At 38.9% G+C, this 72,089-nt stretch overlaps 1 long non-coding RNA gene across 1 annotated transcript; it reads left to right on the top strand.

The window, feature by feature from the left end:
- The first annotated feature begins 15,865 nt into the window (after positions 1 to 15,865).
- Positions 15,866 to 65,024, top strand: LOC116272576. The gene is made up of 3 exons (XR_004181217.1): positions 15,866 to 18,456; positions 21,894 to 22,028; positions 64,410 to 65,024. It is a non-coding gene; the product is annotated as an uncharacterized LOC116272576 (long non-coding RNA).
- Positions 65,025 to 72,089: the final 7,065 nt, after the last annotated feature.

Genomic DNA, 72,089 nt, shown 5'->3' with positions numbered 1-72,089 from the left:
TAAGTTATAGAATAGTTCAGAGGAGACCGCAGTGAGTAGTTCCTTTCCACGGCCAGGGTGTCCTGACGAATGTTTAGCTCTTAGCACAGAGGAGGCCCTGGGGTGGGCTGCGCCTTTCTGCAGCTGGTAGTCCCGACGCCTCTGCAAGCTTCTGAAGCTCTCAGCAGAGAGAAGGCTTTAGAGTGGGTAGCTCCTCTCTGCTGTTGGTCATCTTGACATCTGCTCAGTTCTGGCTGAACCCAGGGCTTACATGGGCCTCAGAGGGGAGGAAGTGTGCACTGATTGGTCCAGGGGCAGCCACCGGTGTCCAGAAAAGGCACCACAAGCTCCCACTCCGTTGGTAGGACACGCAGCCCAGCCCCCAGCCTTCAGGCCCTCCCTGGCCTGAAGGTGGGGGACTCATGGGGACCTGCCCCCTTCTATCCAGGAATCTGTCTGCCTCTCGCTGCTGTTCATGGCACCTGGGCTGAGCCAGACTTTGCTCCGATGGAGCAGGTACTGACAGCAGGGAGAAGCCAGGCAGTGGGAGCAGGCACCTCTGAGCCTGCAAGGGTACGGGGGCCTTCTGGGCCCCCAAAAGTGCAAGGATGTCCAGGTCTGCAGCCATAGTTTGGGGAGCTGCATCTGCACCTGGAGAGGCAGGGCTCCTTCCTGCTCCTGGTCCCCCAATAGCACAGCGAGACTTGGACCTGCAGCCATGACTTGGACGACTGCAGCCCCGCTCAGAGGGCAGGGCTCTTGCCTGCTCCCTGGAGTGGGAGGTCCGGCTCTGCAGCCATGGTTTGGGTGACTGCAGCGGCCCCAGGGGACATCCCACCCCAACTTGGAAGGGGCGGGGCTCCCACTTGTGCCCAGCTCCCATCAGCTCCATGAGGTATGCAGCCCTGGCCACGCCCCCTTGCTGCTGCAGGCGTGATGGCAGCAGCTGCTGCAGATGGCCCCCTACTGCCATCATTACCATTCAAGAGTTAAAGTGAGACTCCTTTTTCTGGTAATACATTTGACTTTTTCTGGTATCTGTACTAACCTTTCTAATGCTGAGAACTAAAAATGAATGATCAAATATAGAAAACATCTTTCGAAAATATTTGAAGGAGGAAAGGAAAAATAATTATCAGGACCAAATCTAAGGGAAGCTCGGAGCCCAGAACTGAGAGAGATGCAAGAGAAATGAGGAAGTTGCTTCTGCCTTGAGGGCATTTATCAAATCTGATAAACTTCAAGTCTAATGTTTCCTTATTTTCTGTCTAGATAATCTGTCAATTGTTGAGGGTGGGGTACTGAGATACCCTACTATTATTGCATTGTGGCCTATCTCTACCTTCAGATAATTTAATAATTTCTCTATATATTTAGGTATTCCAATGTTGGGTACATATATATTTACAGTTTTTATGTCTTCTTGATGAAATTTTCCCTTTACCATTACATAATGGCATTCTTTGTCCCTTTTTACTGTTTTTTTCTTAGAATCTATTTGGTCCGATATAAGCATCAGTCTTATATAAGTATAGCTACCCTTGCCCTGTTTTGGTTTCCATTTGTATTGGAATATCTTTTTTCATCCCTTCACTTCCAGATTATGTGTGTTCTTACTAGTAAAGTGAGTCTCTTGTATGCAATATATATGTAGTTGTTTCTTTCTTTTTATTCATTCAGCCACTCTGGAAAATTTGGAAATTTTAATTTATTGGAAAATTTAATCTATTTACATTCAAGGTAGTTATTGATAGGTAAGACCTTGTTACTGCCATTTTGTAATTTGTTTTCTGGTTGTTTGGTGGATCGTTTGTTTCTCTTTTCCCTCTTGCTGTCTTCCCTTGTCGTTTGATTATTTTCTGTGGTGCTACGCTTTGAACACTTTCCTTTTATATTTAGTGCAACTACTACAGGTTTTTGCTTTGTGTTTACAATTAGGCATCCAGAAAATATATTATACTTATTATAACAGGCTATGTAAGGCTGATAACAGCTTAACTTTAATCATACAAAAATGCTACACTTTTACTCCCTCCCCCGCTTTTATGATGTGTCAATATGTATATATTTTTATAATTTGTATATTTTAACCATTTATTGTAGCTACTGTTGTTTTTGATAGTTTTGTTTTTCAACACTGGTAATAGGGATAAAAATTATTCATATGTCACCCTTACAGTACTAGTGTTCTGAAAATCACTTTGGACTTTTGTTTCAGGCTAAAGGAATCCCTCTAACTATTCCCATAAGACAGGTCTGGTGGTGATGAACTGACATTGTTTCTGTTTATATGGGAAAGTTTTTATTTCTTCCTCATTTTTGAAGGACAGCTTTTCCAGGCAAAGTAATCTTAGTTGGCATGTTTTTCCTTCTGCCCTTTGTATATGTCATCCCACTCTCTCCTGACTTGCAAGATTTCTGCTGAGAAATCTGCTGATAGGTGTATTGGGATTCCCTTGAATCTGATATTTTTCTTATCTCGTATTGCTTTCAGAATTTTTTTGTTTTTGATTTTTGATCATTTAATTATGATGTGTCTTGGTGAACTTCCCTTTGGGTTGAATTTGATTAGAGACCTCTGAGCTTCCTATACCTGAATGTTGTCATCTTTCCCCAGATTTGGGAAAATTTCAGCCACTTTTTACTTAAATATGCTTTCTGGGCCCTGTTTTCTCTTTTCTCCTTCTGAAAATCTTAAGCAAATATTCATTCTTTTCATGGTGACCCATAATTCATGAAGGCTTTCTTTTTTTCATTCTTTCTGCTTTTCTGATTATATAATTTCAAATGACCTGTCTTCAAACTCACAATAATGTCTTCTGCTGGATCATGTCTGCTGTTGAAGCTTCTTTCAATTTTTTTTAGTTCAGTTATTGTACTTTTTATCTCTAGCATTCTATTTGATTTTTAAAAATGATTTTTATTTCTTTTTCAAACTTCTCACTTTTCTTCATAAATTGTTTTTCAAATTAGATTTAATTTTCTATCAATATTTTCTTTTAGTTCACCAAACTTCTTTAAGATAATCATTCTAAATTCCTTGTCAGTCATTTTATAGATCTCCATTCATTCAGGGTCCATTGTTAGAGATTTATTAGTTTCTTTTTTTGGTGTCATATTTCTCTGAATCTTTGTAAACCTTACACTAGTGTCTACACATTTGAAGAAATGGCTGCCTCTTCCAGCCTTTGCTAATTTTCTTTGGTAGTAATAGACCTTCACTATTTAGTCTAGGCTGGGATTCTGGATGGCCCAGCTGGTGGCAAGTCCTGACAGGCACCTTGCTGTCAGATTCTCTAGTTGGGCTGGACTACTGACTGCTTTGAGGTCAAATGGAAACCCTGGCTGTGCTCTAGAGTCTGATGAGATCACTGGCTGGACTCTGTATTTAGGGAGAGCTATTAGCTAAGTTTTGTGATTGCCTCTGAGCAGAGTTACAGATTGTCTTCTCTCACTGGATAATACTGCTGTTTGGAATCTATGGATGGACAAAGCCCTGTGCTAAGCTCTGAGACTAGGCAAGATCTCAAGATCACTGCTCAGCTGCGGACAGTGGTTCATGCCTATAATTCCAGCAGTTTGGGAGGCTGAGGCAGGCAGATCACCTGAGGTCAGGGGTTTAAGACCAGCCTGGCCAACATGGTGAAACCCCGTTTCTACAAAAATACAAAAATTAACCAGGTATGATGGCAGGTGTCTGTAATCCCAGCAACTTGGGAGACTGAGTTGGGAGAATCGCTTGGACCTGGGAGGTAGAGGTTGCAGTGAGCTGAGATTGCACCACTGCACTCCAGTGTGGGCAACTGAGTGAGACTCCATCAAAAAAAAAATGCTCTCTGGATTCCTCCTCTCTGGGCAGGGCATCTCTGAAAGAAAGGCAGTAGCCCCAGTCAGGGGCTTACAGATAAAACTCCCATCTCCCTGGGACAGAGCACCTGGGGGAAAGGGTGGCTGTGGGTGCAGCTTCAACAGACTTAAACATTCCTGCCTGCCAGCTCTGAAGACAGCAGCGGATCTCCCAGCACAGTGCTCGAACTCTGCTAAGGGACAGACTGCCTCCTCAAGTGGGTCTCTGACACCCATGCCTCCTGACGGGGAGACACCTCCCAGCAGGAGTCAACAGACACCTCATACAGGAGAGCTCCAGCTGGCATCTGATGGGTGACCTCTGGGACGAACCTTCCAGAGGAAGGAACAGGCAGTAATCTTTGCTGTTCTGCAGCCTCTTCTGGTGATACCCAGGCAAACAGGGTCTGGAGTGTACTCCCAGAAAACTCCAGCAGACCTGCAAAAGAGGGGCCTGACTGCTAGAAGAAAAACTAACAAATAGAAAGTAATAGCATCAACATCAACAAATAGGATGACCACGCAAAAACTCCATCCAAAGATCACTAAGAGAAAAGACCAAAGGTAGATAAATCCACAAAAATGAGGAAAAGCCAGTGCAAAAATCCTGAAAATGCCAAAAAACAGAATACCTCTTCTTCTCCAAAGGATCATAACTCCTTGCCAGCAAGGAAACAAAATTAGACAGAGAATGAGTTTGATGAATTGACAGAAATAGGCTTGAGGAGGTGGGTAATAACAAACTCCTCCGAGCTAAAGGAGCATGTTGTAACCTAATGCAAGTAAACTAACAATCTTGATAAAAGGTTAGAGGAATTGCTAACTAGAATAACCAGTTTAGAAAAGGACATAAATGACCTGATGGAGCTGAAAAACACAGCACAAAAACTTCAGGAAGCATACGCAAGTATCAATAGCCAAATCAATCAAACAGAAGAAATGATACCAGAGACTGAAGATCAATTTAAAATATGAAGACCAGATTAGAGAAAAAAGAATGAAATGAACAAAGCTTCCAAGAAATATGGGACTATGTGAAAAGAACAAAAACCTACAATCGACTGGTGTATCTGAAAGTGATGGGGAGAATGGAAGCAAGTTGGAAAACACTCTTCAGGATGTTATCCAGGAGAACTTCCCCAACCTAGCAAGACAGGCCAATATTCAAATTCAGGAAATACAGAGAATGCCACAAAGATACTCCTCGTGAAAAGCAACCTTAAGACATAATCATCAGATTCACAAAGGTTGAAATGAAGGAAAAAATGTTATCGGTAGCCAGGGAGAAAGGTTGGGTTACCCACACAGGGAAGCCCATCAGACTAACAGTGGATCTCTCTGCAGAAACCCTCAGGCCAGAATAGAGTGGGGGCCAATATTCAACATTCTTAAAGAAAACAATTTTCAACCCAGAATTTCATATCCAGCCAAAGTAAGCTTCATAAGTGAAGGGAAATAAAAGCCTTTATAGACAAGCAAATGCTGAGAGATTTTGTCACCACTAGGCCTGCCTTACAAGAGCTTCTGAAGGAAGTACTAAATATAGAAAGGAAAAACCGGTACCCCCCCAGCCACTGCAAAAACAAACCAAAATGTAAAGACCATTGACACTATGAAGAAACTACATCAGTTAATGGCCAAAATAACCAGCTAGCACCATAATGGCAGGATCAAATTCACACACAACAATATTAATCTTAAATGTAAATGCACTAAATGCCCCCATTAAAAGGCACAGACTGGCAAATTGGATAAAGAGTTAAGACCCTTTGGTTTGCTATATTCAGGAGACCCATCTCACATGTAAAAACACACATAAGCTCAAAATAAAGGGATAGAGGAAGATTTAGCAAGCAAATGGAAAGAAAAAAAAGCAGGGGTTGCAATCCTAGTCTCTGATAAAACAGACTTTAAATCAACAAAGATCAAAAAAGACAAAGAAGGGCATTATATAATGGTAAAGGGATCAATGTAACAAGAAGAGCTAACTATCCTAAATATATATGCACCCAGTACAGGAGCATCCAGATTCATAAAGCAAGTTCTTAGAGACCTGCAAAGAGACTTAGACTCCCACACAATCATAGTGGGAAACTTTAACACCCCACTGTCAATATTGGACAGATCAATGACACAGAAAATTAACAAGGATATTCATGACTTAAACTCAGCTCTGGACCAAGCAGACCTAATAGACATCTATAGAACTCTCCAACCCAAATCAACAGAATATACATTCTTCTCAGCACCACATCACACTTATTCTAAAACTAACCACATAATTGGAAGTAAAACACTCCTCAGCAAATGCAAAAGAATGAAAATCATAACAAAGAGTCTCTCAGACCACAGTGCAATCAAATTAGAACTCAGGATTAAGAAACTCACTCAAAACGACACAACTACATAAAACTGGAACAACCTGCTCCTGAATGACTACTGGGTACATAACGAATTTAAGGCAGAAATAAATAAGTTATTTGAAACCAATGAGAACAAAGACAAAATGTACCAGCATCTCTGGAACACAGCTAAAGCAGTGTTTAGAGGGAAATTTATAGCACTAAATGCCCAAAAGAGAAAGCAGAAAAGATCTATTTTTTTGACACCCTAACCTCACAATTAAAAGAACTAGAGAAGGCCGGGTACGGTGGCTCCTGCCTGTAATCCCAGCACTTTGGGAGGCTGAGGCAGGCAGATCATGAGGTCAGGAGATAGAGACCATCCTGGCTAACACGGTGAAACCCTGTCTATACTAAAAGATAAAAAAAAAAAAAAAAATTTAGCCAGACATGATGACAGGTGCCTGTTGTCCCACCTACTCAGGAGGCTGAGGTAGGAGAATGATGTGAACCCGGGAGGCAGAGCTTGCAGTGAGCCAAATTCACACCACTGCACTCCAGCCTGGTTGACAGAGCGAGACTCCATCTCAAAAAAAAAAAAAAAAAAAAAAAAACTAGAGAAGCAAGAGCAAACAAATTCAAAAGCTAGCAGAAGACAAGAAATAACTAAGATCAGAGCAGAATTGAAGGAGATAGAGACATGAAAATCCCTTAAAATATCCATGAATCCAGAAACTGGTTTTTTGAAAACATTAACAAAGTATATAGACCACTAGCCAGAATAATAAAGAAGAAAAGAAAGAAGAATCAAATAGACACAATAAAAAATTGATAAAGGGGATATCACCACTGATCCCGCAGAAATACAAACTACCATCAGAGAATACTATAAATACCTCTATGCAAATAAACTAGAAAATCTAGAAGAAATGGGTAAATTCTTGGACACATACATCCTCCCAAGACTAAGCCAGGAAGAAGTTGAATCCCCGAAAAGACCAATAACAAGTTCTGAAATTGAGACAGTAATTAATATCCTACCAACCAAAAAAAGCCCAGGACTAGATGGATTCACAGCCAAATTCTACCAGAGGTACAAAGAGGAGCTGGTACCATTTCTTCTATTCCAAACAATAGAAAAAGAGGGAATCCTCTCTATCTCATTTTATGAGGCCAGCATCATCCTGATACCAAAACTTGGCAGAGACACAACAACAACAGCAACTAAATTTCAGGCCAATATCCCTGACAAACATCAATGCAAAAATCCTCAGTAAAATACTGGCAAACCGAATCCGGCAGCACATTAACAAACTTATCTACCATGATCAAGTCGGCTTCGTGCATGGGATGCAAGGCTGGTTCAACATATGCAAATCAATAAATGTAATCCATCACGTAAACAGAGCCACTGGCAAAAACCACGTGATTATCTCAATAGATGCAGTAAAGCTTTTTGATAAAATTTAACACTCCTTCATGCTATAAACACTCAATAAACTAGGTGTTGATGGAATATATCTCAAAATAATAAGAGCTATTTATGACAAACCCACAGCCAATATCATATTGAATGGGCAAAAGCTGGAAACATTCCCTTTGAAAACTGGCATGAGATGAGGTTGAGTACCACTCCTACTCAACATAGTATTGGAAGTTCTGGCCAGGGCAATCAGGCAAGAGAAAGAAAGAAAGGTATTCAAATAGAAAGAGAGGAAGCCAAATTGTCTCTGTTTGCAGATGACATGATTGTATTTTTAGAAAATCTCACCATCTCAGCCCAAAATCTCCTTAAGCTGATAAGCAACTTCAGCAAATCTCAGGATACAAAATCAATGTGCAAAAATCACAAGCATTCCTACACACCAATAATAGACAAACAAAGAGCCAAATCATGAGCAAACTCCCATTCACAATTGCTACAAAGAGAATAAAATACTTAGGAATGCAACTTGCAAGGGATGTGACAGATGTGAAGGAGAACTACAGACCCCTGCTCAAGGAATTAAGAGAGGACAAAAACAAATGGAAAAATATTCCATGCTGATGGATAGGAAGAATCAATACTGTGAAAATGTACGTACTGACCAAAGTAATTTATAGATTGAATGCTATTCCTGTCAAGCTACCATTGACTTTCTTCGCAGAATTAGAAAAATCTACTTTAAATTTCATATGGAACCAAAAAAGAGTCCATATAGCCAAGACAACCATAAGCAGAAAGAACAAAACTGGAGGCATCATGCTACCTGACTTCAAACTATACTACAAGGCTACAGTAACCAAAATAGCATGGTACCAAAACATATATATAGACCAATGGAACAGAAAAGCGGCCTCAGAAATAACACCACACATCTACGACCATTTGATCTTTGACAAACCTGACAAAAGCAAGCCATGGGGAAAAGATTCCCTATTTAATAAATGGTATGGGGAAAACTGGTTAGCCATATGCAGAAAACTGAAACTGGACCCCTTACTTATACCTTATACAAATATTAATTCAAAATGGATTAAATATTTAAACATAATACCTAAAACCATAAAAACCCTAGAAGAAAACCTAGGCAATTCTATTCAGGACATAGGCATGGGCAAAGACTTCATAACTAAAACAGCAAAAGCAATGGCAACAAAAGTCAAAATTGACAGATGGGATCTAATTAAACTAGAGAATTTCTGCACAGCAAAAAAGACTATCATCCAAGTCAACCTATAGAATGGGAGAAAAATTTTGCAATCTATCCATCTGACAAAGAGCTAATATCAAGAATCTACAGAGAACTTAAATTTACAAAAAACAAAACAAAAACAAAAACAACCCCATCACAGGGTGGGCGAAGGATATGAACTGACACTCTTCAAAAGAAGACATTTATGCAGCCAACAAACACATGAAAAAAAGCTCATCATCACTGGTCATTAGAGAAATGCAAATCACAACCAGAATGAGATACCATCTCATGCCAGTTAGAATGGCGATAATTAAAAAGTCAGGAAACAGATGCTGGAGAGGATGTGGAGAAATAGGAATGCTTTTACGCTGTTGGGAGTGTAAATTAGTTCAACCATTGTGGAAGACAGTGTGGCAATTCCTCTAAGATCTAGAACCAGAAATACCATTTGACCCAGCATCCCATTACTGGGTGTATACCCAAAGGATTATGAATCATTCTACTATAAAGACACATGCACATGCATGTTTATTGCAGTACTATCCACAATAGCAAAGACTTGGAACCAACCCAAATGCCCATCAATGTTAGATAGGTAAAGAAAATGTGGCACATATACACCATGGAATACTATGCAGCCATAAAAAAAGGATGAGTTGATATTCTTTGCAGGGACATGGATGAAGCTAGAAACCATCATTCTCAGCAAACTAACATAGGAACAGAAAACCAAACACTACATGTTCTCGCTCATAAGTGGGAGTGGAACAATGAGAACACACATACATAGGGAGGGGAAAATCACACACTGGGGCCTGTTAGAGGGTGAGAGGCTAAGGGAGGATAACATTAGGATAAATACCTAATGTAGATGACAGGTTGATGGGTGCAGCAAACCACCATGGCACATGTATACCTATGTAACAAACCTGCACATTCTGCATACGAATCCCAGAACTTAAAGTGTAATTTAAAAAAAAAGGATAAAAAAGAAAATAGTAGCTAAAAGGTTGAAAACGTAAGTACATATAAGTAGCTGAGAGGCTGAGAAGCTGTGTAGAGTTTTTAGCAGTTTCGTGTGGTCACAAGAGACAAAAGTTATAGTTCACCAAAGATGAGAGATTGCAGTAATCACTCCAGATTTTCTGTTGGAACCCAAAGTGTTACTCCTTAAGAGTAAGAATGAAACAAAAATATATGAGCCTTTATAGGAATTGAACACAAAGGAAAAAATGCCACAAATATTTGAAAAATAAATTTTAATAACCTATAAATTATTTGTCCTCTCAAACTATGAATCAAATATGAGGTTAGGTTCAAAATATTTTTAGACATTCAAGGTCTCAAAATACGTACCTAATTGCCCTTTTTCTCAGAAAATTAATGGAAGATGTACTCCACCAAAATGAGGAACACAAGATTAGGAAACAGAAGATTCATACAGGATTGAGGGAAAATAGAATTTACTGGGTAATGGTAAAGAGAGCTCCTGAAAGGACAATTGAGCAGTAAGGACAATCTGTCCAGATTGAAAGAGTTGGAAGTCTCTAGGGAATGTTTACTCAAGAAAATGAAATTAGTATCTTATGTGTCTGAATGTATCAAGAGTAGATTTAGACTACTGCTTAAGAGTAGAGATTAGTGATGAGTACATAGACAACTAAACAAAAAGAAAAAAAAAAATTACTGCTCAGCCACTTGGGAGGTACTGGGCCAGAGGCTTTGCTCCACAGATGTGCATATATATGCGTACTTGTCTCCTGGCCTGGAGAAGCTTTAAGCAGAACACTGTGGCTTTGTGTGGTTACTGCTTGCAGCTGGAGTTGGACAAGATCAGATACTTTTATTTGCGGATAATTGCTGACCTGTACTTGCCTTCTGGCCTGGGGAAGTCTAAAGCAGGGTGCCAATACTTGCTGGGGCACTATGTAGCTGCTGAAACTATGTGGGGTCAGATGATTTCCTCTGCAGATATTCCAGGTCCTGCACATGGTTCCCTGTCTGGGGAAGGCTTAAAGAGAGCAATGAAGCTTGATGGTGTTGCCCCTTGGCCACTTGGGATGTGCTGGGCCAGAGGTTGGGTAAAGCAAGAAGCTTCCCTCCACAGATAGTCACTAATCTGCCCTTGCCTCCTAGCCTAGGGATGATTTAATGAGAGCACTGGGGCTGAGTGAGGTTGCTACTCAGCTACTAGGGTTGTTCAGGGCCAGATGCACCCCTCTACAGATATTCCAGGATCTGCACTTGCCTCCTTGCCTGAGGAAGGCTTAAGAAAAGCACCAGAGGTATGTAGGATTGCTGCTCAGCCACTGGAGTTGGGCATGGCCAGATGTTCCCTTCCACAGATACTCATGAATATGTACTTGCCCCCAATCTAGAGAAGGTTTACGCAGAGCACCAGGGCTGGGTGGAAAAGCTAAGTAGGGACTGGAGTCTGGCAGACTTGTCAACTGTGCTTCTTGTAGAGTGATGCTATTGACTAGTTTTTCTAGTGGAATGCCTTCTTGTGCCATAATGCAGAGCCACTGCCAAGATTTGCACATTGGTTGCTGTGGGCCTTACCCTTATTCTTTGTTTTTTAACTGAGCCCACCTGGTCTACCCTTAACAAAATTTTCAACGTTTCTCATGGGGGCAGAATCATGAGGAAACTGAATTTCTACTTCCAACTCCTTTTTTTCCCACTGTAGAAACCATGGGCCCAAGACTGATGTGCTGGGTGATGCTGTGCTGGCTTGAGGGAAAGACGATGTGGTCAAAGTGAAAACTCTTACTTTTTGGATGTACTTTCTCAGTTCTGTGGTCCAAGTGGGTGTCTCAGCCTCCCTCTCACATTCAGGGATATTCATGAAGGTACTCTTGTCTGGTTAGTTGCTAGTTCAATTTCTCTGGACTGGAGCCAGAGAAAATATTCTGCCATTTTGCTGATGTCACTTTCCACATATGATAAACTTGAGTCTAAGCATTTTGAGATAACATACAATAGGGATAGAAGATAATGGCCAGACCTTCTCAAGTTAAGAAGTCTAATGTGTAATCTCCTATAATGCCAGAACACCCCCAATGACTATACTTTCAAATAAGAACAGGTAAGAAGTAAACTACTTTATGCAGATTTGAAGCCCAAATGAAAATCCCCAGGTTGTCCAAAGAAATCACAACCATTATCTTCCTCTTAAAAAAAGGATCTCAAATTGGTAGGATTTATGGATTCATAGCAAAAGAAAAGCAAATTCTCTGAGAAAAGTGTGCCTTTATCACAACATCACAACTTTAGAAGAATTCCTGTAAATGAGTTTTTCAAGGAAAGTATGCAACAAACACACAAAAATTTAAGCACATAAGGAAATAATGCTTCATGAGAAAGAAGAACAGCAATAATAGCAAAAGATGTTTAAATATTTCAGATGTTGGCATTAACAGACACAATGTAAATAAATAGGCCTACTCTGATTAAATTATAAGAGATAAAATTAAAACTACCTACAGGGGACAAAAAAAAAAAAAAACCTATAAAGAATAACCAAGAAGATATTCAAAAGAACCAAACTGAATTTTAGAAATGAAAAATATAATACGTGAAATTTTAAAACGTAGTCAGCAGGTTAAACAGTAAATTAGTTATAGCTGAAGAGAGAGTTAATTGACTAGAAGATAAATCTGAAAAAAAAATCCATGATGAAGCATAGAGAGAATATAAAATAGGAAAAGGAAGGTGAGATTAAAAGACTTGAAGAAATACTTAAGAAAGCTTAAAATATATAAAAAATATTTTTAATTCTATTTCATGGAAGAAAGGAAAGAGAATCTGGTAGTAACAATATTTCAAAGTATAATGATGGGATACTTTCCACAATTGATGGAATGCCTAATCTATAGTTTGTTTTTGTTTTTGAGAAGCCCAGTGAGTTCCAAACAGAATGCATAAAAATAAATCTACACTAAGGCACAGCATGGAAAGAAATACTGTAAGATACTAAAGACAAAGATAAGATCTGAAAACATCCAGAGAAAAACTATACATTACCCTCTAGGAGTAACAGACTGACAGCTGACTCTGAACAATAAAAATCAAAGTTAGAATACAGTGGAGTAATGTCCTAAGGTGCAGAAAAATAATAATGTCAATCTTAGAATTCTATGCCATCCAAAAATGTCTTTCAATAGTAAGGGGAAACAAAATTTTTCACTCTCCGATCAGTACTGATCCCTGGCAGATACATTTTTGTGATTTAATACAGCATTCTTCTTTTAATTGATTGTGTCTGGCATCATCATTGAACTGAAGAGTGGCCAGTTAAATTCTCTCTTCAGGTAATTTAGAATTGGGCTTGAGAAATAGTCAGTCTGAGCTGGTCTCTCAAGTCAAAGACAGTTCTAGTTAATGATATATTTCTATGAATTTCATAAAACTTTTAAAATTAATCACATAAAGTTGTGCAGAATAACTTATCTTTTTAATATCTGTAGCATCCATGGTGGTGACCTCTCTCATTCCTAATATTGGTTATTTGTGCCTTATCTCTTTTTTTCCAGATTGCCCTTGCCAGAGATTTGTTAATTATATTAGCTTTAAAATAAAACAACATTTGGTTTTTTCATCTTCTTTATTTGTTTTTGTTTCTATTTAATTAAATTCTGCTCTTATCTTTATGATTTCATTTCTTCTATTTCCTTGGGTTTATTTTACAGTTCTTCTTTCTGAAGTTTTGAGATGGATACTTTGCTGATTAATTTTTAACCTATCTTCTTCTCTAATACAAGCATACAAGACTATAAATTTCTGGGTACTGTTAAAATTGCATCCTGTATGGGTTGAAAAGATTTAGAAACCTTTTCAACTTAATTCTAACAAAAATTGTGAAGAAGAGTTTGTCACTAATATAGATATTCACTAAAGGACGTTTTAAAGGATGCTCATTAGTCTGAAAAAGTGATCTAAAATGGAAAGTATTATGTGCAAGAAGGAAAGAATGAAAAGAAGTAATATGTAAAATATTCAAAAAATATTGACTATATAAAATAACATTTTACTTGGGAGATGGTAGTACTTGAATTAATAAGTTCTAAGATATTGTAAGGGAAATGGTAAAGGTATTGATTAAATTTAATTTTGATAAGGTAAATAGATATGTATGTTGTACATTGTAGCCTACACATTAAATGAGTAGATTAGAGTGTCTAACTTTGAAGCAAGTGCAGGAACAAAAGGAAATAAGAACAAAAATGCTTAATTAATACAAAAGAAGGCAGAAATGAAGACAAAAAGAAACAAAACAGATGAAGATAAATTACACACAATAAGATGGTACACAAATCTGAGTATGTGACTAATTATATTAATTGTAAATGAACCAATTACTCTAGTTAAAAGAGAAAGATTGTCATACTGGATTACTAAAAAATAAAATCCAAGTATGTATTGTTTATGAGATGCATCCAAAATAAAAGGATATAGAAAGATTAAAAAGTTAAAGAATAGAAAATATATGTCATATAAACAACAATCAGAAAAAAGTGTATAAGTATATTCATATTAGACAAAATTATCTTTAAATCAAAAAGCATTATGTTAATTAAAGATCACTTTATAAAAATAAAGGCTCAATTTACCAGAAAGATGTAACATTTTAAAATGTGTGTACATGTAAGAATATAATCTCAAAATAAATAAAGGAAAAATGCTGAGACAAGCTCAGTCAGGGAGAACCTAACCCAGTGGTGCTAGAGGAATGCAGAGATGTGGAGTGGGAAATTAGGGGTCTCACAGCCTTCAGAGCTGAGAGCCTTGAACAGAGATTTACCCATGTACTTACTGACAGCAAGCCAGTGATACGCATTGTCTCTATAGATTATATATTAACTAAAAGTATTCCTTATGGGAAATAAAGGGATGGGCCGAAAGGTTTGGCTAGTTATCTGCAACAGGAGCATGTCCTTAAGGCACAGATCGCTTATGCTATTGTTTGCAGTTTAAGAATGCCTTTAAGCGGTTTTCCGCCCTAGGTGGGCCAGGTCTTCCTTGCCCTCATTCCAGTAAACCCACAACCTTCCAGTGTGGGATCATGGCCATCATGAACATGTCACAGTGCTGTAGAGATTTTGCTTATGGCCAGTTTGGGGGTCAGCTTACAACCAGATTTTGGGGGGCCTGTTCCCAACAGAAAAAAAAAAAATCTAAAGAGAAATAAGCAAATCTGGGATCATATTGGGATGTTTTTAACATTACACCTCATTTGGGAATTCGCAGAACAAAAAGGACAAAAATAAAAAGCAAAAAGCAAAGCCCTAACTACATAGAAGATCAACATGGTTAAGAAATTTGACTTAATGCATGTTTATAGAATATCATACTCAAGAATTGCAGAATACCTTTATTTTTTATAAACAACCATGTAACATTCACAAAAATTGACCATAGTCTGGGCACATCTTCACAAATTTCTGAGTATTTAAAACTGTATTCTCTGACCAGAGTGAAATAAAACTAGAGTCAGTAACAAAAAAAGATATCTAAAATTTTTCTATATATTTATGAAAATTAGGGAAATATTCTTCTCAAAACTAGCCAAAGGTTCAAAGCAGAACTATAAGGAAATTAGAAACCTTTTCAACAATTCTAACAAAACAGTTTCAAACCATACAATAGGCAATTTTAACAGTACCTAAATTTATAGCCTTGGCAATACTTGTGATAGAGAAGAGAGAAGATGGGTTAAAAATTAATCAACCAAAGTATCCATCTCAAAACTTCAGAAAGAGAAGAACTGTAAAATAAACAAAAAGAAATAGAAGAAATGAAATCATAAAGATAAGAGCAGAATTTAATTAAATAGAAACAAAAACAAATAAAGAAGATGAAAAAACCAAATGTTGTTTTATTTTAAAGCTAATATAATTAACAAATCTCTGTACAAGAACAATCTGGGAAAAAAAGAGATAAGGCACAAATATACAAAGGAATAGAGAGGGTCACGCCATGGATGCTACAGATATTAAAAGATAGAGACATTCTCTGCACAACTTTATGTAATTAATTTAAAAGTTTTGATGAAATTCATAGAAATATATCATTAACTAGAACTGTCTTTGACTTGAGAGACCAGCTCAGACTGACTATTTCTCAAGCCCAATTCTAAATTCCCCGAAGAAAGAATTTAACTGGCCACTCTTCAGTTCAATGATGATGCCAGACACAATCAATTAAAAGAAGAATGTTGCATTAAATCACAAAAATATGTCTGCCAGGGGTCAGTACTGAGCAGAGAGTGAAAAGTTCTCAGAGATATGGGGTTACGTGGGAAACAGACACTGCAAAGGAAAAGTGCAAAACATGCTATACCACTTATCAATATATATAATAAATACTTATATATTTGTTTCCCATGATTAGAATTCCTCAAAGCTCTTATCAGAGTGTCTGGAATATGGTGGAGCTCAGTCCATATTTATTGAAAAATAATTTAATTAAAAATTTTAATCTCTTTGGGATTTCATATTTTTAGCTCTAAAATAGGAATGACAGTACTTTATCCCTGAAAGCATGGATTGGATCCAATAATACTAAGTGTTATTGTTCAAATGTGTCCCCTAAAAGTTCATGTATTGGAATCTTAATCTCTTTGCCCTCATGAATGGATTAGTGGATTAATGAGGGCTCTGCCCTCACAAGTGGATTAATGTCATTATCACAGGAATGGCTTTGTTATCACAGGAGTGACATTGTTATAAAAGTGAGCTCTTATTGGCTGTCTTGCTCATGCTCTCTGCCATCTTATGATGCAGCAGGAAGGCCCTTACCAGATGCAGGCACCATGGTCTTAAACTTCGTAGCCTTTAGATGTGAATTAAGTAAACTTTTTTTTCTTATAAATTACCCAGTCTATGATATTCTGTGATAGCAGCAGAAAATAGGTTAGGACACTGTGGTGCTTTTTATAGATCCATTATCACATGTAAGACTTTTAAAAATATGTTTTACTAGACACAGATATCTGCAAGATTGAACTAATGTGGAGAAAGCTGCACTAGTGTCATCATTTCCTTAGCTGTTGAGAGTGGGACCAAACCTGGTCTCCATTTCTGAGCTCTCATTCACTAAGCACAAACTTTAGAATATACTTCTTCCATCTGGGAAGGGCTGACTTTTCTTAAAGACTAATGTTCCGTTTCTTTTATGGATTTTATCTTTGGTCCCTTGTCCACCTTTTTCAGTTTCTGGAAAAATCTTATTCCCAAATTGCAATAAAGTTCATGGATGCCAGGTGAATTTTCTCAAACATTATCCTTTCACAACTCAAGCCCAATCATGTCATTTTCCCTTATAAAAGACTTTGTGGTGAATACATAAATTTTATCCTACAGATTTTAAAGATATCACATTTTTTAAAATCCAATTAAATCTAACTCTAAGACCCAATTTTTATAGCTGGCAGAAAATTCAATCACAGTACTTAATGGGAGTTCTTCCCTCTGCCTAGAGTAGTCCAGAAACCTTACATGGTGCCCATAAAAAATGAACGTAGCTTCTAATGTGCTGTCATAGATGCCACTGATAGCCTCACTTTCCAAACCTACATGGCATCTGACGTGTTGACATCTCTACAGCTACTGTGCCAACTGAGGCATTTGCCTAGCAAGAAGCAGCAGTGCCTGGGGCAGGCTTCTCTGAATCACCTCTCTGAGTTCTCACTATCTAGGTCACCAGGTTTGCATCCCTGACTCTTTGGTGAACTGCCAACCTTAGTCCCTTCTCTACCTGAAGAAACCTCTCTCTCTCCTGTCTCTCGCTCCCAGGCATTCTTCTCTCTCCTCTCCCCAGCCAGGATACTGAACACAATCTCCCCCAAAGACAGAGTCTTTGAACACATGCACAAAGAACGTTGTTCTTTCAACAGCTTCTCCTTTGGCCCTGCCAAAGCTCCAGGGCAAGGAAAGAGAAAAGCTCAGGCTGTCTTCTTGAAAGGAGACTGCAGTGGATTGGGTAGGTATAAATGGAAAACGCAAATTAATAGTCATAAAATTATACTGCCACACTTTCAAATACTCTCATTTTAAAAAATAGAATAGAGTTCAAAATCCATAGCCTGACCTCTAAGGCCTGCATTATCTGGTTTCTGTTTGCTTTTCTAGTTTTTATCATTCTCTGTATTTCTAATGCTCTGCAGAACTGCTAATAGTTCCCCCACATTCTTCTAAGGCATTTTCATGCTTAAGCAACTGTGTTCAAACTTCTCTCTCTGTGTGCCTTCCTGCCAACCCCCTTCCCCATCTCCTTAGTAAATTTCATTCATCTGTAAAAATTCAGCAGAAGGCTTATCACCTCAGGGAGGCTTCTTAAGGTGGAAATGACACTCTTCTGTAGACCTTACTATTCCCTCAAACATTTTAGTACATTTTAAAATATAAATGTCTGTCTTCCTTTATAATTCCATTAAGTCCTTGAGGACAGTAATCATTTCTATTCATTTCTCCATCCCAATATCTAGCCCATTCAGCTTACAGATGATGCCCTATAAAAAAAAACATAGACAATCAAGAATTAACAAAATAGAGAACCAGCATGATTGGATCTACAAGCATGTGGGCCCAGAAGCCTTGGTCTTTGAGATGGTATGTATCTGTGTGTGTGTGTGTTTCACCACCACCTTCAATCTAAGGTCATTTGATAGGCAGGAGGCATATCTTTTCAACCATATTTATGCCAGGGCATCATTTTTCTTTCTTTCAATGCATTCTGCCTTAAAATTCTTTACATTTGTGATGTGAATTCCCAGCCATTGGCTCCTGAGTCCACTGTTCGAGCTTCACTAATAGTTAAAGCCAGAGGTCCCAAATTAGCAGCCAGCCGGTAAAATACAGTCAGTCCTATTTGGCTTGATTTGCAAACATTTTTGTTTTTTTAATCTGAGTTCAATGCTGATATGGTTTGGCTGTGTCCCCACCCAAATCTCATCTTGAATTGTAACTCCCACAGTGGGAGGTGATTGAATGATGGGGATGGGTTTTTCCTGCGCTGTTCTCATGATAGTGAATGAGTCTCACAAGATCTGATGGGTTTAAAAATGGGAGTTTACACGTACAAGTTCTCTCTTTGCCTGCCACCACCCATGTAAGATGTGACTTGCTCCTCCTTGCATTCTGCTATGATCGTGAAGCCTTTGTGGCCACGTGGAACTGTAAGCTCAATTAAACCTCTTTCTTTTGTAAATTGCCCAGTCTCAGGTATGTCTTTATCAGCGGCTTGAAAATGGACTAATACAAATACTCTTCACATAGTTACCTCTCCTCCTTAGCTCTTGAAGGTATTTAAATCTGTGCCCCCTAATCTAAGCCAGCTCTGCATACAAGCTAGTCAGACTTTAAATCCTTCCCACTTTCAAGCCAAGAGTTGGTCTAATGGGCAGTTGACCATTTTACCATGGTGGGTACCTGAGAGTGCATGTGTGCTGAGATGAAAAATGTTGAGGGAGCAGAAGGAGAGATAAAAGGGCAAGACGCAAGAAAAGAAACAGAAAAACATGGCACCTGTCAGTTCCAGTTCTGCCCTGTCCCCAGTCCTTCTTTATTCTAGCTCAGGTGTACATGTTGACAGGTGGCCTATCCAAATGAGAATTTGCCCAGTGTCGGGAAAATCATCTTAGCATCCACTCCACTTGGGTAGTGTTCATCCACGTATATACAATAAGTGTTTTAATAAATGCAGTTATGTTTAACAAGTTATTATTTTGAACTTATGCTCTGTGAGGCTACATCCTAGAGCCACAGTGTCCACATACTTGGAGAACAGACAGTTTGGAGAAAAAGACTGACATGGAACCAGATCACTATTGAATAATATTAATTACTATTATTATAGTATAATTAGTAATATTAATGAATAAGACAGCTATACAGAGGGTAATGGGGGAGTAGAGAGAAGAGGCCCTAGGCCCAATATGAAAATTCAGAGTAGACTTTCTGAAGGAAGTGCACTTTGTGCCAGGAAAAGAAAGGCACCAAGGGCTCATCATGAGGATGGTGGATGACTAGGAAATAAGGCTGAATAACAGATTATGATGGATATAGTATGCCATTTATTTAAACTTTAATCCAAATTCAATGGGAATTCCTATTTTTAAAGTAGGGAAGCGAAGTAATTAAATTCGAATTTTAGAAAGTTAGTCTAATGCTCTAAATAGATACCCTACTTAAACTATACTAAGTTATTTTAATAAATGCAATACAAAACTATTTGTGTTGCTTGTCTGTCATACCTACGTGAATGAATTTACACGCATATATGCCTTCTAGAAAATTCTAGATGTTGCTTTTCTTTCATTATCTGTTTTCTTGCTTTGGACACTGAGATAAGGCCACTTGAAACAAAAGGCTACAAACCAGCCAAAGACCATCAAAAACTTCCAAAAGGAACGTAAAACCTAAGAAACTCCAGTTTTAAGTTGGCAAGTCAATAAATCCTCTGGAAATTTACCAGATACTGCCTGAAATTTGTTCTATCTAGTTTTTTAAAATACTCTTAGTTCTCACATCAATTCAGTTCCAAATGTAAAAACTATATATATTTAGGGTCTGTAATTGTGAATTGTGTGTTTTTGTCACTATAGTAAAAGTATCTTTATAGATTTTTAAATGAATGCCAGTACTTGCTAATTGATTCTGCATGTTTTCCATTAACATTTACATGAATGATTAACAAATAGGATCTCAATGAAGGAGAAATTACAGGGACTATTTACAAGGCCATCACATTTCAGCTTACCTCCAAGCTGTGGCTTCTACCCCATTGATCACATTTCTCAGTTTGCCAACATTCTGGCGGTCATAAAACCAAGACTTCAAGCAGTTAAATATTGCTTAAAAGACAATTTCCCACTAGGTTACTTTCTGTAAATCTGAAAATATATTACAATATGAGGATACCTGTTTGCAGGGCAGGATCTTTGCAGTGGGATTGAAGGGGAAGAAACTTCACTTTGTCTTTGTCTCCCAGATCCCAAATGGATCCAGGCATGTGATTTGTCACTTCCTTAGTTACTGCTGGAAGCTCTTTGAAAACATACCTCATATTTTCTGGTTTCTGTCTTTTTGTAAGAATTTTGAATATAATACAATAGTGAAATTTGTAAAATTGATTCTCTAAGTTCTCTTGTCCCTCATTTTGACCCTCATAGGCACCACCTTTTGATCCCTGGGTTTCCCAAATTACTCCTATATTTGTCCCAAGCACCCCTTCATGATCTGAAGCAGGTGTTCTCTCCTTTTTCTCTCCCATTTCAAATTTGGAAGTCAGTTGGCTGGAAAATGTCTTCTCACTAACCTGTTAATGGCTGAAAGGTTTTTCATATGTTACTCCTTCTAGAGAGATTTGTATTTTTACCAGAACTGATTTGCCCTCATTCAAAGAAATAAATCTATGAAGATTGTGGCAAAACTGATTTATTTTCTTTTGAGACGGAGTCTTGCTCTGTCACCCAGGCTGGACTGCAGTCTCAGCTCACTGCAACCTCCGCCTCCTGGGTTCAAGAGATTCTCCTGCCTCAGCCTCCGGAGTAGCTGGGATTACAGTCACGCGCAACAATACCCGGCTAATTTTTGTATTCTTAGTAGAAACGGATTTCACTATGTTGGCCAGGCTGGTCTCAAACTCTTGACCTTGTGATCCACCCGCCTCGGCCTCCCAAAGTGCAGGGATTACAGGCGTGAGCCATTGTACCGGGCCCAACTGATTTATTTTCTTAAGCAATATGCTTTTCACTCCCTCATTTGGCCAATTGCTGTTGAATTAAGTTACTACTGTGACAGAGGAACTTTGCCAGGAGCTGATGGATGGCCAGATGGGACAGACATAGATCTTGCTTTTAAACAGCTTCCAGTGGAATAAGCAGAACAACCTTTTGGACAGGAGGCACCAGGCTAGTAGGGACCTTATTTGCTGCTGTAGCCCAACGCCAACAGAAAGCCTGTGGTTCATAGAGCGCAATAAAATTTGTTGAGATTAAATAGGTAATTGAGAGATAAAGATAAGTGACTTTCCCTATTTTCTGCAGCCTTGCAGGCGGTGGCAGTGAGGCAGTCCATTTTGGAACTAGAAGTTTAATGGGACCCCGGTAAAGGCAAACACATCTTTGATTGGCTGGTGTTGCTAAAAAGCAGAAGAAAAACAAAACAAACCTCCCAAAACTGTGAGTAAGACAAAAAGCAAAAAATCAAAGTCTGCATCTGAAAGATGGAAAGGACAGTCTATTGAGTCTTTGAAACCCTACTTGGGGGCTCTAGGGTTTTGGCTACAAGTCAAGATGAGGATCATAAGAATAATTGAATCAAGGTAATCAGGATAGGAATAAACTGATGAAAGATGTGTTAATATTTGGTGAGAGATTTTTTAAATGTGGCTGAGTTTTAAATTTTTTATTTAAACAATAGCATTCACAATAGTCGTTGCTATAACATAAAAGTCCACATAGCCATTGAAATCATGTATAGATTTGATTATAATGTGTGTGTGTGTGTGTGTGTGTGTGTGTGTATACACATAAAAACAAGTTTGACCGAAAACACACTAAAATGTTAAGTAACAATGATTATCACAAGGAAGTGGAATTATGGATGACTTTGATTTTCATTCCTATATTTTCTTTATTTTCCCAAAGTGTTTAAGTAACAAATATTGATAGCCAGAAAAATGTTGGTGTAAAGCAGTAGTAATTATTTAATGCCACTAAAACATTTTCCTGACAAGATGTGTGTGGAAAATTCAAGATTGTAATTCTGGGTGTTAAGAGAGGCTTAACAGAGATCTGCCTTTTAAATGTCAGCGAGGACAAGCACCCTGCTCTCAATCAAGAAACTGCACTTCTGACCTGGAAGTGTTTTAAGTACGTTTTGCTTTAATCTGATTTATAAAACAAACAAAATATATCTAAATAACAACTCTGAGGGATGAAAAGGCAGCAGATGTCACATTCTCTGAAAAGCTCTTGGAGGGGGAAAGGGGATGATGGAGCTGGAAGTGAAGAGATGGGAAGAAAATGACAACTTTCCCTAAATGCTGATTCTGTGATAATATTAAGTTGTGAAAACTCCTCTACTCTTTCTCCCCACTTGAGTCAAGACAAAAATAAAGCCACGTGTAGATGTCTTGTATACGTAGCCCAAACTGGATTGAACTTTTAACAAATCTATTGAGATTTGTTGGTGGTATTTATCCTTTTCTGTTTAAATTGAAGGAGTTGAAAAATGTCTTTGTGGCATATACAAAAATGTAAACAATGACTAAAGCTTAGGAAAGGTAGATCTTGAGATGATTTTTATTTTCTTCTTTTGCTTATGTTCTAAATTTTATTTTTCCTATGAGCATATATTACTGGTACAACAAGAAAAAAAGGATAGCACTTGAGAGGATCAAGATTAAGTCAAACAAAACAAATGTGTGTGAACGGAGAAGAGACAATGAGAAAACATACCCACCACTACTGGGTTTTCTTTGGGACATAGTGTAAGGGACGGATAGGTTTTTACTCTTACTTCTGTCTTAGGGTGTTAGCCATACTTTCTAAAATGGGCATGAGAAAATGATACATATATCATGATCTCGCTTTGTAAAACACAAAATTGCATACCTATATAGTATATAGATTTTGCAGGGAAATGTTTAGAAGTATTTAGACTAACCTGGGAAAGTGATCTTTTTCTGGGAAGATGGATTAAAAGTGAGAGAGGAAGAAAAATTGCTTTTTTTTCATTGACATGAGTGTTCTGTTTGATGTTTGGCAACAAAAATGTATGACTTTAGTAATTTTTACAAAGACATTGAAAACAAACACAAGAAAACACAAGAAACAAACACAAGAAAAGCTTGACAAACCCAGTTTAGTCTCAGCTGGCTCCTTTGCACTCTTTCACATGTGCTTCCTTTGGAACCTAGAGAGGAAGATTATTTTCTGTCGTGTAGCTCTGCCATTTCAGTCTGGGCTTTCACTCAGGTTATGGGCCCTTTTAATTATTTCAAATACATTCTAAAAACAAATATTTATTTTTCTATAAAATTCTCCCCATTTTTGCAATGTAGTTGAAAAGCAGGGAGCCAAGAAGAGTTAATTTGGAATCCTGGACTTCTTTTCATTTTACATGTTAATGTAGTTCGGATCTGTGTCCCTGCCCAAATCTCATATTGAAATATAATTTCCAGTGTTAGGCCTGGTGGGAGGTGATTGGATTATGGGGGTGGATTTCTCATGAATAGTTCAGCACCATCCGTCTTGGTACTGTCTTCACAGTAGTGAATGAGTTTTCATGAGACCTGGTCATTTAAAAGTGTGTAGCTCCTCCTCCCTCATTTTCTTGCTCCTGCTTTCACTGTGTGATGTGCCTGCTCTCCCTTGCCTTCCACCGTGACTGGAGGCTTTCTGAGGCCTCGCCAGAAGCAAATGCCACTATGCTTCCTATACAGCCTGCAGAACTGTGAGCCAATTAAGCCTCTTTCATAAAAAAAAAAAATTACCCAGTCTTAGGTTTTATAACAATGTAAGAATGACCTAATGCACATGTCTACCATATAGGAGATGACAGGACCTATGAATATTAAAAATCTGTCATTTGGCCTTATTTTTTTACTTTTGAAAACGAGACTGATGGGTAAATAGTACTGTTCATCTCATTTAATGGTGTCCCCTATGGCTACATACAAAGCAAAACAAAAATCTGCAGAGGTCAATAATTTTAGTAACCCAAAACCTAGCAAAATCTTCGTGGCATTTCCATTTATTGTATCAGCTTTTAAAAAGGAGAATTCTGTCTTAGAAGACACCAGGGATGTGGAGCTCAAAGAACCATTTTGGTAGGGCTGTAGTATTCAGTTGTGCAGACTGGGCAGTACACAAAGGTGCTGTGTGACTTCAGTGTTGTGCCTACCCACAGTTCTCTCGTTCTTCCTGTGATAGGTTGAATTCTATTCTCTACCACTTTCCCAGAAAAAAAAGGATATGCTGGAGTCCTAACCCCCAGTCTCTCAGAATGTGACCTTATATGGAGATAGGGTCATCACAAAGCAAATCAAGTTGAAATAAAGTCTTTAGGATAGGCTGTAATCCAGTGTGACTGGCATCCTTATTAAAAGGGAAAATTTGGACACAGAGATATGCACAGAGGGAATACAATGTATAGACACAGTAAAAACACCATGTAAGGGGCAAGAGATGGCCAGGTCCACAAGAAGTTAGAGGAGAGGCATGGAACAGATTCTGCTTCACAGCCCTAGGATAGAACCTCCCCTGCTGACACCTGGATTTCAGACTTCTAGCTGCCAGAACTGTGAGACAGTTTCTGTTGCTGAAGCCACCCAGTTTGTGGTACTGTGTTATGGCAAGCCCAGGAAAATTATATGCCCCCACCCCTGCCCTGAACTTTTCTCAATTTTTATCTTTTCATGCCTTTTTTTCCCCTACTTCCTCTCTCTGACTTTTCTTGTCCGTGGAAACTCATATATAATCCTCTCCTCTGCTCTGGGTTTTACCAATTAGTTGAAAATGTGGTTAGAGTGTTCACCGAAATAAGCCAGACCGTAAGAAATTTCCAAAGAAGAAGAAAGCCTGTTTGGAGCATCACTGTTATTAGTCGTTGTGTTTTTGTTTAATTTATATTTCAGGCCTTACCAAAGCCAGTGTGTTTGACTCTATGTAGCATATAGTGTACATCTGAAGTCATATCTGAGCAAACACCTCCTAAATAATGGCCGGATGCATGCAGAACATCGTGTTCATCAAATAACACTGCATTCTGTACTTCATACAAATGATCACTTATTGGCCATCATCTGTGATCGTCAAGCACCTCTGTGCTGTTTGTTTTACTTTCTGCCCAGCAGACAGACTTTTTCATGATCACAGGAATTGCTTTTTATCCTAGCAGTCAACAGTGTATAAGCTTGATTTTATATAGCAATCTGTCAGAAATAAAGACAAAACAAATCCCAAGCAACATCTCAGGCAGTTCTGAAACCAGTACTTTCCAAGAAGTACTGTGTTCTGATTTGTCAAGATGAGATCTCACCAGCAGCATTCCCAGCCAGGATTAGACTGTGCTACCCAAGTAGTAAACTTAAAGCTCCAGTAGTAAACATAAACTTAACCTTTGTTTCTTTGGGGAACAAGAGGAAGGAGCATCAGTAGGATCTTTTCTCTGAAAAATACAACTGAAGTCTCGACATCTTGCAACTCCTTCAGTCTTCATTGTGAGGGTAATTATGCCTCAGTTCCCAAAGGTTTTGTAGGGGCATCAATCATTTCAGGCCAGGTTTCCTCCACACACTAACATCCATAGATCTACTAATTACAGATATTCTATATGCTATAGCATATATAGATTTACTAGTTGTCATTGAGGACAGCTTCACAGCTTCTTGTCAAGTGCCATTTATTTGAAGGCATTGTTATCATAATTTTCCTGAGAAATTACTTATAATGAAACATTGCAGTGAAGGTTCACACCCCTATTACTGTATTTGAACTATTTTTAAATAAACTCCTGAGATATATTTGTGAATTCTACCACAAAAGCTGCTTCGTACCATTGAACAAATTGCACATGATCCTAAGAAGGGAATGTTTCTCACATCCCATTTAACCACTTACACAAGCAGGAGTTTCAGAATCCAACAGACCTGGGCTCTGGGTCATAGTTTTCTAGTTACTTAACCTCTCTGAGCCCCCAATTCCTCTTCTGTGTGTAACTGAGAAGGGTGGCAAATGCTATACAGAATTACTACTGTCTTCTGAAGTGCATGAATCAAAGTAAGAGAAAGGCATTCATGTCAAGGTTTCTGCGGGTTTTTTTTTATCCTGCTACAGAAATAATGGCTCTATTGTTTGGATGGGTTTGTGTGTTTAGTTGATTTTTTTTTGTTATGTTTTTTTGTTTCTTGTTTTTTATATGGTGGTTCTAAAAGTGTTTTCCCAGACCAGAGGAATTAACATTACCTGGAAATGTTTAAGATACGCAAATTCTTTTTTTTTTTTTTTTTTTTGCCCAGGTTGGAGTGCAGTGGCGCAATCTCAGGTCACTGCAACCTCCGCCTCCCGGGTTCAAGCGATTCTTCTGCCTCAGCCTCCCAAGTAGCTTCCCAAGTAGCTGGGATTACAGGCGCCCGCCACCACACCCAGCTAAATTTTTGTATTTTTAGTAGAGACGGGGTTTCACCATGTTGGCCAGGATGGTCTTGATTGTTTGACCTAGTGATCCACCCGCCTCGGCCTCCCAAAGTGCTGGGATTACAGGCATGAGCCACCACGACCAGCCTAAGATATGCACATTTTCAACCACATCTACAGAATCAAATCTGCCTCTGCCCACAAGCTGTGTATGACTGATGCATGCTCGAATTTGAAAACCGCTAGACAAACTAAAGAAAGGCTTCAACCTGAGTTTAGATGTAGAGAATTGAGAGAATTGAATAGTTGCTACATAATAGAGAGAGGAACCTGGAGTTCCTAGGTACAATCTAGGAAAGGGATGATATGAAGACTGGAACCAGTAAGATGGTGAAAGCCTAAGGCATTGAATGAGTTGACATGGGCAACCATTATTATGGGCAGTGAGAAAGCCCGAGTCCAGAAGTGCAGGGACTAGTAGGACATTAACAGCAAGGCTGTCTAATATGTTCTTCTATTTATTTGCTTTTGATATGATTCTGTAACCTCCCACCTCATACCTATAAATCTTTAGTAAAATTTCTCCCGCACGCAATAGGCTTACATTGGTGGTGACTTTATATTAGGGAGGGAGAGATGGAAACTTGGATACATGCCAAGATGAGATAAATACATTAGTGGATAAAAACAGAGCAAAAGATATCAATGGAGGCAGAAATGAAAGTCAGAGATGATTATACTCCAGGGCAGAGTTTCTTAACCTCAGTATTACTGGCATTTTAGACTAGAAGAGTATTTATGGGGGCTATCATAGTCATTGTAGGATGGTTAGCCATATTCCTGACACCTTAGATACCACTAATACCACTACCTTAAGTTGTGACTGTCAAAAATGTCTTCAGTCATTGCCAAATGGAGAGTGTATTTGTCTTTTTTGTGTCACTATAAAGGAATACCTGAGATTGGGTAGTTTATAGAGAAAAGAGGTTTAATTGGCTTATGGCTCTGCAGGCTGTACAGGAAGCATGGCACCAGCATTGTACCTGGTGAGGGCCTCCGGAAGCTTACAATCATGGTGGAAGGCAAAGGGGGGGGTCAGCATATTACATGGCTAGAGCAGAAGCAAGAGAGGGAGGGAGGAAATGCCATACTCTTTTAAACAACCAGATCTCGTATGAACTACTAAAGCAGGAATTCACTCATCACCAAGGGGATGGCTAAGCCATTCATGAGGTATCAGCTGCCATGATCCAAACACCACCCACCAAGCCCCTCTCCAACACGGGGGATTGCATTACATGAGATTTGGAGGGGAGGAACATCCAAACCATATCAGGGGCAAATTACTTCCTTTGAAAACCACTGCTCTCGAATCTGCTAGGTGCCCTGGATTTTCTTAAGGACATGTAATGGCAGAGACAATTGGAGTGTGGTGGTTCATTCTTATCTGAATCATAAGTAAACAGGATATCTAGACGGCTGTTAAAATAAATCTTACAGAGTAGTATGAAAACTTAATAAGAATATATACAAAGTACCTAATACACATAGTACCTCTTTCTTTTTCATTTCTATTATAGACCTTTTTAGGAGACCCTGACCCAGGATGTTGATAAAGATGTGTGCATTGTTTTGTTTACTATTTGTTAAGAACTGTGAAGGATGCGAGATTTTTCCATTTGCAAGCCAACAAGTTAACCTACTACAGCTCATGGATGCTAAAAGAAGACACAAAATAGCTGAGTTAGAGAAAAATAGACAATTCGTTACTCAGCAATAGCAGCAGCCAGAGTGTCAGCAATCTCTTGAGATGATTTTCCAATCCCAGTTTCCACAGGATGACACAAAGAGGACAAGATGATACATTCACACAAGTCTTGTCAAGGCTGCCTGACGAGAGAGGAACCTTGAGCTTAGGGATCCTGAATCTTTCCCATTGAACTGTAAGCATGTCTGCCCTTTGCTCTGGAGGGAGATACTGTCTTCACAATTCAAAGTTGTTCGTTAAACAGACAGACATTCTTGAAATGAGAGTCTTGAACAAAGGCAACCGGTACCTCTGCTCACAAGATGTGCAGAAACACTAGACAGTTTTCCAACTCTGCTATACTGTGGGCTGTTTAGGGACTGGGGCTAAGTTTATTCATCTTTATAACTCTAGTTCCTGTTACTCAGGAGGTCATTAATAAGTACTTTTTGGATAAATTATAAAAATACATAATAAAATGGCAGGGCAGTTTAAGGAGCTATGTTTAGCCCAACTGAACACTCTATCCATTATACAGTTCTGTTAGTTTCTCATTGCTGCTGTAAGAAATTACCATAAACTTAGTGACTTAAAACAGCACATGTTTATGTTAGAGCTTTGAAGGTCAGAAGTCTGAAATGATTTTTACTGGGCTAATGTTAAGATGACTGCAGAACTGTGTTTCTTATGCAGGCTGTAGGAGAGAATCCATTTCTTGACTTTTCCAGCTTCTAAAGACCTTATGTTCCTTGGCTTGGAGCCCCTTTCTCCATCTTTAAAGCCAGCAGGATAGCATCTTCAAATTTCTCTCTCACTCTGACCTTTCTGCGTCACTCTTTTACCTATAAAGAGCCTTATGATTACATTAAAAACACCTGAGTAATCCAGACTATTCTCCCCATTTCAAGATCCTTAGCTTAATTACAGCTTTTACCACGTAAGACAACATATTCACAGCTTCAGGGAATTAGGATGTGGAAACCCCAGGGACCATTATTCCGCCTACTCTGAAAGCCTACCCTTTTGTAAATGGTCAGGTTTTACCCCTTCAATAAGACTTCACTGAGAAATAAAGCATAGTCATTCTGGTTTCAGAATCAGGAGTGAACTTTTCCCTTCACACTCTTTTCTCCTCTTATAATTTACATATGGAATGCATTTTAATTTTTTTTGCAAGTCCTTTGCTTAGCACCCAAAGTATGCTAAGGAAAAAGTGCTTTCCAAGAAATAGTAGGCAGCATACTATGTTTACTTGTGATTTTTCCACATTATGTATAGAAGGGATTATGTATATTTTCTATTCTTCCATAAATTTCTTCCGTAGGAGCTAATTTTTGCCTACAGCAAGAAACAAGTACGTCCTTAAAGTATTGGTAAGTATGGTTGAACATACTTTAAAGACCCTCTTATCTGAGAGGAAAAAAAAAATCTTGAGCTAATATGTGCTAGGAGTTTTACTAAACACCTAACCTTATCCATCAGTTAATCCTCAAAACAGATGGGTGCTACCACTACTCTAGTTCACAGGTGTGCATTATGCCCAAGGCCCAGTACCTTGTGAGTAGATAAGGCACAAGTCACACCCTGGCTTTCTGACTCTACAACCCTCAAACGTAGCACTTGGGCTAAATTTCTTCCTTGTTTCTGAGTCCTTCATTTCTTTTTGTGACATATGACATATACAAATTGCATACAGCACACACGCATGACATTACCTATAACAGGGGATGACAAATATGGTCCATGGGCTGAAGGCACCCTACCGCCATTTTTTGTAAGTGAATGTTATTGGAATACACCCGTGCCAATACTTTTGCATAATGTCTATGTCTACTTTCAGGCTATTATGGCAGAGTTGAGTAGTTGTGACAGAAACCATATGGCCTATGAAACCTAAAATAACTACCGCCTCACCCTTTTCAGAAGAAGTTTGCTGACTGTGATGGTTAATTTTATGTGTCAACTTCACCGTGCCACAGAGTGTCCAGATTAAACATTGTTTCTGGGTGTATCTGTGAGGGTGTTTCCAGATGAGATTGGCATTTGAATCAGTGGACTCAGAGGAGTAGATGGTCTCTCCAATGGGAGTGGCCATCATCCAGTCTCCTGAGAGCCTGAATAGAACAGAAAAGGCAGAGGAAGGAGGAATTTTTTCCTTTTTCTTCCTGCCTGCCTGCTTGAGACGGGACATCCATCTTCACTTATCCTTGAACTGATGCTTATACCATTAGTTTCCTTGCTTCTTAGGCCTTCTGATCAAAACTGGAATTGCATCACTGGCTTTCCTAGGTTTCCAGCTTGCAGACAGCATATTGTGGAACTTCTCAGTCTCCATAAATGTGTGAGCCATTTCCTCATAATAAATCTCTCTCCATATCTAGATAGATAGATGATAGATGATAGATAGATAGATAGATAGATAGATAGATAGATAGATTTTCTATTATTTACATTTATCTGGAGAACCCTGACTGATATGCTGACCCCAACCTATATGAGAAAAAGGAATGCTGGCAGCAACCTGGAAGTCTTCCATATGCCTTTCCTGCTGATAACCCCGTCCGTCTCTCTTCGCCATCAGTAACCACTATCCTGCCTTTTGTGGTCCTTGTTTTCTTTTTCTCCTACATGTTGTTAAACAGTATAGTTTAGATTTGCCTTTTCTTTTTACTGTAAGAAAGAATGATAATAGATTACTTGTCCAAGTGTCCTGTTGCACATGTATATGGGTTTATGTTGGGTATATATGTAAGAATAGACTTTCTAGGTCATAGGGTATGTGTTATCTTCAACTTTAGTAGACCATTCCAGGTTCGTTTCCAAAAGGTTTTTGTTTATTGGCTTGTTTGTTTGTTTTAATTGACAATAGTTGTACATATTCATGGGGTACATAATGACGTTTTGATACATGTAATGTATGGTGATCAGATCAGGACAATTAGTGTATCCATCAGCTCAAACATTGATCATTTATTTCTGTTGGAAATACGCAATATCCTCCTATCCTGGCTATTTGAAAACATATATTATTGTTGACTATAGTCATCCTACAGTGGCATAGAACACATTCTTTCTATCTAGTTGTCATTTTCTGTCCTTAAATAGGGGTCCCCACCCCCTGGACCACTGACGAGTACCAATCCGTGGCCTGTTAGGAACCGGGCTTCACACAGGAGGTGAGCAGTGGGTGAGCAAGCATTACCAACTGACCTCCACTCCCTGTCAGATTAGTGGCGGTATTAGATTCCCATAGAAGCACAAACTCTATTGTGAACTGTGCATGTAAGGAATCTTGGTTGTGTGCACCTTATGAGAATCTAATGCCTGATGATCTGAGGTGGAACAGCTTCATCCTGAAACCATCCCCCACCCACAGTCTGTGGAAAACAGTTTTCCCCAAAACCAGTACCTGGTGCCAAAAAGGTTGGCAACCCCTGCTTTAACAAATCTCTCCCTATCCCTCCCTTCTCCTTACCCTTCCCAGCCTCTAGTATCCTCTACTTTACTCTTTACTTCTGGGATCAACTTATTTTAGCTTCCACATAGGAGTGAGAATATTCAGTGTTTATCTTTCTGTTCCTGACTTATTCCACTTAATATGATATCCTCTAGCTCCATCCATGTTGATGTGAATGGCAGGATTTCATTCATTTTTTATGACTGAATAGTATTTTATTGCATATATATACACCGTATTTTCTTTATCCATTTTTCTCTTGTTAGACATCTAAGTTGATTCCATAACTTGGCTATTATGAGTAGTGCTGCAATAAACATGGGAGTGCAGATATCTCTTCAATATAATGATTTTCTTTCCTATGGATAAATTCTAAGTGGTGAGATTACTAGATTATATGGTAGAATTATTTGTAGGTTTTCGAGGAACCACCATACTGATATCCATATTGTCCACAGTAATTGTATTAGTTAGCATTTCCATCAACAGTGTGTAATATTTGCCTTTCTCCGCACCCTGGGCAGCATTTGTTATTTTTTGTCTTTTTGATAATAAACATCACTGGGGTGAGATGTTCTTTCGTAGTAGTTTTGATTGCACTTTTCTTATGATGAGTGATGTTGAGCATTTTTAATATACTTATTGGCCATTTGTATGTCTTCTTTTGAGAAACGTTTGTTCAGATCATTTGTCCATTTTTAAATTGTATTGTTTGGGATTTTTTTCCTGTTGAGATGTTTGAGTTCCTTGTATATTCTGGATATCAACACCCTGTCGAATGAATAGTCTGCAAATATTTTCTCCCATTCTGTAGGTTGTCTTTGTTGATTGTTGATTGTTTTCTTTGCTGTGCAGAGGTTTTAGTTTGATAAAATCCCATTGGTTTACTTTTGCCTTTGTTGCCTATGATTTTGGGGCCTTATTCATAAAACATTTCCCCAGACTACTGTCCTGAAGCATTTTCCCTATGTTTTCTTCCAGTAGTTTTATTGTTTCACGTCTTTGTTGTTTCACATCTTAAGTTGATTTTTGTAAAGGGTGAGAGCTGGGGTTCTAGTTTTATTCTTCTGCATATAGACATCCAGTTTTCCCAGCAGTGTTTATTGAAGAGACTGTCCTTTCTACAATGTGTGTTCTTGGTGCTCTTATCAAGAATCAGTTGGCTGGAGGTGCATAAATTTATCTCTGGGCTCTCTGTTCTATTCTATTATTGTATGTGTCTGTTTTTAGTCTAGTACTATGCTGTTTTGATTACTACAACTTTATTGTATATTTTGAGGTGTGGAAGTATGGTACCTCCAGCTTTGTTCTTTTTGCTCAGGATTGCTTTGGCTATTCAGGGTCTTGTGATTCCATACAAATTTTAGAATTATGTTTTTCTATTGCTGTGAAAGATGTCATTGGTATTTGGATAGGGATGGCATTGAATCTGTAGATTGCTTTGAGTAGTGTGGTCACTTTAACATTAATTCTTCTGATTCATGAACAAGAGATGTCCTTCTACTTGCTTCTATCCTCTTCAATTTCTTTTATGTTATTATTTATTTATTTATTTATTTTATATTTTAAGCTTTTATTTTAGATTCAGGAGTACAAGTGCAGGTTTGTTGTATAGGTAAATTTATGTCACAGGGGTTTGTTGAACAGACTATTTCATCACCCAGGTACAAAGCCTAGTACCCAATAGTTATTTTTTCTGATCCTCTCCCTCTTCCCACCCTCTACCTTCAAGTAGGCCCCAATGTCTGTTGTTCCCCTTTTTATGTCCATGTGTTCTCATCATTCAGTTCCTACTTTAAATGAAAACACATGTATTTGATTTTTTGTTCCTGAATTAGTTTGCTAAGGAAATAGTCTCTAGCTCCATCCATGCTCCTACAAAGGACATGATCTCGTTCTTTTTTGTGGTTGCATAGTATTCCATCGTGTATATATACCACATTCTCTTTATCCAATCTGCTGTTGGTGGACATTTAGGTTGATTCCATGTCTTTGCTATTTTGAGTAGTGCTGAATTGAACATATGTGTTCATGTGTCTTTATGATACAATAATGTATATTCATTGAGTATATACCCAGGAGTGAGATTGTTGGGTAGAATGGTAGTTCTGTTTTTAGCTCTTTGAAGTATCACCACACTACTTTTCACTATGGTTGAACTAATTTAGACTCCCACCAACAGTGTTTGCGCATTCCCTTTTCTCTGCAAACTTGTCAGTATCTGTTATTTCTTGACTTTTTAATAACAGCCATTCTGACTGATGTGAGATAGTATCTCATTGTGGTTTTCATTTGCATTTATCTAAAAATCGGTGATATTGAACTTTTTTCATATGTTTTTGGCCACATGTATGTCTTCTTTTGAAAAGTGTCTGTTCATGTCCTATGCCTACTTTTTAATACGGCTGGGTTTTTGTGTTTTTTTTTTCTTGTAAATCTGTTTAAGTTTCTTACAGATGCTGGATATTAGACCTTTGTCAGATGCCTAGTTTGCAAATATTTTCTCCCAATCTGTAGGTTGTCTGTTTACTCTGTGGGTAGTTTCTTTTGCTGTGCAGAAGCTCTTTGGTTTAATTCAATACCATTTGTTGATTTTTGGTTTTGTTGTGATTGCTTTTGACCTCTTTGTCACGAAGTCTTTGCCAGTTCCCATGTCCAGAATGGTATTGCCTATGTTGTCATTCAGGATTTTTAATAGTTTTGAGTTTTACATTTAAGTCTTGAATCCATCTTGAGTTGATTTTTGTATATAGTGTAAGGAAAGGGTCCAGTTTCAATCATCTTCATATGGCTAGCCAGTTATCCCAGTGCCATTGATTGAATAGGGAGCCCTTCCCCCACTGCCTTTTTTTTTTTTTGTCATCTTTATCAAAGATCAGATTTTTGTAGATGTGTGGCCTTATTTCTGGGCTCTTCATTCTGTTCCATTGGTCTAGACATCTGTTTTTGTTTTTTGTTTTTTGTTTTGTTTCATTTTGTTTTGTTTTTACCAGTACCATGGTATTTTGATTACTGTAGCCCTGCTGTATATTAATAGTTTGAAGTCAGGTAACGTGACGCCTCCAGCTTTCTTCTTTTGTTTAGGATTGCCTTGACTATTCAGGATCTTTATCAGTTCCGTATGAATTTTAAAATAGTTTTTTCTAGTTCTGTGAAGAATGTCATTGATAGTTTGATAGGTATAGCATTAAATCTGTAAATACTTTGGGCAGTATGACCATTTTAATGATACTGATTCTTCCTATCCATGAGCATGGAATGTTTTTCTGTTTGTTTGTGTCATCGCTGATTTCTTTGAACAATGTTTTGTAATTTTCATTGTAGAGATCTTTTACCTCCCTGGCGAGCTGTATTCCTAGGTATTTTATTCTTTTCTTGGCAATTGTGAGTAGGATTGTATTCCTGATTTGGCTCTCAGCTTGGCTGTTTTTGGTGTATAGAAATGCTAGTGATTTTTGTATATTGATTTTGTATCCTGAGACTTTGCTAAAGTTGTTTATCGGCTAAAGGATCTTTTGAGCTGAGACTATGAGGTTTTCTAGATATAGGATCATGTCATCAGCAAACAGGGATAGTTTGACTTCCTCTTTCTTCCTCTTTTTCTCTTCGGATGCCCTCTTTCTCCTGCCTATTGCTCTGGCCAGGACTTCCAATACTATGTTGAATAGGAGTGGTAAGAGAGGGCATCCTTGTCTTATGTCAGTTTTAAAGGGGAATGCTTCCAGCTTTTGCTCAGTAAGCATAATGTTGGCTGTGGGTTTGTCATAGATGGCTTTTATTTTGAGGTACATTCCTTCAATACCTAATTTATTGAGAGTTTTTAACAGGAAGAGATGTTGAATTTTATCAAAAGCCTTTTTTGTATCAGTTGAGATAATCATGTGGTTTTTGTCTTTAGTTCTATTTATGTGACGAATCACATTTATTGATTTACATATGTTGAACCAACCTTGTATCCCAGGGATAAAGCCTACTTGATCATGATGGATTAGCTTTTTGATGTGCTGCTGGATTCCGTTTACGAGTATTTTCTTTATATGCTCTTCAACTTCTTTCATCAGTGTTTTGTAGTTTTTCTTGTTGAGGTCTTTCACCTTCCTGGTTAAATTTATTCCCAAGTATTTTATTGTTTCTATACTTATTGTAAATGGAATTGCCTTCTTGATTTCTTTTTCAGCCATTTTGTGGTTCATGTATAGAAATGCTACAAATTTTTGTATGATAGTTTTGTATCCTGCAACTTTCTTGAATTCATTTATCTTTTCTAAGAGTTTTTTGGTAAAGTCTTTCCATTTTTCTATATATAAGATCATGTTATTTGCAGACAGGTACAATTTGATTTTTTCCTTTTCAATTTGGATATCTTTTATTTCTTTTTCTTGCCTAATTGCTCTGGTTAGGACTTCCAGCACTGTGTTCATCAAGAGTGGTGAGAGTGGGCAATAAGTCTTTTTTCAGTTCTTAGAGGAAAAGTTTTCCATTTTTCTCCTTTCATTATATTAGCTGTGAATTTATCATATATGAATTTTATTATATCGAGGTACTTTTCTTCTGTATGTAATTTATTATCTGTTTTTGTCATAAAGTGATATTAAATATTATCAAAGGCTTTTTCTGTATTTATTGAGATGATTATGGGTTTTGTTCCTTATTCTATTGGTGTAATGTATGATGTTTTTTGATTTGCAAATGTTGAATTATCCTTGCATTCCTGGGATAAATCTCATTTGATCATGGTTATTATTGTTCTGACATGTTGTTGGATTTGGTTTGCTATTATTTTGTTGAGGATTTTTGTATCTATGTTTGGCAGGTATATTAGACCTTTTTCGGTTGTTGTGTCATTGTCTTCTTTTGGTGTTAAAGTTAGGATGGCCTCATAGAATAAGTTTAGGAAAAAAATCACTCTGCTGCAATTTTTTCGAGTAGTTTGAGAACTGGTATTAATTCTTTTTTAAGGTTTCAGTAGAATTCAGTGGTGAAACCATCCATTCACGAATGTTTCTTTGTTGGAAGACTTTATTACTGACTCAATGTTGTTAATTGTGATTGGTCTATTCAGGTTTCCTATTTCTTCTTAGTTCAATTTTCATATGTTGTATGTGTCTAGGACTTTACCCATTTTCTCTAGATTTTCAAATTTATTGGCATGTACATTCATAGTACTCTCTAATGATTCTTTGTATTTCTGTAGTATTCATTTTGCCATTCAGTATGCCATCTCATTTTTGTTACTGATTTTTAAGTCTTCCTTAATTTTTCTTAGTCTAACTAATGGTTTGTTGACTTTGTTTATCTGTTTTTAAAAAACAGTTTATTGTTTTATTGATCTTTTGCAATTTTTAGTCTCAATTTTATTTCTGTGCCTTTAATCATCATTATTTCTTTTCTTCTACTAACTTTAGGTTTGTTTTGTTCCTGCTTTCCTAGTTAGTCAAGATGCTTCATTAGGCTGTTTATTTGAAATATTTCTAGGTTTTCGATGTAGACATTAAATGCTAAAAGCCTGCCTGTTAATAATGCTTTTGCTTTGGCCCCATAGATTTTGGTATATTGTGTTTCTATTCTCATTTGTTTCAAGGAATTTTTAACTTTTATTCTCAATTTCTTCTTTCACTTACTGATCACTCAGGAGCTTGTTGTTTAATGTCCACATATTCATGTAGTTTTGAATGTTTCTCTTGTTACAGATGTCTAGTTTTATTTCATTGTGTTCAGATAAGATACTTCATATGGTTTTGATTTTGAAAATTTTTTTGAGACTTGTTTTTTGTCCTAACATATGGTCAATCCTGAAGAATGTTCCATGTGCTGATGAAAAGAATATGTATTTTTCAGCTATTGGGTGAAATGTTCTGTAAAGGTCTGTTAGGTTTATTTGGTCTATAGTGCAGTTTCAGTTCAATGTTTCTTATTGATTGTCTGTCTAGATGATCTGTTGGGGTGTTGAAGTCCCCAACTATTATTGTATTGAGGTCTATCTCTCCCTTTAGATCTAATAATATTTGCTTTATATACCTGGGCAATCCAGTGTTGGTTGTATACATATTTATAATTGAAATATTCTCTTGTTGAATTTATCACTGTATTATCATATAATGTCTTTATTTGTCTTTTTCCAGCTTTTAACTTGAGGTCTGTTTTATCTGCTATAAGGATAGCTACTTCTTGTTTTTGGTGTTCATATGTATGGAATATCTTTTTCTATTCCTTCATTTGCAGTTTATGTGTCTTTACAGGTGGAATAAGTCTCTTGTAGACAGCATATAGTTGGTTCTTCTTTTTTAATCCACTCAGCCCACTATATCTTCAAATTTTCATTCAAAATTTGATAGATGAGCACTTAATTCTGTCATTTTATTGATTATTTTCTGGATATTTTATTAATTGCTTGCTCCTTACTTCCTCTTATTGTTTACTTTTGTTATTGGGTCTTTTCTGTAGTGATAAGGTTAGATTCTCTTTCTCCTTTGTGTGTCAGCTCTACCAGTGAATTTTACAGTTTTGCATGTTTTCATGATAGTGTTTGTACTTCCAGATATAAGACTACCTTGAGCATTTTCCATAAGGCTGGTTCAGTGGTGATGAATTCCCTCAGTTTTTGCTTGTCTGCAAAAGATTTTGTTCTTCATTTCTGAAGGATAGTTTTGCTAAGTATAATACTCTTGCCTGGTAGTTTATTTATTTCAGTACTTTGAATATATTATCCTATTTTCTCCTGGCCTTTAAGGTTTCTGCTGAGAAGTCCTCTGTTAGTTTAATGAGGATTCTTTTATTTGTAACCTGAAGCTTTTCTCTTGCTGCTCTTTAAAAATCTTTGTTTCTTTATATTCTTTCTTTTCTTTTTTTTTTTTTTTTTTTAGTTAAAAAAAATCTGGCCTTACTGGATCAAAATTCCTTGTTTCTTTTTGACTTTTGATAATTTGACTATAATGTTTCCCAGATATGACCTCTTTGGGTTGAATTTATTTGGAGTTTTTTGAGCTCCCTAGACCCGGATGTCTATCTCTCTCTAAACCTCGGGAAGTTTTCTGCTATTATTTCATTAAATACGTCTTTCTCACCTTTATTTCTTCTCTTCTTCTTCTGGAATACTCATAGTATGAATATTTATTTGCTAAACAGTGATGCATAAATCTCATAGGCTTTCTTCATTCTTTTTATTTATTTATTTACTTATTTTTCTCTGGGTTATTTCAAACCTGTCTGCAAGCTGAGAAATTCTTCTGCTTGGTATAATCTGTTGTTGAGGTGCTTGATTGTATTTTTTAATTTTATTCATTAAATTCTTCAGCTCTAGGATTTTTGTTTGTTCTTTTTTATGATATCTATCTCTTTGCTAAATTTCTCATTCAAATCATGAATTATTTTCTTGATTTAATTGAATTGTTTATCTGAATTCTTTTGTATCTCACTGAGCTTCCTTAAGATTATTATTTTGAATTCTTTTTCTGGAATTTCATATATTTTCTTATGATTGAGATCTATTACTGGAGCATTATTGTTTTCCTTTGAAGGTTACATGCTTCCTTGCTTCTTCATGGTTGACATATTCCCACGTTGATTTCTACACATCTGGGAGAAAAGTCACCTCTTCAAATTTTGCAGAGGTTTCATATGGAATGACTTACTCAGATGAATGGGTCTTGGAGTGTCAGTTTGGTGGCATGTGTTGGTGTTGGTTTTAGGTAGACTCAGTAGTGTAGTCTTCAAGTAGTGTCTTTAGTTGTAATCCACACTAGTGATGTTTGTGAGCTTCTCAGTGGCCTAGTCCGAGAGCATTTGTGGTGGAAGTGGTGTGAGTTTTCCAAGGATAGGCTCACCAGGCTGTTTCTCAGGTTAGGTGCACAGGTTTGCACATGATGCATCAGCCAATTTGGGGTCTGGCTCTCTGGAGTTGTGGTCATGGGCATGTTATTCTGACTGGGAGCATAGGTCCATGGTTGTTTGGCCATCCTGAGGGAATGCGCACCAGGAACGGCCTATGGGACTGCTCCTTAGGCGTAGTATGCAGGCATACCTCTGCTTAACCAACCTGGGGGCATGTCTGCTGGGGGCAACCTATGAGACTGTTTCTAAAGCCCAGGACACAGCTGCATGACTGCTTGGCTGGCCTAGGGGGTTTGTCTGTGGGTGGTGGCCCACCGAGCTGTTTCATGAGTCCAGGATGCTGGTGTACCACTGCTTGGTTGGCCTGGGGCCTTGACCACTAGGGGCAGCCTGTGGAGTTATTTCTCAGTCCCAGGGTGTGTGTGCACAGCTCCTTGGCCAGCCTAAGGGAGTTCCTGTTAGCGGAAGCCCACAGATCTGTTTCTCAGACTGATTGTAGATACAGGGCTGATGAACTGGTCATAGGCCTGTCTGCAGGGGTTGGGGTACCTCAGGGCTGTTTCTCAGGCTCTGGGCCCAGGTGCATTGCCATTCTGCTGACCTGGGAGCATGTCAACTGCTTGGAGGCTTGAGAGTCTCTCTTGCTCAGGCTAGCCCAAAGGTAGGCTTACTCTGGGCAGGATTGCCAGTCTGTTCCTCTGGCTGGAAGTAAGGGTAGCAGGAGTTGGTTTCTTTGCTGTGTAGGATCAGCCTCATATTCAATCTTGGGCCCAGACTCCACACTGCTGGGATTGTGGTGTTCAGCTACTGGTATGGGCACAGTAGAATGAAGACGGAATTCCAGTGCTGGAGAAGTGCAGTGGCTACTGGTCTCTAGAGCAGGGCATACCCCAGAGGTGGCTCTAGTCTCAAGATAGCACCATGCTGCAGCAGCATGGCTCACAGGGAATAGATGGCAGGGTAGAGAAGTTAAACCTTGTACTCCCAATCCAGGGCAATGCAGCTGTATGAATCCTTAGCACCTCTTCAAACTGGGAGACTGGGATTCTTCTGTTGTAAGGACTGTAGGTGTTTGTGGTGGTAATAGGGGCTGGCGGAGATCTTCTGCTTACCTTCCTCCACACCTCCCAAAGGAAAGTTCCTCCTAACTCTAGGCAGATTTGATGTAGGTGAGAGAGATGGGGCCACACAGTTCAGATGCCTCCATACTGCCGTCCCGGACTTCTGATCACCACAGGTGTGTCTCTACTCACCTGATGCACTCCAGCCTTCTCCCTTCAACACTCCAGTCAAAGCTTAGCTGTTTATTCATTGCCTTGGTGCTTTCTTGTGAGAGGCACAAATCCCAGGCATCTCTAGTAAACCATCTTATTGACAGCACTCTCTCTCTTGTCTCCAAAAGGTTTTATAAACTTATACTCCAACTGTTGGTCCACATTCTCATCAACAGTGATACTATCAAATATATGAGGTTTTATTTGCCAGTTTGTTAAGGATGCCTGGAGGTAAAGTTATCTCACTGTGATTTAACTTGTGTTTTCGTAACTACAGATTGAGGACTTTTTCATATGCCTATTGCCCACTTGAATTTTCTTATTTTCTGAAATTCTTACCCTTTTTCCTAACAATTTATGTTTTTCTTATTGATTTCTAGTTCTTTATAAATTCTGGATACTAGTCCTTTGTAAGTTATATGTAAGGCAAATCACTTCTCTCATTCTATGGCTTTTCTTTTCACTCCTTTTATATTGCCTTTTGATGAAGAAAAGTTCTTGATTTTTAAGGTAGTCAAATTTATCAGTCTTTTATTTTATGATTAGTGCTTTACTGTGTCTTAAGTTCTCCCCTACCCTGAGGACACTTTCCTATATTATCTCGTTAAAGCATTATAGCTTTGACTTTCATACTAGGTCTTCGACTAGAATTTATTTTGTGTATGTTAGGACATAGAGATCCAATAATTTCTTTTTTCAATATTGCACCCGTTTGTCCCAACAGAATTTACTGACAATACTTTCCTTCCTATTTTTCTTCAGGGCCCCTCTTTCATATACATAGGGACCATGTATGCATGGATGTGCTTTCTAGGTTGTCTATTTCATCCCATTGGCACAGAATCACCATACCAATATTATTGGTGTGTATATCTCCACACCAATACACTTAATAAATATAAAATAAGTTGTAAAAACTAATACAACAATTCTTCCCATTCTTGAAGAAAAACACCTTCCATTGTTCTTCTTCAAGAGTCTATTTGTCTATTTTTAGCCATTTGTACTTGCGTATAAATTTTATAATTGACCTGCCAACTTCCACAAGCTCTATTAAATTTATAAATCAGTTTGGGGAGACTTGACAATATTTACAGTGTTGAGTCATTCACTCCACAATCATAGTATGTCTACATTTATTATCATCTTTAAAATTTTTCAATAAGGCTTAATTCCTTTCTCATTATAGGTGCTACATGTATTTTGTTAATTTATTCTGAAGTTTATTTTTAAAAACTTTCTCTTGGATGCTGATTTATAGGACTATAAATGATTCTGTATTAAATTGTGTATCTAAACACTTGCCAGACTCTCAAATTAATTCTAGAAATTTTCTACGTATCACTTTATTTTAAAGATAAAGATTATAACACCCACAAATGGTGGGAGATTTGTTTTCAACTGTTAACACTCTTTTCTCTGACTTACTGCACTGACTAGGATCTTCAGTACAATTTGAAATAACAATTAGAAGCAGTCATAATAATTACTTTCTTGCTTCTGATTTCAAAGGGAAAGCATATAACATTTTACAATTAAGCATGGTATCTGCTGAATGGCGTTTTATATACTCTGTCTGAATTAGGTAGTTCCTTTCTTACTACTCATTTGCTTAAAGATTTTTTTTAAAATCACAAGTGATATTGCATTTGTTATGAGCTTTTTCTTTATTCATTGATATGATTATTTGATTTTTAAAATTAATATCTTCGTGTGGCTAATTACATTAATTCCAAACCAATATTTAAACTTACCTTGCTTTTCTGGAATAAACCCAATTTAGTCCTAATGCGTTATCTTTTTTATATATTACTAGATTCAGTTTGCTAGTATTTTGTTTAGGATTTTGGCACCTATATTAATGAGGGAGATTGGCCAATAGTGCTCCTTTCTTATTACTGTCCTTGTAAAGCTTTAGTAAGAGAGTTATATTCATAAAATGTGAGTATCATGCGACGAAGACATGTTATGTTTATACCATACCATTTTGACATCTTCTATATATAAGACAGTATTTTTCAACTTCCATTGCAGTTGAAATAGAAATATGAGTACAAAGAACATGCGCTTATAGCCTACGTCCTATAAGAGTGGTTGCACCTTCTCCACATTTTCTCTTGTAGGCCATTTGCATTCCAGATGGTATAATTCCAAGATGGAGAAGCACTGAGGCATAGCATGAATTACCCCTAGAGTATGTTCCTTCTTTTTCTATTCTCTTATGAAAAAGAATTTCTATTATATTTTAAAACTTATTCTTTTAAGACTTGAGGTGGAACCCACCAATGGTTTTCTTGGTAAGAAGATATAGGACTTCTGATTCCATTTTATTAATGGTTGTAGAATTTTTCAGCTTTTCTATTTCTCCATAAGACAGTAATGATAAATTACATTTTTAAAGAATTTAATCATTTTATTAAATGTTTCCAATTTACATAGTTATTTACTTATATAAATTATATACTTATTTGCATAAGTATATACTTATCACATTTTTAAATATTTACTACACCTTTTAAATATTTATTTTTTCATTTCTGATACTCATGACTTGTGTTTTTTTTCTTTATGATCAGTCTTGCCTGAAATTTCTCAATTTTATTAATCTTTTCAAAAAACCAGCTTTTAACTTTATGGATTCTTTTTATTTTGTGTTAACTGTTAAAGTATTTCTAATCTTATCATTATTTCTTTCTTTGAGTTTATTTAGCTTTTATTCTGATGTCTTCAGATAAATTTTATTTCATTAGCTTGCAGTCTTTATTTTTTTCTAAAAGAAGCATTTACAATTATAAATCTCCAAATGCTGCTACATTTGTCCCCTTACAGAAAGTCAATAAAGTCATTTTCATTGCTCAATTAAAAGTATTTTCTATTTTCATTTTTATAATTTGTTCTCTGACCTATAGATTATTTGGAAATAGATTTCCTAGTTTGTATGTTAATAAGGACTTTCTAATTTTCTTTTTGCTATTGATTTCTAGATTAATTGCAATGTGTCAGAGAACATAGTGTATGAAACTCATTCAGGTTCTTCTTAATTTCCCAAGTTCTATTTTTCACTTAGACTGTAGTTCATTTTTATCATATGACCTGTTTGATATTTTAAAGAATTTTTGTAAATTAAATTGCTTTAACTAAAGTTTTGATTTAGATAACTTAATTTTCCATTCTCAAAATCAAATCTATGCATGTATGTGTATGTGTGTCTGTATGAATGTTTTGGGGGTGTCCCATACAATATGGTTGAGCCTCTAAAATGATAGATCCTAACATGGCCAGGGGGTATTATTTTGGGACCCACTTGTCAGGCTTGAAATCCATAAGACTGCCTTCTGCCTCTCCAAATGCTACATTTCTCTCAGAATATAGGAATCAAGCTTTGTCCCTTTATGTTGGTAGAGCTCAGCAATGCTTACAAAATCCTTAAGCAAAACTGATTGTCAGATGAATTCTAACTTTAAGGAGTTTGGCTTGATTGTACTAGGTCTTAAAAATCTTTGCTAAATACAACAACTTATATCCTTACAAAACTTTTGAGTTTATAAAGCGCTTTACGCATTGTCTTCTAATTTAACCCTCACATCATCCTTGTCAGCTAAGCAAGGGAAGGATAGTGGATAAGGACTGCTCTCCTTATTCACTGACAAGTGGATAAGGTAGTGGATAAGAGAACAGTCCTGGCTCTTAGGCCCCACCTCCCTCCTCTGTGGAAAGTGCTCCAAGGAGGAGGATAGTGCTCCACAGAGAAAGGAGGTGGAACCTACGAGCCAGGACTGTTCTCTTTTATTTATTTATTTATTTTTTATTTTTATTTATTTATTTATTTTTTTTTTTCAGACGGAGTCTTGCTCTGTCACCCAGGCTGGAGTGCAGTGGCGCGATCTTGGCTCACTGCGAGCTCCGCCTCCTGGGTTCACCCATTCTCCTGCCTCAACCTCCCGAGTAGCTGGGACTACAGGCGCCCGCTACCATGCCCGGCTAATTTTTTGTATTTTTAGTGGAAACGGGGTTTCACCGTGTTAGCCAGGATGGTCTCGATCTCCTGACCTTCTGATCCGCCAGTCTCGGCCTCCCAAAGTGTTGGGATTACAGGTGTGAGCCACCACGCCCAGCCTGTTCTCTTGATTTAGCTCTCTTCAGCCACAATGCTCATCATCAGCATAACTCTAATGTAGAATATTCTCAAAATGAAAACCGTAAAAGCTGTACTGCCTAATAAATAGTCCAATCTTACTGAGGTGTGAGAATGAGAGTGTATTTTCTAACAATTGTCACAAGCCCATCTTCTCCCAAGGTACGTAATTTCCCATCCTGAAAATAAAAGCGAACATCACCATTATTTTTATTATTATTACCATCACCACTCATTCTACTAACAATGATTAAGAGTTTAACAATCTGGCTTTCTTTCCCTCCTCCTCACACCTTTTCTTCTCTCTCTTCCTTCATCTCCCTCACTATATCCTTCCCTTCTTTCTTGTTTTACTGTATTCTTCTTGTCTTGCTTTTCTTCTTTCTTTTCTCTCTTCTCGTGTGTTTTTTATGGAGAGCTTTCCATTTGCATTTGAATGAAATTGAGCAGGGGAATTTAGAAGAGAGAAAGTGAGGAAGTTACGTTAGTTTCAAGTTGTGTTTTCCCGGCTCAGGGATTAGTGTTTGAGCTACCCACAGAACTCAGCTGAAACCTGTGTGACCTTAAAGTAACCCAAATAACCCCAGCTCTCAATATGTTTATGAACAAATATCATATTATAGTTAAATCTGAATGTTACAAACCCTAGTATCCAGACCACAACATACAGAATTTCCAGCCCCATGAAAAGAACCCCGTACCAGTAACTTGGAAGAGTATCCAGGATTATCCTACATACGTCACTCAACATTGTCCTCTGTCCCTTTTATCTTTACCATGTTGCCTTTCTTGTCAGCTGCAATGAGGTAGACATCCTGTGGATATCCTTAACTGCCGTTTTTTTTTTTCTTAAGAGACAGGGTGTCCCTGTGTCATCCAGGTTATAGTGCAGTGGTGCAACTATAGCTCACTGCAACCTTGAACTCCTGGTCTCAAGTGATCCTCTTTCCTTGGCCTCCAAAAGTGTTGGCATTATGGCCATGAGCCAACACACCAGACCTGGCTGTCATGTGCTTAATCCTCAAGTCACCTCACTAATTCAACAGATGAAATCACAATAATAAGAATGCCTTATTCACTCTGTCACACTCAGAGGGAGTGCCACGGCAAAACTGTTTATGTCCAGACATGTTACTGAGTTTAATAATATAGCCACTTGAGTTTCTATGCAAAGCGTGGACTAACACACAGGTAGGTGAGTCAGGGTGGATCTTAATACCAGCTGCCAAGATTTACCCAGAGTCATGCTTACCTCACACTCACATGCAAAATTTTCTTCCTCATGGTGAATTCTCTCTCAAGGACCCTGACTTATTTATTTATTTATTTATTTATTTATTTATTTATTTAATTAATTTATTTTTTTGGAGACAAAGTTTCACTCTTGTTGCACAGGCTGAAGTGCAATGGCGCGATCTTGGCTCATTGCAACCTCCTCCTCCTGGGTTCAAGCAATTCTTCTGCCTTGGCCTCCTGAGTAGCTGGGATTACAGGTGCCCATCACCATGCCCAACTAATTTTTTGTATTTTTAGTGGAGACGGGGTTTCACAATGTTGGCCAGGCTGGTCTCGAACTCCTGACCTCAGGTGATTCACCCACCTTGGCCTCCCAAAGTGCTGGGATTACAGGCACGAGCCACCACACCCAGCCCAACCCTGACATTTTCTAACAGACTTCTGAGGATCTGTTTACCTAACTCTGCCCAGGCTGGGTGACGTGCCAGGTGGTGTATGCCTGAAGTTCAGTTTCAGGCTGGTATGAAGTATTCCCAATAGGCTCCTTGGCTCCCATGATAACAAGACGGTGAAGGAGTCAAGTAGGCAGTAAGGATGAAGGCTCACTTGTCTTGCTCTATGACTGCTGTATCCACATCTTGGGTTAAGCCCAACTGAGGTCTTTGGTATCCCCTGCAGACTACCTACCGATATCTACTCTCCTCTTCTTTTAGAAAATGAAAATTTAATTTTATTCAGAGTGACAATGTATTCCGCTTAAAAGTTGTGTATCCTAATCTCTCTTGTAGATAGGGGTGACCATACAACTAAGGTCCAGCCGATGAGATGGAAGTGGAAGTGGTTGGGTGGGGCTTCAGGAACTCTCCTTAAAGTGGAAAGAGACCCAAGCTCAGGTACATGTTTGCCCTTCTCCTCCCTCCTCCTTAGGTCCTGGAATTGGATACAATGGCCAAGGTTCTAAAAGTACTTTGTACCTTAAAGTGAAGTTAAGGTTTGAAGGTAGGCACTAAGCAAGGATAGGGGTACAGAAAGGTAAGAGGGAATCTGATTCCTGTGATAGGATTTGCTGTATCAGCCCTGGACTTGCTACTTCCAGACATTTATTACTAGAGAGAAAAGTAAACCTGTAATCATACTGGCTCTTGCTATTTTCAGTCTTCTGTTAGTTGGCACCTTTTACTACTTAGAACTGATGAAGTCCTCTGGTGGTGAGCTGGGTTTGGAGCAAGTTTTCCTGGGATCCTATCCCCAGCTGCCCCATACTTATCTTGTGTCCTTGAGCAATTTATTCAAGTTCCTTGTGCCTGCTTAATTTCCTCATATGAGGAATAGAATAATTAGAGCACCTACCTCATAGTAATTAAGAGGATCAAATTAGATAATACTTATAAGGTCCTTAGAATAGTCCTTGGCACAATCTTCGTTACGTAAATGTTATTTTTGTTATGACCCGTATTATCATTACACATGAAAGAAGAACACCTGTTTGTGTATTGATTGTTTGGCTATCTTCAATGTTGTTATATCTACTGTTTCGTTTAAACTGCTCAAGTTCTACTCATCTGAGTTCTACATCACAGATGAAGAGGGAGCTCCTTGCTAGTAGCCTTTGCTTCCTCCTTACCTGTAGAAAGGTGAGAGTCGTAGGTGTGTATTTGTATACATGTTTCCTCCTTGATTTTTGACACCAAAGAATGGCCTGGTTTTAATAAAAATTATAGATCCAATAGTTTATCTTTAAGCTCAATGTCAGCAAAAACTCTGGCAAGCCTATAGTTTCTTCATTCCAGATTTTAAATTGCTTTACAAACTTTATATCAATGTATCACTTCCACTCAGCATGAAAATATAGCCATCTCTGCCACACAGGGCAGGAGGAAGTGGCTGTTACAAAGCTTTTGCAGACATATGTCACTGTTTTGCAAGAAAAAAACAAAACAAAACTGAAGGGCAGAGAGGCCCACTTCAATCCAAAGGCAGAAAACCTCAAGCAGAAATCCATCCAGATGCCCCTCAAGTGACTCCCTTGGTGATGAAAATAGGAATGGTTGAAATTGAAAATGATGTGGGAAGAATGAGGCACCATCTGAAGGAGACACAAAAAACACGAAGCCCATGAATGCGATTTGTTCCCACTCCATTATTCAGCATCTGCTGTTGACCCTTTGTCATTTGCATCCTTTTGTGTTAGGCCACCTCAGAGATTCTGGTTTTCAGAGACAGATGATGAGTTCCAAACCCACTCTGAATAGGCCATTTGCTGACATTTGTTTCTCTAGCAAGGGTGAATGCATAGGGCTTGTTTGCAGCAGGACGGCTGCACATTGTCTTACTCCTGCCTGAGTACAGGGGCAGCAGCAAGACAATGGCCAGCCCTCGGGGGCAGCCCTTAGGAAGATCACCAGCCAGGTGCATGGCTTCCAGGCAGCCAGTTTGGGTGTATTTTCAGAAGGTGCTGGTTTACTTTCTCCTGGGTTTGCCTCTTGGAACAAGGCAGAAACAATGAAAAGGAGTCAGAGAAGAAGCAAATTATCCATGGAAAACAAGGATCTGAGTTTAGCACTCTACTGGCACATTCTGAAGAGTACAGATACACATCAGGCTGGCCAAGTGGGTGTGCTGGGCAGGGTTCAAAGGAGAAAACTCCTCATGCATAGTGACCAGAATGCAGGCTTCACTCAATCCTGAACCAAAGGGCTCATTTCTGCAAAGCCAAATGGCCTGGCAGCTTAGCTGGAAACAAAACAAAACAAAAAACGCATCTCCTTCTAAGTCTGCAAAAACCAGGAAACATTTTTGTGCTCAGGGAGGTCCATACACTCAAAAGAAGCTGCTCATGGACCTGTTTGATATGCAGAGGTCACTGGCAGTACGTGTTCTAATAAATGGTGAGGTAAAAATTCACAACAGCAACTATGTTTTTTTACCAGACTCCATGTGCTCCTCTGAGTCTTAGCCTTCCTGTCTTTTTGATGCTTTTGATAATTATTTAATTGGTCTTCAATCTAAATAGATGCTGTTTGAACTGCTTTTGGGGGCTGATGGAGAGAGTGACTGATTATACACCTCCCAGATGAGTAAATGCACCTTTTCCTTCTCTCTGATCACAAAAAAAGACAGCCCTTTGGATGCACTGATAGACATAAAGTAAGTGGGGAACTGAAGCAGTTTCCTCTGTAATTTTTGATATGTAAATGCTCTTTTTGGAAATATCCAGATATCTAATGGCAAAGTACAGCTTTGCAAATAAACAACTGAATTATGGACAGTTTGGGTAAGTTAAAGAGTAAAAATCACTGTTTTCTTAATTTTTGTAATAGCATACTATAAGAAAAAATGTGAATCTCTTAGACCTAATATTAAATAATTATACATCCTACATAAAAACTTTGTCTTTCACCTGGACTTGGCACTTCAATAATATTTAGTTGATTTCTCTAAAAACTTTGAATCCGGGCCATTTAGGGCTTGATGAAAGAATAGGATGCATTTTCTTTCTAAACTCAGACTTCTATGCTGCTATCAAGTGAGAAGTTTTTAAAACACTATACAAAGACAAAGTATAGGGTTGTTATAATTGTTTATTTTACTAGTCACATCAATGATAATAATGTAGATAGCTAATCCCAAAATATCAATGTGTAAATGCCATGTATAATATGATTTCCTACAAAACTTAGCTGGGCATGGTGGTGGGCACCTGTAATCCCAGTGACTTGGGAGGCTGAGCCAAGAAGAATCGCTTGAACCCAGGAGACGAAGGTTGCAGTTAGCTGAGATTGTGCCACTGCACTCCAGCCTGGGCGACAGAGCAAGACTGCATCTCCAAAATAATAATAATAATAATCATAATAATATTTTTTCAAATCAGGTCCTCTCTCTGGCTCAGCAGAGCTCAGAAATCCAATTGTTGCCATAGACTGGATTATACCCCTACCTTGTTAGTGATCTTGTTAGGCACTGGAGTAGTCTTTAGGGGAACTCCTGTTTTATGTTATAGGATTCTCATTCGGCTATCAGGCAGAGTAATATAGCACCTGTGTTCTTCCTGCAGTCCCAGCGGGTTAGGAGGATTAGTGAGATAATCTCATTGTAAAACATTTTGACCATCAAAAACAGAACTGGGAGTCATGGATCATACCCCTGAGAGAGCGAGGCCCATCACTGTATCTTTTGCAAAGCCATAACTAATCCCACATAGACCCTGTTGTCCCTTCCCCTGTGGTCTTATCACCTGCATACCCTTCTCTCTGGCAGTCATCAGAGCATGTTGTCAATGTGTCCTCAAGACACTGGGAGAATTTGAGGAACCATATCTTATTCATCTTGGTGGCACAGTGGGAGCTCAAGAAATGTTAGTTGAAGAAATGATTATATGCCCATCATTTCTATTATCAAAAAGTATTGCTTTGACTCAACATAATCTACTTTAGTGAATGCCATTCTTTTTATTTTGGTGTGAAGGGTATAAGTAGGGCTAGGTGTTGACTAGAAGAACCTGGAGCCAGCTTAGCTTCCCTCTGGTAACCAACATTCACTTGTTTTAGCAAGAACCAGTTCTGAGTTTTAACGAAACATTCTTCTTAATGTCATTGATTCCTCACAGGAGTTGGGAATGATGACCTACAGAACGGCCTGTGCACTTTGCTTTGGCCAAATGGAAAGTGATGCAGCTGATAGGAGAATGGAAGGAAACAAAAATATGTAGAGTCCCTACTATGTGTCATCATCTGTAACAACATGTTAGCTTGAATGGTGTCACACTGGTGATCTGCAGGTCCAATCTGGACTGAGATTACCTTTGATAGGCCCATGTATTTTTAAGAGATTTGATTTTGAATACTATAGGTCCAGCAGAACAGGTATAGCTCACTGGAGTCCCCATAACCCTGCCTATTATCTCACATGTGATTCATTTTACAAATTAATGTGACCTACAAGTCTCTGGCAGGCCGTCAAATTTGCACCATGATCAGTTAAACCACCTTTAAACTTTTCTTTTTATTATTATATTAAACACATGAAAGAGCTAAGGCCCAAGGCCACTTATCTGGTTAATGCTGTAGGCGGCCTTCTAAAATGGCTTCCAGTTGTCCCCACATCCTGTTATCCACTCCCTGTGTAATTCCTGCTTTTTCTATGGGGTCTGGATCTAATGACTTGCTTCTATACGTTTATAGAAGACAGCAAAAATAAAGGAAAGCTACTTCCAAGATCAACTTATAAAAAACTGTAACTTCTGGGCCAGGCACAGTGGCTCACGCGTGTAATCCCAGCACTTTGGGAGGCTGAGCCAGGCAGATCACAAGGTCAGGAGTTCAAGACCAGCCTGGCCAATATGGTGACACCCTATCTCTACTAAAAATACAAAAATTAGCCAGGTGTGGTAGCAGGCGCCTGTAGTCCCAGCTGCGTGGGAGGCTGAGGCAGAAGAATTGCTTGAACCCAGGAGGCAGAGGTTGCAGTGAGCCGAAATTACACCCCTGCATTCCAGCTTGGCGACAGAGCAAGATTCTGTCTCAAGAAAATAAAAAAAAAAAGGAAAAAAGAAAAAACCATAACTTCTGTCTTGCTGACACACTCTATTCAATCGTTTGCCCTCCTGGCTTGCTGACTTTGATGAACCAAGCTCTCATGTTAGAGAGGCCCACAAAGCAAGGAACTGAGGGTGGCCTTTGGCCAACAGCTATCAAGGAACTGAGGTCCTCAGTCTAACACCCCAAGAGGAACTGAATCCTGCCAACAACCACTGAATGACTTGCAAGTGAATTCTGCCCCAGTCAAACCACGAGATGCCTGTGGCTCACCCTACGCCTTTCTAACAGCCTTCTAAGAAACCCTGGGCCAATACCTCGATGGCAGCAGTGGAGAAATTCTGAAGCAGATGACCCTACCCAGCCATACCCAGATTCCTGACCCGTAGAAACTGGGAGATAATAAAAGTGTGTTGTTTTAAGCTGTTACCTTTGTGGAAATTTGTTGTATATTAATAGCCTTCTAAACAAATACAATGGCAGAGTAAGAAGTAAAACCTCAACCTCTGGCCTTCTATTCATCACTCAATGCACTGTAGATATTGACGGCGTGGAGCCCTGTTAATCTGTCACCAAATGTCTGTGCTATTATGCCCAGAGTAAAAGGGATCGTCCTCATTTTTAGGCCAGACGAAAGACTTCACAAGCATTAAAATAGCTCCAATTGATCAAAAATTAAACAGAGCAAGATAGAATTTTAAAAGGAACACAAGTCACTAGAGTGTTATGCTTGAAATTATTTCTGTGTTTAGGAAGGGAAGTTTGGTTCTTTAAAGTTACTTTCAGAAGAAGTTTGTCCATGTTGGGGAAAAACATATCCTTTTTCCCTCACCCCACTGTCCACAGCAGTGCGGGAGATTCTACCAGACCAGGAGGGAGCTGTGGATGGGAAAGCTCCATGTGGAACTGCTCAGCTGACCTTGATGTTGCTGGATCCCTGTGTCCGTCGGAAATGAACTGGAAGGGTGGGGTCGCGGGCCCCACAGCAGGCGCTCCCTCTGGGTCTTCGCCTTTATCATCCTTCATGATTCCATTTCCCCGCCTTGGCTTAGGGCCAGCCCTTCTGTCCTGCCATCTTCTGAGACTGTGAATAATTCCCTCCCTTCATTTATATTGCTTCTGTGAAGTGTAACTTTATCATGTTCCTCTAGAGCCTTCTCTTTTTCTAGGTTATATAAATTTAGCTCTTCACTCTTTTTTCATAACTTGCACTCCAATTCTCTTGCTAGTTTATTAATTTTCCTTCATTTCTTGCACATATGCACAGGTACACACCCTTTTTGCATAGTAAAGGGCCATGGGAAACAGGAATGAAGAAAATACGAAAATGCCAAAATTTAAACTGAGAAAAGGGGAAACAGGAAATGTCTTTAGACTGATAGTAAATGCATAGAAACTTGTTTGGGAAAGGCTCATGAAAAGAATGTCATTTAAAAAAGGTTATGGTTTTTGGAAACTATTCAGTTTCTCCCTCCAGATAAAGAGTTCTAATTAAAATCAGCCTATAAGATGTTTTCAACATGTGTCGAGGGCTGGGCCATGAGCGATCTTTCTCTGGCACTCCTTTTCTCCCTTTTCCCACTCTAATCTTTTCTCTCCCCAGTAAAACAAAAACAAAACTCACTTGCACCCAGCTGATCTCAATGACTCAAACAAGTTCCAAAACACAGAGAGCCACAGAGAAGCCACACTCCTTCAGGTGAAGGACAGGGCATGGGCACTAACTCTACCCTCCCCACCCACCCCACTGCCTCAGGGTAACTGCACAGCTCTCTCTGTGTGTTTAAAGTCTGTAGATTGTTATGGAGACAGATGCCCTCCCTCCCTTGCCTCGGAGCTTCTCAGCTCGCAGTACCTGCATCTGGGGGTCACACCTGGGGTTGCTTTATTGCACTACAGGAAATACTTGAGGCAGATTCAATGAATCTATGCCTTGTTTTTGTTCTTCTAGAAACACACTCAAAACCCAAGTTCCTTTTCTTTTATGATTTGAAAAGCTTTGTTTTATTTTTATCTCCCTTTTTCTGGCCTCCTTAATGTTTCTGTTTTAAGGAGTTGAAAATAAAAATGACCCAGGACTTATATGTGGCCACTTCTAGCATTAGGGGCTCACAAGAATGATTGCCTTCTAGGCTTTCTCTGTTACAATAGCAAGGCACTTGGCACTGTGTGGATTGAGACACGACTAACACAGGATAAAATCTGGGCAACAATAACATGCTTTTAATGAAATATTATGGTTACACATTTACTTCAGATCCCAAGAACTTCCCAAGCTTTTACTTTATACTATCTGCAAAATGTGGTTATCCCTCTTCTACTGGTGGACACCCTGAACTGCAAAGTGGTTCTGAGACTTCCCTTTACTACATTGTTGACTGCAGCCCGAGGCTGGAAGGCAGGGTCTCAGTTCTCTAGAACTGTCACCTGATGTAGCTGCCCTATGGGGGTCGAAATCATGGGACCTTCTGCCATTATGTATCCTTTAGATCTTAGGCTGTTACTTGTGTTTTAAAGTGTTTATACTTACTTTAAGAAGGTGGGACTTATCTTTGCAGGAACCAAAATGTTATACTAACAAATGCCAAATTATATTATTCAAGACCTACAATGGCTTAGCCTGATGAATAAGTCCTATGGGTTTACCTAATTTGATTTTACTAGGTCCTTGTGTTTTGCAGCTGACCTCAGCTGGGTTGTCCATGGTTCCACTGGGCAACCAGGAGAGATGGAGGCAGGTGGTAGTTAAAGATACCAGGGTTGGCATGCATTGCATGTGGCCTGACTTTAAGCAGGGGAGGAGAAAGGTCCATGAAAGTTATTATACACTGACTTGTGCTCCCCACAGCAGCACCCCCGCCTGTCCACTAAAATTCATATGCTGAAGCCTTAACTCCCAGTACCTTAGAATGTGACTATATTGGAGGTAGGGTCTTTAACAGGGTGATTAAGTCAAAATGAGGCCTTTTGTGTGGGCTGTAATCCAATCTGGCTGGTGTCCTTATAAGAGATTAGGACATACAGAGAGAGACACTGGGGATACAAATGCACAGAGAAAAGGCCACGTCACGACAGAGATAAGAAACAATCACACAAGGAGAAAGATGGTGGGAATCGAGTGAGACAAAACAGGAAGTCCAATCAATGTCTTAGGAATCATCAGATGCAGCCAAGAAGACAGCCCTGAAGTATAGCAGGTGGTAAATTCTGTTGACCACAGTTTTCAGCCCTTTGGCTTACGAAGCATACTCTTCCTCTAGTACAGGCATGACCAGTAAAAACTACCAAGTCTAATATATACTTTTCCCATCCCGTGTGCAATAAAATAGATCCTGTCTTTTCTCTGTGAGCAGGAGAGCAGGACGCAACTAAGCAAGAAGGAGGTTCTTAGGGAAGCAGAAAGAAGGCAGATGAACAAACCAGGTACCTTCAGTGTTAAGATGACCTCCAAAGAGCAGAAAGGGGATGCATTGGTGCCACAGGTTACACACATCATGTCTGTGGTAGACAGAGTGATGTGCCCCTCAAAAGATGCCCGTGTCCTGATCTGCTGAACGTGTGAATATGTTACCTAAGTGGCAAAAGGGACTTCATAGATGTGATTAAGGACTCAGGCCTTGATGTTAGAGTTATCTTGGATTATTCAAGTGGATTCAATGAAATCACAAGGGTCTTCAAAGAGGGAGGAAAGAGAATCGCCGAAGGAAAATGTAATGTGACAATACAACCAAAGGTTGGAGTGATGCACTGTGAAGATGGAGGGAGGGGCCATGAGCCAAGAAATATGGGCAGCCTCTAGAAGCAGGAAAAGGCAAGAAAATAGGTTCACTTCTTGAGCCTCCAAAAGGAACCAGCCCTGTCAACATGTTACTTTAGCCCAAAAAGACTGATTTTAAACTTCCAACCTCCAGAAATGTACTATAATAAATTTGTGCTGTTTCAAGCCACTAGGTTTGTGGTAATTTGTCAAAGGAGCAATAGGAAACTAACACAATGCCTTTGGCCCTCCCCTCCCCTCCCCTCCCCTCCCCTCCCCTCCCCTCCCCTCCCCTCCCCTCTGCCCTCTGCCCTCCTCTCCTCCTCTTCCGTCTCCTCCCCTTCCCTACTGTCCTCTTTTCTTCACCACCAAACCCCCTCCCCCTTTTCCCTTACCCACTCAGCCCTTCTTCTCAACCTTCCGCACTGGTTTTCTGGCCATTGTGAATCATGAATTGGCAGAGGCTGCCCTGAGGAGAGTGCTGTGTGGCCCCTCTAGCCTGTGGATGCTCACCCTGGTCACAGCTGTGAAGGCCTCTTCAGGACCAAGGGTCCAGGTGCCCTGCGACAGCTAACTTTCTATCCCCGACATCCTGTCAGCCTGGACCCTGGACAACTTCAAAGTAATAGCAAAAATTTTACCTGAGCCTGGTAACTTCAAATGAATTGCTATTTTATGTATTGTAAGAAAATTTGTTCCAGATACCTTGCTCTGGGCTTTAGAGGCAATAGACCTTAGATGCAACTGTGCAAAGTTGGCACTATTTTTATTCCCATTTATCAGATGAGAGAACGGATTCGCAGAAAGACAAAATAGCTTGTCCAAGATTGCAGAAACCAAGGCCTACCTAACTTCAAAGATTCACAGAGACAAATGCTTGTGAGGTGAAGATTCTTGTTAGGCAATAATCTGTAATCTGATGTTTATACGCTGTCCACTAGGTGAAGCGTAGCAGGAACCTCACTATGAGCACAGTGATTTTATATGATTTGCTTTAACCATGGTTCTGATTTGGGCAGCAGTTTGGTTTAATGAGCTTTGGAGTTAGAGAATGCTCACTGAGTGCCAGTTCCAGCTGTGGGATTTTGAACAGTATAGCAAAGTGGCTATTAAAATAAAATTATACACAACCTTCAGTTCAGCACTCCCATCCCTGGGAATATAGTCCTTAGAAATAAAAGGGCCAATCACATAAAACTACAATACAAGGATAATTACTTCAGATTTGTTTATAGAAGAGGGAAAAAATGAAAAAAAAATGAATGCTTATCCTAGCGGAATGGCTGAATAAATGGCCTACATCCAAACCATGGACTATTATGCAGCCATTAAAACAATGAGCTAGATCTAATTTGGAAAATAATCCACAAAGTATTATATAGTGAGCAATAAGATAAAGGTAAGTGTATATAACACAAAACAATTTCTATAAGTCAATGACAAACCCTCTGTGTTTGAGATTATATAAGCATGGGGGGAAATGTATTAAATGATGTCACCAGACAAAATACAACATTCATTCTTAATTTTTTAAAATTGCAATAAAATAATGTTAGACAAATCAAATCTATAGCAACATCAAGTAATTCAGTCATAACCCCAAAACTAGCATTATCTTTAATGGGAAGCACTAAAATAGTCCCATTGTAGTCAGAAATAGAACTTGACATGTCACAGACAACACAATTGGGGAAGAGAAAGGAATCACAATTCTTAGAGTTATGAAAAGAGTAGAAAAGAGAAAGGAAAAAATATTATTTACAGAGGCTATGACTGCATACTTGGAAAACAAGAAAACTAACTGAAAAGCTATTACAATCAATAAGAATTCAGAAAAGTATTAGGGGTATAGAAATAATAGATAGAAACATTAGCTTTCATACGTACCCATACATATGCACATATATGCAATAATCACATAGATGATATAATGTAAGAAAAGACCACATCACTATAGCAACCAAGACAGGAATTAAGTGAATAAAAATATGTAGGACTCATAATAAAATGTTTATAATAATTCTGAAGCCTAAAACAACTTTTTAAAAATGGAAATACAAACACATAGCATGACAATGATGTGAATTTTTCATGTTCATTTATAGTTGTGATGCAGTCCCAAGGAAAATACCCAAAAGCCTATTTTAACAAAAACTAGATAGTGTCATTCTGAAGTCACATGGAAACATAAATCAGAATAACCAGAAATACTCTGAAAAAAAAAAAAAACCAATGGTGAGACACAGGGAATTAGCCATAGTAGACATTAAAACATATTAAAAATCCTCTATTATTAAAACAGTATGGTAATAATATATGAGTAGGCTGAAGGAGTAGACTAAAAAATCCAAAAAAGACATATATACAGACATATATAGATATTTCAATACAGTATATGATTAAAAACTTATCTTAAGTCAATCATGAAATGATTCAATAAATGATACTGGCAAAATTGGAGATCTATCTAGAGATATATATAAAATTGGATGTATGCTTCAATCCAAACAGTGGGATTGTCTCCAAGAGGATCAAAGGTTTAAATGAAAAAAAAAAAGACAACAGAAGAGTTCTAAATGAAAACATGGGAGAATTATCTCATAATATTAGAGTTGTGACAGTCTCTCTAATTAGGACTCAAATTTGGAAGTGATCAAAGAAACGACTAGTAAATTTGACTCTTAAAAAAAAAGTAGAAAAATTTCTCCATGGGAAATATGCTGTGCTTAAGGTCAAAAGCTAAAAGACAAACTAGGAAAAGCTTTTTGCAACTCAAATCACAAGACACTAACTCCCTAACATATAAAAAAGCACAAGTAGAAAATGAACAGAATACAAATGATAATGCACTAGAAAGGAAATATTTAGTATAAATTTTTCTCAAACATATAAAAAGATGCTCGACCTCGTTAATTATAAGACATACAACTAAAAATACCTGACATCAATTTTTCATCTATCAGATTGACAAAGATCCAAAAGTTCAATAAAAAGTGTCAGCGAGGCTATGTAAAGACAGGCACCCTTAAACTCTGCTAGTGAGAGGACAAATTCACACACACGGAGGTCAACATGGCAGTGTCCCCTAGAATTATAAGTGCCTGCCTTTACTCTTTGACCCAACAATACATTCAACAGGTACACTAGTACTTAGATTTAAAGACACATGATACATGTGAGGGGTTATTTTAGCATTCACTATAAGAGCAAAGACATGAAAACAACTTGAGTGCCCACTAATAACAAAGTAATAAAGTAAATCATAAATTTTAATTTTAGAACTTAATAAAATAGTGATGTGGCTTGGATACTTGTCCCCTCCAAATCTCATGTTGAAATGTAGTTTCCAGTGTTAGAGATAGGGCCTGGTGGGAAGTGTTTCGGTCATGGGGGCTGATCCTTCATGAATTGTTTGATGCCCTCCTCATGGTAATAAGTGAGTTCTCACCCAATTAACAAAAGAAAAGTCTAGTATAAAGAAAGTGCCTTTTTGTTCCAAAGCTAGCTTAGGGGAAAAATTATACACTTTTGCTTTTGGAGCAGAAAGCAGGTATTTTAAAAGGCATATGGCACAAATGGCACTCAGAGGAGGGAAATGCAGGTGGGGGATCATGAACTCATTTTGATGCTGTATCCCACTGGGTGATCGAGCTAGCCACTGCTGGCATCTTTGTGGGCAGAACTAGGTTGTAAAAGTGGCCAAAACTCTCCAGGTGGAAGAAAGTTTCATAGCAGGCATACTTTGGGTTGTAAATTGACTGTTTCTTGAGGCAATCTCCTGGTGGGAGAAAGTTCTGCCCTGGAGTTTCTAAGCATAATGAGCTTCTCCTGCAGGCTGTCTGGTAAAGAAGAGGTAAAAAGTTATGATTGCATTTCTAAAGAGCTCATGTATTAACCTGTTCTCCAAACTGTACCTGGGCCTCTTTGAGCCACAGCTGGAAAAATCAGGATTCAGGGAGCAGTGTCCTGAGGATGCACAGGGCAGTGGGGCTCTGGGCCTGGCCCAAGAAAGCATTCTGTCCTCCTAGAACTCTGCGCCTATGATGAGAGGTGCTGCCGTGAAGGTCTTAAGGTCTTAAATGTCTTCAAGCCCTTTTCATTATCTTGGTTATTAGCTTTTGGCTCCTTTTTAATTATACATATTTCTGCAGCCTGCTTGAATTTCTCCCCTGAAAATGGACTTTTCTTTCTACCACATGGCCAGGCTGCAAATTTTTCAAACTTTTATGCTCTGCTTCTCCTTTAAATATAAGTTCCAACTTTAGGTCATTTATTTGCTCATACAGATGAACATAGTTGTTAGAATCAGCCAGGTCACTTCTTGAATGCTTTGCTGCTTATAAATTTCTTCCACCAGATACCGTTAAGTCATTATTTTCAAGTTCAAAGTTCCACAGATTTTAGGGTAGGGGCACAATGCAGCCAAGTTCTTTGCTAAGGCATAACACATGTCACCTTTGCTCCAGTCCCCAATAAGTTCCTCATCTCCATCTGAGACCTCATCAGCCTGGCCTTCTCTGTCCATAGAACTGCCAGCATTTTGGTCATAACTACTCAAGCAGTCTCTAAGAAATTCCAAAATTTCCCTCATCTTTCTCTCTTCTTCTGAGCCTTCCACAGTCTTCCAACCTCTGCCTGTTACCCAGTTCCAAAGCTGCTTCCACATTTTTAGATATCTTCATAGCAATGCCCCATTCCTTGGTACCAATTTTCTGTATTTACCCATTCTTGTACTACTATAAAGAAATATCTGAGACTGGGAAATTTATAAAGAAAAGAGGTTTGATTGCCTCACTATTCTATAGGCTGTATAGGAAGCATAGTGGCTTGGGCTTCTAGGAAGGCCATAGGAAGCTTCCAATCATGGCAGAAGACAAAGGGAAAGCAAGGTGTCTCATATGGCAGGAGCAGGAGCAAGAATGGCGGGGGGAAGTTCTACACACTTTTAAACAACCAGGTCTTGTGAGAATTTTATCATGAGGACAGCACCAAGGGAATGGTGCTATAATAAATTATTCATGAAGAATCCATCCCCATGATCCAGTCACCACCCACCAGGCCCCACTTCCAACATTAGGGATTATAATTTGACATGAGATTTGGGTGAGGACACAGATCCAAACCATATTATCTCAGTAGGAAGTGGGGGATAGGAGGAAAGAGAAAAGAGAGAGAAAAAATAATTAAACTATCTTTTAGAAAGATGGGAGTACTGGTTATAGCCTCACCAGAAGCTGAGCAGATGCCAGCACTATGCCTCCTATATACTCTGCAGAACCATAAGCCAATTAAACCTCTAGTCTTTATAAATTACCCAGCCTCAGGTATTCCTTTAAAACAATGGAAAAATGGACTAACAACAAAAATTGTATTAATACCAAGGAGTGTGGTGTTGCCATAAAGATACTTGAAGATGTGGAAATGGCTTTGGAATAGGGGAATGGGCAGAGGTTGGAGGAGTTTGGAGGGCTCAAAAAAGACAGAAAGATATGGGAAAGTTTGGAACTTCTTGGAGACTGGTTACATGGTTGTGGCCAAAATAGCAATAGAGATAGGGACAGTGAAGGCTAGATGGAGGTCTCAGATGGAAATGAGAAACTTATTGGAAACTGGAATAAACGTCACCCATGTTACACCATAGCAAAAAACTTAGCTGCATTCTGTTCATGTCCAAGGGATCTGTGGAAGTTTGAACTTAAGACTGATGACTTAGGGTATTGGGTGCAAGAAATTTCTAAGCAGCAAAGTGTTCAAGATATGGCCTGGCTGCTTCTAAAAGCCTTGGATCAGGTGTGAGAGCATATAAAAGACCTAAAGTTGGAAGTTACATTTAAAAAGTACCCAAGTGCCAGAGAAAGAAAAGTCCCTTTCAGGAGAGGAATGCAAGCAGGCTGGGGAGCAACCACTTGCTAGAGAGATTAGCATGACTAAAATAGAGTCAAGTGCTAATATCTAAGACAATGGGAAAAATGCCCCAAGACATTTTAGTAGTCTTCTGAATAGTCCCTTCCATCATAGGGCCAGAAACTTAAGAGAAAAGTATGGTTTTAGAGGCCAGGCCCAGGACACTGCTGTCTTGCTTAGCCTGAGGATGCTGCTCCTTGCATTCTGGCTGCTCCAAGTATAGCTTCAGCTCAGAGAGGCTCAGGTGCAACTCAGGACACTTTGCTGGAGGTCACAAGCCATCAGGCTTGGTGACTTCTATGTGGTGTTAAGCCTGCAGGCACATGGCATGCAAGAGTAAAGGAGGGGGTTGGAAGCTTCTACCTAGATTTCAGACAATGTGTCAGAAAGCCTAGGTGCTCAGGCAGAAGATACAATGGTGGGCCTGGAGGAAGCCCTCAATAAACATCACTTATTATTGTCTCATAGTACTGCTATGGAGAGGAGTACATGAAATAATGCATCTAAAGCTACTGAAGCAGAGCAGGCCTTCAATGAATATGCACGTCCTTCTCTGTCTCTTCTTTCAATTCCCGTATCACCTACCTAGTAATAGCCCTCATTGCTGGCAAATGTTCCCTGTCTTCTCAACAAAGTTTCAGAATCATCTTCCCTGACAGTGTGCTATCATAAAGGAAAGTACACCTAAAAGATGTACATAGTGATAAATGACTTGTTGTCTCAAAGGCCATTTACTCTCCTTATACTACATTTCTCTAATAATTGTAAACCACAGATTTAGTCTTGAGCTGCTCAGCTAGAAGACAGTAGAATTATAAATGCAGCTGAGGAATCTCAATGATCAAATTCCATTGCACATTAACAATTATGCTCAGTAATTTTAAATTTCCAAGTGACCAAAATTTAAGAGATATGCAAATTAATTAATTAACCAATACTTTTTAGCTTCTCCTTTTTTCTCCCTTCTTGATGTCAATGTTTGCATTGACTGGATCTTCTTACTTCAGTCTAAGGAGAAATCATATCTCAGAGTGTGTCACTCATCATTAATCAATTTGATCAATAGTTATTAGGTGCCTGCTAAGTGCAAAACATGATGTTGGTCTCTATGCATGGTACAAGAAAAACTGTATAAAAGTCATGACTTGACTTTAAAAACTGAATAACACAAAGTAAACCAATACTTAGAATAAGAAAGTAAGATGTAATTAATTCCAGTCCTTTCAATTTAGAATTTTCCTATGAAAAAAGAGATTAGTATGCCAACAATTTATATCATAAAGTAGAGACAGGGAATGCTAACCTACTTTAGATAGTGAGCTTCACAATTTTTGAAACACCCAGTTACATTTTACATAAATAATGCATGTTGATTATTAATCATTCTTATCTGTTCAATAAGGGAGATCTAAGCGTGTTTACCATGCTATATTTTATAGGCAGAGTTTAGTTAACATTTGGGGATATAAATCTCACTTTTGAATAATATAATGTCTAATTCAAGTCTTATTTGGAGCCTAGAGGGGGAGATCAGTTAGAGGTGAGGAAGTTTTAGTTTTACGCACTATCTTGTTTTTTCCCACAGCCCTTCAATATGGCTGTCATTATTCCCACTTTATAGGCAATACAGATAAGGGCTTAGGAAGAGAGGGGCCTAGCTCAAGCCTCCCTGAACAGTAAACAGCCACAGTTTGGGTCTGCTTGCTGCAAGGCACATGCCCTTGGCCCTCTTCAACCCAACGTTGAGTTCTGCTTGCACTTCACTGTAGGTGTGAGTGAGACAGAAGGCCAAGGCTAGGCATGCCCATGACTGTAGCAGAGAGTGTCAGCAATGGCCATAGGGGAACTCAACTCTTTGCAGTGGCCTCCTGAGAGCAGAGAACTGAAAAACAGGCCATGATTTCAGATTTCAAGCCCTCAGAAGAAAGTACTTCTGGTTGAGTAGAGGGAATCTACTTTTCAGGCCTTTGTAAATGATCACTCAGCTGTGCAGCATTTTTAGGGTGGGGAACTGCCTTTATTTCTACAATTTCATTGCATATGATACCCCAGGTTCACCTGAGCTATCCTTCGGAGATCTCCTCTCTTCTTAGTAGTCTGTTAGTTATTCTGAAAAGATTGTGTCAAATAAAAATTTTGTTATCCACATGTTTCATACCCTGACTAATTTTTCATTCAGACACTAATCATTTTGGAAATACCAGGGCAACTGGGAGGAATTTCCAGGTTGTACTCCACAGAACAAGACTATTTAATCCGCCCCAGTTCGTTTCCCATCCTGTAGACTTTCTGTGCCCTCCTCCATGACCTGTGTAATCTCTCTTCCAAAAAGCAAATGAGCCTCTAGTTGATCTGGACAGAAAAATATGCAAAAGGAATCTGGGGTGGGAGTGAAGGGATATAGATATAACCTGATACTGTAAGTATTCATCCATCTCTCTGAATAGAAGAATTAGGAAAATGGGTCCCTGTGGTGCAAAGAATGTAAGATAAATTCCTGATATTTTTCTTTCTTTTTGTTCTCTTCATTTCTCCATGAGAGTAGTAGTAATAGTGGCCACAACTTCAAGAGAAACCTCGTCTTTCCAGCCAGTGAATTGGAAAAATACACCCCACAGAACCAAAGAGTGGAAACAATATTGCAAAAAGGAGAATGGGAGAAAGAGATCCCCCAATTCCACATATGAATTGATACAAGTCCCAGGTTCACCCCAAACTGCATGTGTGCACCCAAAGAAGCACAAGCTTTGAGAAGTGAACTACCATATAATTCACTGACCACATCCAAGACTCACCCTTTCTGTGACATATGTGAGAAGCACATCCAAATAGACTTTGAATATGGAACGGACTTTGGAACCACTGTTCACAGAAGACAAGACAGGTTTATTATCTGCTTAAAAAACAACAAACAAACAAAAACCGAAAATCTATTTTCTCCAGAGGATTTTAATAAGACCCAGAGCTTCACAGTGTAATATACAAAATGTCCAGGCAAAATCCAAATTACTAGACATACTAAAACCTGGAAAATCTGACCTGTGCTCAAGTAAAAGACAGACGTTGGCCATGCGGGGTGACTGATACCTGCAATCACAGCACTTTGGGAGGCGACGTGGGTGGATCACCTGAGGTCAAGAGTTTGAGACCAGCCTGGTCAAAATGGTGAATCCCTGTCTGTACTAAAAATACAAAAATTAGCTGGCGTGATGGCGCACTCCTGTAATCCCAGTTACTCTGGAGACTGAGGCAGGAGAATCGCTTGAACCTGGGAGGTGGAGGTTGCAGTGAGTGGGACTCGTACCACTGCACTCCAGCCTGGGCAATAGAGCGAGACTCCCCGCCCCCACCCCCCAAGAAAAAGATGCGAACTCTGAGGTGACGCAGATGTTGAAATTATCAGGTAAAAACTTTAAAGCAGCTATTTAAACCTTTCTTTATGAGGTAAGCTGAGGTGGAGCATACTTCAGGGAAGGAGGGAAGAAAAGAGAATTGAATTGCTTGCTCTTTCTCATCTCCTGTATCCATTAGTCAAAGTTTGCCCTACAAAAAATTAACTCATCTTCACACTTTTGGTCATATCACACAGCCCCTTTGGAAGCCCCTTAGCAAACAAGAGCTCATGTTCTAAATCAGAGGTCAAGAAACTTTTTCTGTAAAGTGCTGGATAGTCAATTTTAGTAAATTTGCAGTCCATGCAGTTCCTTTCATAACTGCTCAATTCTGACATTATACTGCCAAAGCAAATATATACAATACATAAATAAATGGGCATGATTGTATTCCAGTCAAACTTTACTAAAACAAGCAGCAGACTGGATTCAAGGCACAGGTCATAGTTTGCTGACCCCTGTCCTATAGGGTAATTCTTCATCCAAATTCAGAAGTAGTGGGGAGATCTGGAGATTTCGGGATGATGGTGTACATGATAAAACCAGTGAAGCCTATGATTGAGTCCATTTGTCATCTCCTTTGCCATAAATTATGTATGTTGGTCTGAGGCAGTGTTGTATAGGATCTGATGCAAATAGACTAGATATTCTGTAAGCCCTCAGATTGTGAAGGCACTGTGGATAAATCCACACCAGGAATAGTCACTTCAAAGGTAAATCACTACCCTCTCCAGAGAGGAAAAGATCTAAAATAATAAATAAGACACAGAGTGTCTTGGTGGTCTTCCCAAGGATGGTGTCATATTGCTGGCGGCTCTGTGTTGATCACTGCTGGTTGATTGGCCTTTATTGGTAGCAATAGCTACACAATCCTTGATGAAGGGAGCCCATTTGGGTCCATACAAAGCTTCCATTCCTGCTACCATATGGATACTCTGTTAGTCCATTGCAGAATCACTAGAAAAGACAAAAAAAAAAAGACTGATTGGTACCCATAGGATAAAACACTCTGACTACCTGGCTGGCTGTTGATAGATTTTTCTGCAGTTGATTTTTTTTTATGGTAGGCATTAATACGAAATCCAAATATCTGTACAATTTGTGCCCATTCTCACAGACCCATCTAGAGATTTCGGGATGATGGTGCACATGATAAAACCAGTGAAGCCTATAATTGAGTCCATTTGTCATCTCCTTTGCCATAAATTATGTATGTTTACCAGACCTCGTAGTCAATGATTCTCTGGTCTTGTTATTCTCCGTCTCCTCCTCAAGCCTCCATTCACCACCGCTCTCGGGTCAGTGTATATCTATCCCTCAAGCTGCCTCTTCCTCCATATGAAATTATGGCAAGTCTACTGTACACAGCTCTGCCCACTAGAGGGTTTCCCTTTACCCCTTTTCTTCGCCATCAATTCAGGTCCAACCTGCATGGTGCTGTCATGTAGCGGCTGCCCATTTACAACTAGCACCAACATATTGCTCAGACTCATTAGTGAATTGGAAGAACCCTTTAGACCTTCATTAGTCAATTGTGGAAAAAATCTCATTGGTCAAAGGTATGATGAGTGAGGGAGAGGCATCAATGTAACTTAAGTAGTTAATACAGGGATCTGGGCCATCTGATTTTGTAATTTACTCATTCTTTAGGAGATCCTGGAACCTTGTCCCCAATAAACTCCTTTCATTGTACAGTGATTTGCTGTTGTGGCTGCTCTACTACTTGGTTCAATGGACCTGGTGATATCCAGACCATAAAGAGCATCTCAGTTCATAGAGGCGCTTGGTGCTCCATGATGACGTGTGCAGTCTCCGGTAGGAAACACTTAAATGACAGGAGCTGTTTTGCAAACATCGTAATTCTCTGCTGAAGAAGGCATGGCCTTCTCCAGAACTCTATGGATCTGCCCACAGCTCATTTTTAATGACTTTCCAGAAACTCCCTACATTATCTTTATCTATCCAAACCGTTAGCCACCACTGAAACTGCAGCTTGTTGAGTCTAAAGCTGCTGCAAAACCCTATTTTTGCCCTGGACCTTGTTTGAGGTCTTCTGAGTCAACCCATGAATGGGTTGCAGAAAGATTCCCAAGTATAGCATATGCTTCCTCCAAAATCCAGAATGAGATACAAGTGTTGTGCCTCATCACAAATGACAGAAAGTGAGAGGTACAACAACTTGTCTTTTACATTAGAATGAATGCCCTGGCACGTCCTTAACTACTGGACACCTGAAAACTTCACTGATGGGGCAGACTGTTACATCTCCTTTTTTTCCCATCTCCCAACTTTGGGCATGCATACTTCTTACTAGGGCAGCTAGTGTACACTCCACTTCTAGTTCACCAGTCCACTTAACATGGTATTATCAGTACAGTGGACCAATGTGATGTTCTGTGGAATGTCAAGATGATCAAGGTCTCTGGACTACATTATAGCCTTACAGCAATACACTAAACATATACTGATATCCTCTTCATATTATGACATGCTACTTTTAATTCTCCCTATTATTGCATATCCAGAAGAAAGCATTCATTAAATCCATAGCAGTAGATTTTGGACCAAAGGCTATGTTGAAATTCTCTACTGAACATACTACATCTGGCCTAACAGTTGTGATTGTGACATTGCTAGGTTAAGTTAATGATACTCCACTTCCCTAAGTATTCTAATGTGTTCCTTAACACTACACCAGGGAAATCTGGGCATCTTAAACTTCATTTTTATAGAAGCCATCATCATGTTCAATATTCTATATCCTTTTCTACAGAATATTGAACAAGCTCCAGATATCCTTGCCAAAGCACTGAAGCTCAAATCATGGTGCATTCCCCATATCAGTACATTCTTCTGTATTCAATGGATATTCTGTGCCCTCCATCTCTCTCAGCCCAACATTCTCAGGATCCATTTCATACCATGTGTTCTTCTGGAGCTTGTCAGTATATATCAGCCAGACCAAATAATTCTCTTGGTATGTAAACTATTATTTTCCAAAAGCAGAGCTTGTATTTTTTCACTTGGGCTGTGCTGACTTCTGGCTCTGTTTGTTGCCTGGAAATAATGAGAGGTGATAGGGAAGATACTGACAAGAATAAGCATCATTGAATGGTATCTAGGCAAGGTGGGCTGTTGGGCTATTGGAGAAAGGGCAGAAGAACTTGGGAGTTTAAAATTCTCAGGTTCACCCATGCAGATATCCTCATTCTATGTTTCAATCAAGGCCCCAATTTTCACATAAGAGGCCTGTGCACATTACACATATATAAGTATACTTTGCAGGAACTGTGCTTTATAATTAGATCCTGGGCCTGATTTTCATCAGAGTCTACCTTGAAATTTTAGGCACTAAGAGTTTCTTTTAAAGACACTAAAGAGAGATTTTCATAGTGTGCAATTATAAGCCCTGGGACAAACACTTTCTTTTTGCAAGGAGTACAGTACAGTCACATTACTCCAAAATATATGTAATTATCATTGTCCTCATACTGATGAAATGACACAATTACTAGATCTCTCAATGCTTTCCTTTTCACATGCACCTCACATCAACCAGCTGCAAGTGAATGCCTAAGTACTTGCAACATCATTGCATACCAGGGGTTATTAACAATCCATTTACTACCAGCATTGCAGTCCTTATTAATTTCTGATCTGTGGGCAGTCAAACTCCAAATCTTACTGAGGACCTGCTTTCTGTAACCATTTCTGAAACGAACTGTTTTAGCCCAAGTTTCTTAGAAAACAAAGTCTGCACCAAAGATTATGTGGGAATATATATTTTTGGAGCCCAGGGCAGTGAAAATAATGGAATACAGAGTTGAAACACAAGGATGGGAAGCAATAGAAGGTAATGTGTTACCACCTGGACAATAGTTCACAATGAGTCATGAAGAGATTTAGCCAATTACTCAGCAGCTTCACCTACCCAGTCATGCAGGAAACCTCCATACATGCTTTTCCTTGGAACAACCTATTGTAGGGAGGACAGGAGAATTTATGTAATGACTCCTTCCCATCTGCCACTCTTAAAACCTTGCTACAAAGACTTGTTTCTGAGTTGTTTTCTTAGTCTTTTCAGCAGGTGTCTGGGAAACTGTGCAGTGTGTACTTCATCAGAGTCTGGAAGTGACCATAGGAGCTGGACACTCTGTGACTGGTTGTCCTAACAGGGAGACACCTTGCCACAAGAGTGGCTTAGGTCTAATAGACATTTATTACACCCCTAGTCATTGTGCACGAGCTTGGGAATACAATAGGAATATTTTCTGTGATCAAAAAACTTTGTCTAGTGAAGATAACAAAACTAAACATTTTGTAAAATACTTACTACTATAATATAGGTTTTAAAAAAATGCTGTGGCTTCCTAGAGGTAAATGAAAGTCCAGTCATGTCTAGAAATTTGGCAGATGTTCCTGACAGCAATGACTTAAGCATACCTTGAGAATGACCCTATGACTTAAACGTAATGTGCGTTTGGAGTTTTGAGCTGGGGAATCTGGGAGTGAACAACCTGCAGATTCATTCCTCATCTATAAGGAACAATTAAACCTCTGGCCCAAGCCGTGGAATGTAGGCCATACAGGGAATCAAGACCCTTTGTTTTGGGTTAAATGAAGGTGGTGGAAGTACCTTACTAGGTGGAAGGAGCTAGGGGAAAGATGTTAAGCAAAAATGCTGTATGAACTGCATAATTTTTACAAATGCTAGTGGTTCTCCTGTCTAGCCTGCTGCCACTGGACTGCCCTGTATGTAAGTCCCCTCAAAAAAACCTGTGCCTCATTTGCTGGCTCTGGACCTCTTCTTTGGCCTCTCAAACATGGTGCCATCCATACTGAAATCAATAGGAGTCCAGCATGACAAGTTCCCAGAGGAAAAGATCATAAACTGCATTCAATTTTGTAAAATCCAAAGTCTTTAGTTAGAAAGGAAACAAGAGTTCATTTGGCTAGCCCTTTATTCAATCACCTAATTAAGCCTTTATTATCTTGAGACCCAGAGAAGTTAAACATCATCCCAATCCCCATCTATCCCACTCTGCATAACATATTCTAGTGTTATTAACCATGCACTTTCCAAATCAAAGGTTTTACACATCTGAGATTTTGCAGATAGAATTTCCTGCTCTTCTGTGTGAGTCGTGGCAGACTAGCATACACTGCAGTATCAACTCTGGAATTTGATGGCTTTAAACAACAAAGGTTTATTTCTGCTTATGGTAGTCACTCAAGAACCCAGACTGATGGAGGGTTTATTTTAATACAAGCTTCTACAATTTCTGTAGCAGTGGGAAAGGAATATGGTAAATCACATATACGTGTTTATAGCTTCTGCCTAGAAATGACATATATCGCTTTCACCCACATGTCATTGGCTCAAGCATGTCATGTGGCTATATTTACATGTAAGAGGACAGGGACAGGCTATTCTATGTACATGAAAGAGGGAAAAATCAGAAATACTTAATGGTTAGCATTAATGACTAGCACCTTCCTAAATTTTTTTTTTACCATTCTAATTCCTATTCAAGTTTGTAGATTCAGCTCAGATGTTGTCTACTCAGAGATGCCTCCTTGTGTCGTGCTCCCCACCTGCAGGGTGGGTGAGAAGATCCCATCTGTGCTTCAGACTTCATGCACTTACTTCCATTATTGCATAGACAATACAGCATAGACATTATCTCTCCACTTGTCTATCTCCCACATAGTACGGAGTGCTCCCCATGGACAGCAACCACTTTTTACCACTGTGTGCTCAGCACACAGCACAGTGCCTGCTACATAACAGACACTCAAATGCATGTTTGTTGAACTGAGCAAAGCTGGGTGACAGCACTGAAAATAAAACTTCCTTTTTATAAGACTCCATTATGCCAGAGCTAACTGAAACATCGTGGAGTGTTTTAAACATTTTTCAATGCCAGTCTCCCCTCTCCTGCTGTTTATCAAATTACAGTGACCTATTCAGGTGATAAAAAGAGCTCCCCTCAGGCAGAACCTAAATATAAACATTCTAGAAAACTGTTACCTTCAACCTTTTCACTAGTCAGATGAACCTTGCACAAATCCTCAAGTTTTGGGTTGTTCGGTTTTTCTCCCTAAACAGAGTTTATTCAGCAAGTAAGTAGGGCCTGGACTGGGAAAGTAACTCATTTCTCTCACACTTTGTGGAGATGTAAATCAGGTCATAAGCAAAAGTCATTTGGAAATCTTATTTCTCTGTGGGCTCATCTATTCTGCTCTGCTGCGTGGGTGAATCCCAGGAGCACCCTCCTGTCTTTTCTATGCCATTAAGACAGAAGAGGAAATTGTACTTACAGATTTCCTCAAGCGCAGACTCATTTGATTGTGGTCAGGAAAACTTAGGCCAAGTTCATTGGGAAACTGAACCCAGAGCCAAGGACAGCTCCGTAGCAGTGTGTGGCTAGTGGTCAGGCAGAAATGACATCCTGCCATATTTCTATGTGGATTCTCTACAAAGACAGCAAAAAAACTCTTTCCATTTTTTTTTTTAACCTAACACCCTTCTCAGTTCATAATAGAGCATTTCCTAATCCCTTGCTAGGCAAGGTGTGGTTCAAAGACCAGCAGCATTTGTGTCACCTGGGACCCTGTTAGAAATTGATCATCTTGGCCCTCTCTCTACACTTGCTGAATCAGAACTTGCAGTTTAGCAAGATTCCCAGGTGATTCATGTAGACATTAAAATGTGAGAAGCACAGAGCCGGGCTCTGAACACATTTTATGGAGGAGTCTCTTTAGTATAAGTACAGCTTTGCCTATCATGGTCCTCATCTAACACTTTGGGAAAGGTAAACACTCCTCGAGCC

The sequence above is a fragment of the Papio anubis genome, unplaced genomic scaffold (genome assembly GCF_008728515.1).
Source record: "Papio anubis isolate 15944 unplaced genomic scaffold, Panubis1.0 scaffold129, whole genome shotgun sequence".
NCBI lineage: Eukaryota > Metazoa > Chordata > Mammalia > Primates > Cercopithecidae > Papio > Papio anubis.
This window is presented reverse-complemented; position numbering and strand designations above follow the sequence as displayed.